The sequence below is a fragment of the Scomber japonicus genome, chromosome 17, assembly GCF_027409825.1.
Source record: "Scomber japonicus isolate fScoJap1 chromosome 17, fScoJap1.pri, whole genome shotgun sequence".
NCBI lineage: Eukaryota > Metazoa > Chordata > Actinopteri > Scombriformes > Scombridae > Scomber > Scomber japonicus.
In genome coordinates, this window is record NC_070594.1 from 9,931,687 (window position 1) to 10,003,775 (window position 72,089).

The 72,089-nt window shown below is 40.2% G+C and overlaps 2 protein-coding genes across 3 annotated transcripts; one reads left to right on the forward strand and one right to left on the reverse strand.

Moving 5' to 3' along the window:
- Window positions 1-15,666: 15,666 nt before the first annotated feature.
- On the forward strand, window positions 15,667-33,771 carry snap25a (synaptosome associated protein 25a). 2 transcript variants are annotated; one of them, XM_053337277.1, is made up of 7 exons: window positions 15,667-15,738; window positions 18,267-18,308; window positions 23,322-23,370; window positions 26,622-26,739; window positions 31,841-31,960; window positions 33,130-33,274; window positions 33,703-33,771. In XM_053337277.1, exons 1-7 carry the CDS (start codon window positions 15,667-15,669, stop codon window positions 33,769-33,771), a joined length of 615 nt encoding a protein of 204 aa, XP_053193252.1. The 2 variants fall into 2 exon arrangements, with proteins under 2 accessions (XP_053193252.1, XP_053193251.1); XM_053337276.1 differs by lacking the exon at window positions 26,622-26,739 and adding an exon at window positions 27,029-27,146.
- A 30,644-nt stretch (window positions 33,772-64,415) lies between these two features.
- LOC128376803 (uncharacterized) lies at window positions 64,416-67,245 on the reverse strand. Its single transcript, XM_053336659.1, has 2 exons — window positions 66,529-67,245; window positions 64,416-66,476 (listed from the first exon to the last, which is right to left on the reverse strand). The coding sequence occupies exons 1-2, from the start codon at window positions 67,243-67,245 to the stop codon at window positions 64,416-64,418; spliced, it is 2,778 nt and encodes a 925-aa protein (XP_053192634.1).
- Window positions 67,246-72,089: the final 4,844 nt, after the last annotated feature.

Consider the following 72,089-nt stretch of genomic DNA (forward strand, 5'->3'; position numbering starts at 1 on the left):
CGCTAGTGAAATACGAAATATTTCCTCCCTTACTGACTGTGGGGCACCGACAACAGGCTCAGGTAAGAGAGAAGATATTTGATTTTATTTAGATTTTCAATTCATGTTTTTTTTTTTTTAAATTTGGATGTTTTTGGGGTTTTTTGCGTATTGGAGCAGCAGATGTTTGTTATTTGTGAAACGTGCGTGGTGGATGTCTGCTTGTATCCCGCATTGAAAACCTGAATGATGGTGATGCTTTTGGGTTTCGTCTTGTTTGGGAATATATCGCGGATAATTCGCAGCCCTGTTAGAGAGACGGAAGAAGGAAGGAAGGAAGGAGGGAAAGAAAACAGTGAAGGCGATGCGTGACCTCCTGGGTGATAAATCTCAAACGCGCAGTGGATCGCTGAGAGGATGGATGCAGTGCGCTATAATGCGTATATTCAATGTGGGCGTTTTCAATGTTTCAGCACCTTGGAGAGCACCAGAGCCTCGAAGCTTTCACCTACGTGAAGGAAAACACGCCGAAGGAGCTGAAATACATGTCTCAGCGTGTAGATTATGTGTCCAAACACCGCATTGTTAAGGGGGTGCGGGGTCTGTGCCAACAAGTCCTCTCAGCCATTTTAAGAGGGAATTGTTTTCTTTAAAATCAGTGACTGAGAGATTCATCTCCCACTTCAAAGCTGAGAGGCAGCAGGTAGACTGCTGATGTCGCAGCAAGACGGTGAATCATGAATCAATCTGTCGCACTCATGTCAGACATAAAAAAACACCCCCCCCCCGCTGTCAGAGAGGGGGTACATTCAGGGTGAATGCGGTGTGATTGAGAGAATGTCATGTAATAGTAAACTGCGCCATGGTGAAGAAGGTGGGAGGAGGAGGGTAGCCGATATAAACAGGAGGGAGGAGGGATCCAGCTCGCTTCCTTTTATTTATTTCTTACTTTTTTAACGCTATGTCTTTGAATCACACGCTGCAAGATGAACGTGACCGAGGATGGAGGGGAGCTCGAAAAACATCCTTAACGAGGGATCCAGGCGAGAAAGTGGGGACAAGAGTACCGAGGAGGACCGCTGTGAAACCCGCACTATGACAGCCCCCCCCCCTTTCCTCCCCCTCAGTATCCCATCCATCCATCCTGTCGTCTCCGTGGCGACGCGCATCACTGTCAAATAGCCCTGCACGCGCTGTCTGTCAAATTCGCATGGCGCACAATGTGCTAAATTGATAGCGGTGCAATCCACATGCGCAAGTGCTTAGTCTACCCGTTTGGAGTGCTGCATATATGATGCATAAAACACATATTAGAGAATCATTGTCCTCTAATGACTTGCAAATTTAAGAAAAAAAACTATCTGTAGTCATTAATTTCCCCAATCTGACCCTAGACATTCACTCGATATCTGCAGGCATGGAAATTTCGGTGGCAAACAATACTCGGTGTCTAGATTAGATTAGACTGTCAGTAGTGAAATGACGCCCCTGTGCTGCCCACTGCTCATCACGCATGGCGCACATCACCATGCCTGCTGTGAGAGGAACCCAAACCTCGTGATGCAGCGATGATTTGTCGAAACAGGAGAGTATTGGTTTGACAATGCGGCACATCAGATTTGGAAGTGGTGTTGATGTCTCTGGCGCACTTGGAATTATTATATATATGACCACATGGGGCGACAGGCTTGGCTGGTTGATGTTCACTGACAGATGCTGTCACTTGAGGGTTGATTGAATGTTTGCCAAAAGGCTGGAAGTCCTGCACTGGACACTATGACATGAGGATCATGTACCAAAATACAGTGTTTCCTATGGAAATTATAGTTATTTTATGATAATATTGTAATGTAAGGATAGAAACAAACAAATATGAGCTTATATCTAAAGGAAGAATGCAAGTTTTGGACTCTGACAGCTGCATATTCACAACAATGGCAGATTACAGCCCACACTATATGGAGAGCACAGAAAACCCCCTGAGGATGCTCTGGTTGCCATGACCGCTATACCATATCACGTTATGCGGCTTGCACTGTTTGGACTGCAGAGAGGGAGAGAAACAGGGAGGGGGGTGGTGGGAGGGAAGAGAGAGAGGTGGGGGTGTGGGTGTCAGGCCTACTGCACGCACTGTGAAGAGGGTTGTGCTATCTGGTTAAATGGTGACTCACAACACCATCACCAGCCACCAATTGTTTCTCAGAAACACCCCAGCAGTTTTTACGCTCGCCTTTATTGTACCATTGTGAAACGGAGCCAAAACCGATGCGATCGATCCTGGTGAGCTGGCTGGATGGCTGCGCATTGCGTGTTTTGGTGCAGGTCTTATTTGTTTCCCCCTTTTTGTAGCAGCTCCACTCTGATTCAGACTCACAGCATTAGAGCTTCAATTGATGATCAAACCCTAATAATGCAAAAATACAGAGAAATGGGAGACCAGCATCATTTTTATTGTTTCAGGTATGAATAAAAACAATAACCCACATGAGAGAGTTGACTCCTTGAAAGGTCTTTAACAGGCCCAACGCAAACATTAACCTCATGTCTGCCCACAAATAAGCAACTATACACTTTAACCTCATACCACAGCCCCGCCATAAATCCTCTCACACTGGTCTTCAATGACATGAAACAGATATATTTGAGAATCTTATTAAGGCCGTTTCATACTAAGCAGCCATGTGCAAAAATCGGTTGTTGGCAGAGAAGGAGTGAACGTCATGTTTCACTCATGACTGACAACCACAGCAAGGCCACCCGCAGAATCTCAAGAAGCAGCTTACAGAAGATTTAGGTCTGAATTCATCTTACAGCCGAAGATACAAAACGACTGCGTGTCTGTAAGTGAAAAGCATTCACAGCTCTTTTGCTCAAGGGCATTTTTAAAGTGCCCTTGAGCAAACAATCTAGACCGTTGCTCCCTCTTTTGTAAAGTGTTCTGGTTTGGGAGTACGAACTGAAAGCTGAACTGCTGCGGTTGTTTCTTGCTTGTCACAGTGCGGTTCAGGTTTTTAGCTGCATGACAAACAAAATCATCTTCACGGATTCAGCCGAGCTTGTTCTGTAGCCGTCGCATTAAAAACTCTGAGATGTCCCAAATGATACCCTGTGGTGGTCAAGTATGCTGTGCTTTCTCTCTCTCTCTGTCTCTCTTCTTTCTTTCTTTTTTTATAGCGAAGCCTATTTTAGGTTCATAGTCTAGAGCCAGAGGAGATATGGCTATTCTGTCTGGGATGATCACAGGAAATTATGATTATTATAATTCTGGGGTTATTTTATGCCTTTTTTTCTGGATGATCAGCACGTCACAAGTGTACTGTCCACAGTTTCTCTTCATTAAAGCCTCCCAGGTGGCTTAACCTCTAAGAAAGATGAATTTTAGCCCCAGACATTTTTTTTATAAACAATACACAATGACATAATAGGTTAAAGGGGCATTTTACATGATGGACACAATTGTAAAAGATGACAGAAGCATACAGCGATTATATAAATCTATTGACAAAGGACTAATGAAGTTAACAGAACACTGCATTTCTTAAGGGAATAGTTAAACATCTAGGGAAATGAGCTTATTCTCTGTCTTGCTGAGAGTTAGATGAGATGTTTGACTCTACTCTTACAGACATGAGTGGCATCTTCTCAGCAAGAACGGGAATAAACGCATTACTCAAAACTTTCCCATTAAAAGAAACAAGTGAGAAAAGCAGTGATTTAGAAGAGTTACTTGCATTAAAATGTGTCCTTTTCTTATAAGTGCGTGTGTGTCCTATATGAGAGCAATAGCTAAGTAGCAGCAAAAATGCTAAATTAGGTTGAGCTGTTTTTGTGTCCATTCAGCCCCCCATGGGACCACCTCTCACTTTCCCAGAGACGCTCTACATGTAAACAAAAACAGGAAAACAATATACAGAGAGTGAGCTATAATGCAGCAGCACATTTCTTCCCTCCTCAAACCAAATTGTGTATATTTTTTTTACATTTTCTCTTTCTGTGACATAGCATTTACATGTTAGCTAACCGTTTTAGCAGTTAGCTTACAAACCACAACAGCTAATTATTGTGTAGAGTAGAGACTTAGTTCCAGGTTTTGTCATTGCTCAGCTTTTCATATCAGTATTAAAGATGTTGCCTTACATTTTCTAACACCAACCAGGTTGTTATAGTTGTCTCTTTGCATTATGTTAAGTAGTTGGAGAAAGGGTTAGGGTTGCACATGTGAGAAAACAGAGTTGTCAAAAATCCTTTGAGCACACATGACAGTAAAGTTTCTAAATTTAGTTTTATTTAGCTTAGTTGTACCTTAACTTCAAGTGATATGACAGCTACCAAAAGTTAATATTATCTCCCAAATGATGCTCTTGCTTTTGAAGCATTTCTGGAAAGGAAAAGTAAAAAAAAAAAAAAAAAAATCCACCATAATTTTCCCCCTTAAAGCCACATTTATGAGACAGTTATCTGTGAGGCCGATCCTCTGCGCTGTCAGGCACTGTCATCTTTCTGCCATCTGTCCTCGCTCCAGCTCTAACAGGGTTAGATTATTATTCTTTTGATTAATGAAAGGAGTTTAAGGGGAGAAAATGAAAGTGATTAGAAGGAGAGGGAACGAGAGAAGTGAGTGAGTCGCAGAGACAGAAAATAGAAACACGGGGAATAGAACTATAAGCGAGAGAAAATGGCAAAGTGAATGATTGCCATGTTGAATCATTTTATCAAATAGTGTGAATGTTGTCTATTAGAGAAAATGGCATAAATGTCTCAAATAGAGATGGTTGCTGTTTTTAGATTCATCCAGAATAAATACTGGAGACAAATACCACTTCACAGCTAGAAATCAGAGGTACTTTTATGTATCTGTAAGTCTGTGTTGTTGAAGTACAATCACTTGTATTTATGTGTGTGGGATATGATGCAGACAGCTTTAGTTTCATATTGATCTGTAGCCTCCAACATATCATTTTCACCACAGAAATAGACATGACTTTAGCAGTATTGTATTGTCAACCATCCCGACATGACCAAAGCTTCCATTTTCCAGAATGAAAGCATGTATAGACATCTTATCTCTGCATCAGTGAAGCATAAAGTCACCAATTAATCTGCTCGGGTCAACATGAATACGCCCTCCGCTCTCTAGATTACATGGTATTGTGTGCTCAGGTGCAGGGATAATACAACTGAAGACATATCATTCTTCTGCAAACATGATGCTGTGCAGAGCGTGGAGGCGTTTTTCATTCAAGGATCAGCGAAGGGTTATGTGGTCGGTTTTTGGTGCTATTGTAGCTGTAGGTCCGTCAGTTGGGCTGGGTAATTTATGATGCTGCAGTGCAGCTGACCGGGGTTGTCGACACAGGTTAGCCTCTGCAATGCTTTTACATGAACCTTAAACAGCAAGATATTTACAGGATACATGATATTAACAGGATATGTGGATGATTGTTCATGTAATGTGAGCTTCATCTCATTTAAACGTCAATATATGTACTATTACTGCATCACAAACACTGCATCTGTTATAGAGCATAATGGCATGCATAGTGTGATGTATTATGTATTCTCCATCTGGTTTGAGATTTGTAATGAATCCATTAGCTACACAGTCACCACAAGAAATATCATACCCTTCAGTTTTCCTCAGATTTTGTGTTTTACTGAATATTTTATCATATTTTTGTTGTACTAGTCCTAATCAATCCATAACCTATTGGCATTAATGCCCATGTACAATGTGTGAAATGTCTTCAAATGCCATGTGAGGAATCCAGAGTATCAGTATTATTGATTCTTGCATACTGACCAGCTCTGGAGGTCAATATTACCCCCTGTAGCGTTTACAGCAGGCATTCAAATATGACAATATTCTCTTGATTTCACTCATCTTTCACTGTAGTTACTAAATCATTAAGTCACTAAGTCATTTTAAGCAAATAGACCCACATTTTACTGATTTGAACTTCTTAAATGTGAATATTTGCTGTTTTTCTTATAATAGTAAGATGAATATCTATCTGTTTTGGATTGTTATATAGAGATGACACCTTGGACATTTTGTAGACCAAACATTTCCCCTGGTGTAATTGATGCATATATATATATATATATATATAACATGCATTTTACAGTTACACAGTGGCTCAGGCAGATAAAGAAGGCAGCAGAGGTGTAATTTGATATTTTTATGATTTGTGTATTCTGCCAGCCAGGATCCATTTCTCATCCTTTGGGTACATCTAATTGCTTTTTAATGCCTTTGTTTTTACGACTTCTCAAATATTTAACAGGGTCTTACATGATACAGAAGTAGCCTGCCTACTGTGGCCCATGACCATGAATGAAGCATAAACTGAAATAAACCTCTGGGGATCACTGATTGGGATTGTTTCCTCTAGTCGTTGCATGAAAACATCTCATTAAAAAAACTGTGACCAAAAGTGTAATGAAAGACATTAGTATTGATTAGTACCTAACAGTTTGATGGTCTGTTACTGCAGCATCACTAAAACTTAAGAAATTCTGTATATGTAATCTGCTGTTGGCTTGAACACTTTCTGCCTGGGATTCCATCAAACATGCAGATATAAAAAGGACATCTGCTGCATTTTTCACCCAGAGAGCCTTTTGCATCTCTCTGCCCTGACGTTTATTACGTCGTAAAACATGAGAGGTTGTGCTTCTAATTCAAAACAGGCTGCAAAGGTCTGTACAGAAATTGCTCGGGTGATTGTTGGTCATATGTTCATCTGCGCCGCTGCTCCCTAAAACCCCCCAAACCAACCCAACCCCCCACCCAGTGTGAACACATCCCACTTTTTCTCCTTGCAGCTTTTACTGCCAACAACAGCCCCTGAGCACCCCTTCCTGTCATGTTTTACTTGTCAAATGTCATATCTCCACGGTCCTCTAGAAGCCAAAACGTCATCTGTAATAGCCACACAGTAATGAATGTGGCCCTGGGTGCCCCTGTGGGCGGGCAAATGATGCAGACAGAACCCCTTTTACCCAGGGAGACCACAGAGGTGACTGTAAGCACAGGGCTGAAGGGCGTTGGCGAGGCTCATGTTTGGTGTAATATGCTGTGCATACTGAATTATGGCCTTAACATAGCAATGATTTACTTTCATTCTACTTCTCATTTTCCTGCTGTAGCTTAAAATAAACACCTCTGAGATGTTCTTGTCTACCCCTCTATTGTCCCTGCTGCTGCACTCTCCACTTGTTTCCAAGGAGCAGGGAGCTGGCTGATAAGGAGCCATGCAGCTCAGCACCACTGAGGAGAGCGGTGGAGGGGGGTGGTGGTGGGGGTAAGCCTGAAAACACAAAACAGGCTTGCCCTTTGAACACCCTTAGTTTATCTGATCTTTTTTTAGCAAATGCAGCTGCAATGCCATCTTCATGAAACAATAAATTGGATGATGGCGTTGTTTTTATGTCGGCACTGCATGATAAATGGATGAATTGTACAATAGTTTTTATATTAACATACACACAGGTCATCCTGGTCACCCTGTGGCTATCCCTCAAGCTTTTTACAGTAGGCAGCCACTCTAGAAGAATAGAGTTTATGAGAGTAGGTGTGTGACTGGAATACTAAGTGAGTCACTTGATATCAACATCGCTTTCTGTAATTTGACCTTCGACACTTCCAGAAAGCTGTAAACTGTTCTGGCAGCCCAGAACTACACTCACCGTCCATAATGATGAGAAAATGAAACACTATGCACGTACATGGCCTGTAACAGTTAAACTCAGAAAAGTGTCTATTTATGTGTTGTATAACACGCCTTGTAGGATACTAAGAAGAGATCTGAACATTGAGACAGTACGTGGGGTTTTCATCTACCCAGTGGTTATGTTTTTTATAGTGATCACAGAACATGGTACAACTGGCAATCTATTCATACATTCCTCTATGGTATAAAGCTGTCTCCCATTTCGTCTACTGATCCTGCATTGCTTGACAAACTGCTTTGACGTCTTTTCTCATTTCCCACTGAATCCTCAAACAGACAAAACCTCACCAATAAAAACCGCACATTACAGGAAAAGGTTCTTGTCCTTGACAACATGCTGTTGTCCTGCCATAGGCGGCCCTTACAGCAAGGACTGGTGAGTTAGTGCTTAACACTGCAGCATTTAGCATAATTTCTAGACAGTTTATTTTAAAAAATGGATATTGCTCTGACCACATAATGCAACGAACAGATGCAGTTTTTGATTGTAGTAATATATGACTTTATATATCTGCTGGAATTATATATATATATATATATATATTTATCATTGGTGGAGTTTTGAAGCACTGTTTTCCCCAATTTTGTGTTACTTGTAGGGTTGCAATCAATAATTTTTTTCTTTATCAAAACATCTCAAAATTATTGTTTCAGCCAATAGTTTTGTCTATAAAGAGCAAGAACATAGTTGAAAATGCCCATCATAGTTGCCCAGAGCCCAAACTGAGAAATTCACATTGCTTTCTTTGTCTGACCAACAATCCAAAACCACAAATATATTCAGTTTAATACCACAGAAGACCAAAAGAAACAGCAAACACTCACAATTGAGAAGCAGAAACAAGTGAAATTTTGATTTTTCTTGCCTTCAAAAATGATTTAAACAATTAATCAATTATCAAAATGAATAATTATTTAACTTCTTGGTTTTACTGTCTGATGCTCCCTGAGGCTCTTCTCAAGGCCACAGTGGAGAAGAAGAGCTGCAGATAGTCACCTACTTCATTGAGGCCATGACACAGGAGCTCTTGAGGTCTTTAGCTATGTGTTCCTGAGATGTGTATGTGCACAAAGGGGCCAGATGAATAAGTGATGGGGCTCTGGACTTCTCATGTCAATAATGCATGGCTGGGATGTCGCTCTAGCACTTAATGCTAGCTCCTCTGAGGAAAGAGAGCTCCGGCTGTAGTGACACTTGGACTTGTTGTGTAATGTTACATCACTGTTGTTATTATACAGGCTTTCCTTAAAGGGGAGTGTCATCTCATTGTCATGGTAATAATGTGATGAAATGTTACTGGAGAGAGGGGAAAAAGAGGCATTTCAGGGTACTACTGTATATTATTGTTACTTTTTAGTCCTGAAAATGGATGCTCCATGGTTAACAAATGACAATTCAACTAATTTTAAAATAAACACCCATGTGATCCATTTGAGTTCAATACTTTTGTCGCTGCAGTCTTCTGTAAGGAGCGATAACAGCCAAATGAAGAGCTTCACAATTAAGTCATTTTACCCACAAAATGTATTTTTACAAGAGGTAATTCACATCAATCGCTCATCTAACTGGAGCTGCATGGCTATTTTTAAACTACCTGACCTTTAAATTCAGTTATTAAGAGTATAAATGCAGTTTTAAGTTTGTTCTGAATGTTATCTCTTTTTTTTAGTTTGGGCAGCAGAGTAGAAACAAAGAAAATGTGCCTAGAAAAATAAAAGTTACACACCATTTCATCTCCGAAATATTCTCCAAATCACCCAACTGTATTCATCTCACCTGAGAGATGAAGTGTGTTTAATGTGTTTCAGCTCCCTATATTCTCCGTCATTCAAAAAAAAAAAAAGAGAGGAAGAAAAAGTGTGCGGTGTAGCGACAGAGATGTGAGTGTCTGAAACTGAAACTGGAAAGCAAACAAAATGGCAGCCAACGCACACACACACACACACACACACACACACACACACACACACACACACACACACACACGAGCAAGAGGAAAGACACACTCCAGCCAGCTCCGTGTGCACGAAACAGTGAAAAACAGTTATCTATTGTCTCTCTTGCCACAAGCCACAACAAAGCTTCATCTATACCCACACAACAATATCTTATCTCTATTCTTGTCTGACTTGTCTGTCTTGGTCAGACGAGTAATAAAATAGGCCGTAAAAGCTTCGTTTTGTAGCTGTAATAGCATACAATTCATACAATTCATAAGATTTGCCTCTGTTTTCTGCATCCTAAAAATAAGGAGCAATAATTTTCTGCATCATTTTGTAGATTTAGTGACAGAACACTACTTGTACTCAGCACTCATAATATATTACTCTAAAATACCTAAAATACAGTGTTTGATGTCTTATTGATGTACATCATTCCTAATTAAAATGAATTCGGTGGATTCAGGTTAACTTTAAAGCAACCAAGCTCTTTTTTGAAGCTACACCCAGATTCACCCAGAAAATACAGACAAGCCAGGGAAGGAGAAAAAAAAAGAAACTGGGGAGTATGGGAAAGAAAATGAAGAACAGAAGGGGAGGAGAGATAATAACAGCGAGAGGAGGAGAAAAAAAAGAAATGAGAAAGTGTTGAGGTAGAGCTGCTGGTGCAGGCTGGTAATCTTCTTCCAGGTAGAATGGGATTGGACAGAGAATGAAATATGCCGTTCTCCAGGGGTGTGGGATGTGTGAGGAATGGAAATAAGAGCATCTTCATATCTTTGGTTATTATTCCCATGGTGATAATACTGTAGTGTGACTGCTGAGGTAGTAAACATGGTGATGGATGGATAGATGGATAGATGGATGAAGTTAGTTTTATGCAACAGAGGGTATAGCACAATATACAAACACAGGTATTAGCCTTGTTTTATTGCTCAGGCAATTATTCAAAATACTATTGATGAATGTGAGGTGTTAGGCCTTACTCCAATAATTGCCTTAAAACCTGTGATAACTGCCACAAAGTGATAAATCATGTTTTACAGCACATTTTCTACTGCAGTAAATTAAATGACGCTGCTAATCAGTAAACCTTCCTCTGCTACAGTCCTTGGAGCAGCATGGATGTAATAAAGTGTGTGTGCGTGTGTGCATATATAGACAATACTTAGACAGGTTTGTGTGTTTAGTGCTCCCATGTGTGCCTAGCTGTGTGATTTTAATAACAGTGAGCAGGATTTTTTTTTTCTTCTCTCATTTTCAGCCTTTTAGTTCTTTATTGCCTCCTTGTTGACTCAGGGGTCAAAAGGTCACACGTGATGACAAGGTGACAGGAACTCAGCGGCAAAGGATATGTGGGCGTTTGCAAACACACAGAGGCACGAGTGAGATAAATATGGTAGTTGTTGCTCCGCTGTATATTTCCGTTCAATATTGTGTGTGTGTGTGTGTGTGTGTGTGTGTGTGTGTGTGTGTCATTTGGACTAAAGCCTAATGAATATATATGAACATACATTTCATTAAAGTGATTACAGTCATAATTAAGTGATGTAATTTCAAGCAAGGCGATGAAATGTAGTAGAAGCAGTTTCCAATTACCACATTATGTTACTATTATTGTACAAACTTGAATCTTTTGCAGGTACTGAAAACAAATCAGCTCCAATATATTGATTATTTGTAGAATTAGAGCAATGGACGTAAACTAGGGAGCATCCGATTTATGTCTGGGCAAAAAATAAACCTTACTTATTATCATTAGGACTGTTTTTCTGGTAGAATAAGAGCAGGTAAAGATCTAGATTCAAATATTCTTTATTTTCACTCAAACTCCTGACAGCCAAACATCAATTAAAGCACCTCTCAGATGTGCAGGCCAACATGTAATCAAGTGGGAATCTCCAGACACGTTTGCGTCATTTGAAAGAGAGAATTTCATGGATGACAGGATAGCCTCTGACTCAAAGGTCATCAGTTTGATCCTTGTAATGTGATATCTCTGTGGCCATTTCATTCTGTTAGATTGCCTACCTGTTCAGTCACTGCGAGTTGCTCTGTGGATAAATGCCCCGAAAAAGGCATTTTAGCTCTGCATCAGTGCACAAACACAGTATGGGATCAGAAATGAACAACAGAAAGTCAGAATTGGTGCAGTTCCTCATTTCTCACCTTTTATTGTCATTGATCAGCCAGAGTTGATGAGCTCAATGAATGTCGATATGATTTCTTTGTTTGTTTTTATAACAGTAGATTGTGTATCAGAAATCTCCTGAGCAGCACATTTACAAGATGAAAGAACAATTCTTATCTTTCTCCATGCAGCACAAGTTTCTGCCACTGGTAATATCTGGAGTTTAATGGGAAGAATGGAGAAAAGGAGAAAAACAGTCCTGCAACCATTCAAAATTAGGCTATATGTTTTAATCTTTTGTTGAATTTTGTTGCTTTTTTTGCATTTATTGACATCCAAGATACAAAATGAGCAGCTGTAGATGTTACAAAGTCAGATTACCTGTAAAAAGGGGCCATATTCTAGAAATCTTATGATATGAATCCCTTGCCTCAACAAAAAAGATACACTTTTCTCAGAGCTTTTGACCTTTTAACACAGGTATCATCACAAGTGCAAAATACATTCACAATTAAAGGCCATGGGATGTGGGTGAAAGCTCGGAGAAAAGCTGCATAAAACCTTGATTTTTAAATATTTTCCAAACATATACATCCTCAAGCTTACAGATTAATCTTCATGCTTAAAAGCCAATATGCTTCAAGCTAATTAGGTGTAAATAATCTACAGTATATGCTGCTCTAGATAGTTTAAAAAGAAGTTAACTGAATGTAATCTTGGCCTTTATCTCAATGAGTCCATTTACACTGAGTCTACATGCATCATTGAACATTATCATAAATCTTCTGCTTTAACTATAATATAACATGCGCACTGATTAATGCATTGATTATACAAGCATGTTATTACATAATGCCAGCTCCACCATTTCATACTCCCGAAAACCTGATGATGAACTCGTTCCAGTGCCGAGGCAGACAGTGCTGAGGGCGGCGAAGATGCAAAATGTGAAGCTTGTAATTGAGACGTAAAGTAAAAGGTCAGCGTGGCCTGTTAAAACCTAATTGCCTGAATTTGGTTACGTAACGGGGACAGGCAGACAGGCAGACAGGAAGGATGATACCCTCTCTCGTTCCTCCAGCGAGTCACTTTCCGAAATGTGTGTTTTGAATCCGACTCGATTCAGACATTAAGCGCTCTACATGCACTGCACGGTCCACTTGGGGGTTTTTATATAAGCCAACATGGCTGCCGCTGTTGTGAAGAGATGCATGAGAGTAAAAGGAGAGGAGAGACGTAGAGAAATGAGAGTAGAGAGAGCTGGAATAAACATGCTGTATGAAAATAAAGGACAGTTAATGTACTTTTTACAACCTGCCATAGCCTTTAATTAATCATTTCTGACTCAACATACACATATTATCTGTAATATAGTGGACATTATGCATGTATGTTGGCACTTTTCTCACCAGAAGACCTTCAGTTATGAAAACTGGCCTCTGTGATATCTGTACACTGAGCAGGACTATATCATTATGATACAGCTGTTGATCTGAAGACGTATACATGATTAAATGCATTCATGGAGATAAATGCAGATGGACACATACTGCCTTGGGAGGCTTTAATGATTTAGACCATGACGTGCTGTGATATTGCCGTGGCAGTAAAAAAAAAAGGTTTTATATCCTGTGTATGTGTGACGAGGGCAGAGCCAGCAGATGTTGTTGTGAGCGTTTCTGGACACACGTGTGGGTGAAGCAAACACAGAGGGTACAGCAGGACCGCTGAGACAGAACATCAACCAGACTGCTCGCTCAGTCACTAACATGAAACGTGTCGTGGTGGGCGAAGCCGTCTGTCCGAGATGATACACAGATTCTCACTCTTTATCCCATCAGTTTTTTACTTGACATCTTGCTTTAGGATTTAGACATTATATTGTGCGGGTGATGATTGAGGATAATGATCAAGCATCGCATTGCATGTTGTAGATTTCTTCATGTTAGTACCATTTTTCAGTTAGTGAGAAAGAGAAGTGTTACAAAATATAGTTCTCTCATCATTTCTTTGTGTAAACAGTAATGTATGAGTTAAGTCATCAGTGTTTCAGGGGTTGTAAATGGTGATTGTCAGACTGTTGGTTTAGGTGTGTTGGTCCCTATCTTTATACTAGTTACATTCATCAATGAACACAGATTTTTTTTTTTGCATAAATACAAATCATGTTTGTACATTTATGCCTTTAAATGTAGAATTGTGTATCGCAAGTATTGAAAATTTACATTTGAACAAAACATGTCCCATCAAGCAACATAAAGAAAGTGAATTTTTTCTTAATTTAAACTACAGACTTTGTTGTTAGCTCTCATTTTTAATATGTTTTCTTCGTGGTCGAGGTTCTCCTTTAACCCACTTTTATAACTGTACTTTTAGTTAGGCTGAAGTGGAGACGCAGCGCTGATAAGACAGTTTGCTAATCAAGTTGATCTATATGTATATTTGTAGTTTATTAGAGCCATAACTCTCCAAAAGAATAAGAAAATAGAGCCTAAAACCTTTGTAGACCTGCAGTTTGGTGATCATTCTCAGCAGGTTTGGTACGACTAGTAATATTTTAGTCCTTTAAATTCAGTTTTAATATAAAAATATTACTTAATTTATTTATTTATATACATCTTTTCAATTGCCTTAGGATATGCATAAGAAAAATGTTGCTCCATATTTCAGCATCACCATCATTTTCCCTCCTTTGGTAGCAAAGGTCATTATTTAACAAGGATTAGCTGATTAGCCAGAAAACTGTGAAAAAGAATCATATTTGTTTTATAAGAAGTTTTTATAATTTGTCACCACCGCTGATCATCTCTTACTCATCTCACACATGACAAGTCATTATATGAGTTCGCTCCCAGTAATCAGGCATCCTTTTTTACTTGTGATACTAACCTCTTATAACCTGCAGAGGGGAGGAATGGATCGTGGCCACAGGGCTAAAGAGGCTGTTTATGTCTCTGTGTGGCTAATCCTCCAAAATCCCAGTCTACCCTGGCTGTCTGAAACCGGCATTCCTCTGCAAACTGTTCCCTTTCCATTCACCCCCAAACAAACAAACACCAGCTTCGTAATCCTCCATCATGCTGCCTGCAACAGCAAATAGAGATTTGAGAGACAGCAGCTCCCATTTGGCTACTTTTTGGGGGTTTTTTTTCACTGTATGACATTTGCTCCTTTTGTTGCATGCCATGCTCTTTTGTTCTGTCAATTTTCTTTTCAACCCCATCTGGAGGGCATTTTACATCTTGTACTTTGGACTTTTGGCTGCTGTGCTTATCCAGAGTAAATTGATGCCAAGTGTAGGGAGGGAGGAGCGTATCACCTTGCTCAAGGGCATCTTGACAGGACGCATGCTTGACGATGGATATGTTTAAATTAAAATAAATAAACAGGAATTTAAACGATTAGTCTCAGTTAGTCTAGTGTAAGTCATAAGCCAATTAGTAAATGTGAGTAAGCGTTCATAACATGCGTGTTCTCTTTGTGGCTAATCCTTTAAACTTCTGGTCAACATCGGTCTGTGTGAGCCTGACATTCCTTGGCATACGTTAGATTCCTGCTACTGATGCTTGTTTCTAATCCTCCATTTACTGGTAACAACTGTTCAGAGAGCTCAGAGAGGTGTAGAGGGAACCGCATGTAAGATGTTGTGGGTTTGTGATCTCTGGTGCATATCAGGGTAAAGGTACTCCCACGATTACAGCGCCGTAATTTTTGAAGCTACTCGGGCTCAGGTATTTGCACTGCAGCATCCAGCAGTCTGTCCTGAAACCTATTTTTTAAAAATATACATATGTTTTGTCTCTCTTCCAGCCCTCCCCGGATTCCTACTAGGATTTACTTTTCCCTGTTGGAGACCTTCTCCACCCCCCACATCCAGCAGCCATGGCAGATGACGCGGACATGCGCAATGAGCTGTCAGACATGCAGCAACGCGCCGACCAGCTGGCCGATGAGGTGAGAACAGCACGCTCGCTTTGGCTTTTGATGGTGCACAGACATGATGTCTCCCATGCAATTACACATAGGAACTCACAGGGAGCAGACATACAAAGACTCATAAGCATACAAATAAGAAGCACAGAGACATGACAGAGACATGTGTGACAAGTAGCAGCTCCTAAAAGTCTTGAAGGGCAAACATATAATGCATATAATGTCATCTAGGGGAGTAATGGTACGTGTGTTTGTCACATTCGGCCAAGAAAACACACCAGTTACAGTTTAAGTAGAAATAAAACACAGATACATCAAACACACAAAGAAGAGGCAAACTCCAGCTTAAATAAGGCAGCTTCAATACTTTCAGTTTTTCCATATATTTTTATATTATTATATTTGACATCATTAGATGATTAATAGTGAAGCATCAGTGTTAGAGCAGCATGTTACTGTTGTAACTGCTGGAGTTGGAGCTAGTACTTTATATACAGTAAATCAGAATATAACAGCTGTCAGCAGATGTCCTGATTCCCTGCAGAGACAGAAAGCTTGTTTTCCTTTTCCACTGCAGCACAACTAAACTGTTTCAGTAATAGTTTTGGCCAGTAAGTCATTGTTGGATGTTTACATTTGTCAAAATGACAGACACAAATGTTAATTTCTCTGCTGTACTGAAATCATACTGAACCGTGACATAACCATAACCCATAACCCACAACCAGGACACATACCGAACCGTGAATTTTGTGTACGTTACACACGTAATATCAACTGTTTGTAATAAAACACACCCAGTTTTCATACATTTTTAGAACATAAAAGCTATTTTTATTGAAACCAAAGCCTCATTTACCTTTGAGCAATCTAACAATATAAATGATGTTTTCTGACATGTTTAATAATAGAAATTGCTTTGGGCTGTGGCTGTCTACATGTTTGCGTGTGTATGTGTGTGTGTGTGTGTTTGTGTGTGAGTGCAGGTGATCAAAGAGTCCACCTGCACTTGAATTTACATAGCACTGCAGGGTCACGTCTTGATGTGTGAGTGCACGTGACACGAGCGTGCACACTCACTGTCTGGACTGTGGACTTCATCTGTGTGCTTGTGTGTGTGTATTTGTGTGTGTGTGTGTGTGCATCTGTGTGTCATCAGTAGTCAGAGTGAGGAACAGAGAAAACCTCAGTCATGGCCCAAAGCATATCAGCGCCTCCAGTTTCACATATGACTCACACTGGCACAGATGAGCAGAATATTAAACACACACACATACACTCACAAACTCACACGCACACGTCTGAACATAGGGCATGCACAAAATGGCGGCATTAGAATACCAATTTTGGCCTCCCATGCACCGATTTACATGATCCTCTCAGATCCACAGAGAACAACAGCTCATGTAGAGGCCATTGCACATCAAATAAACACGAAATGTCAGTGCAAAGGAATTATTGTCCCTTGACTCCAGATCAGAAGAGAAAGACAAAGGTGAAAAAAAAAGAAAAACGGGTAAAAATGAAAGATGTGAGTGAAGAGGGTGAAGAGGCAAACGAGGAGAAAAAGAACTGGCTACCTTAGAAAACCTTAAAAAAAAAGAAGGCCACTCAAATCGAGGCTGTGCTCCAAACCCCTCATCCCATCCTTCCATCCTTCCATCCTTCTTTACCCAACCCCCCTCTTCAACCCTCACCCGCTCCAGGGGATCAGCCTTGCTCACAGCAAGCACAGCAAGCCGAAGCTGTGTCATTGTAAGAAGGACGAGATATCACAGAGCGCCGTCCCTGCCGAGTGGCTGTGGCTAGCAGGCTGTGCTCTGCAGCCTCACGCTTCTTAGAGAGGGAATTGGAACGTGCAGCTACATATCTATCACCACCCAGGCTAATAATAGACATCCAACAGTCAGGCAAAAAAAAAGGGATAGAGAGAGGGGATTAAAGCATGTAGTTATTTTTATTCACAAAGCTGCTGTATTCTTGAGGAAATTGCTAGATCTCAAAAGCAATTTAGCTTTCGATAATAATCCCAAATACAAATCTTAGTCAGTAGGCACTCGTTTGATTCACAGTGTCAAAATAAACCTCTCAGATATCGGTCACTGTTATTGCTACGTTCAAAAACTCCCAACATAAGGTCGGGCGTAATTACAACTCACAGTGCAGACGGTGTGAGTTCATGTTGGGTTCATGTCGATAAACGTCAGATATTGATCCCTTTTGTGTCCCGCTGATTGTTCAAATTGACTGTGATACATGCTCGCTTATACTTAATTCAATGAACATACAGTACCAGTCAAAAGTTTGGACACACTTACAAATGAATGGGAGGGTGTGTCCACATTTTAGACTGGTGTACATAACCAAACACTTGTCCTGTCTTTGTGTAAACACACCAAACACGATGTATTATTTATGCCATCCTCTTGTTACATCCTGTTTTAGAACATTTGTGTCAAATAGATAATGAAAAAATGTTCCTATTGTTGTGAATCTGCCCTGTAATCTCAAATGGAAAACTAATTGTATTTTTTTGTGTGTTTCCACAGTCGCTTGAGAGCACCCGTCGTATGCTGCAGCTAGTGGAAGAGGTAAGAGAAACCTACAGTATGACATTTTTGAATTATGGCTCCTCGATGATGTAAAAGTTCACCCATTATAGTAATAAAATCTGAGATGAAATATGACACAGTGAGAAAAAGAAGTTAATGTAGTGAGACTAGAAGAATATCATCACTCAGAAACACTTTGGGTCCTTCAATCCTTCTCTGTGCAGGATTGAAATAAAAGTTTATTGCATTTATTCTTGGGCATAATCTCTAAATTAACTGCTGAACAGACAAAAATGCAGCACCCTGTTAAATTCTTATAGTTTATTATTTGAATGTTATAGCTATGAGACTATTTAATTTTGTTCCTGTCTTTTTATAAACTTGTGAATAAAAGGAGCAAATAGTAAAATTGAGTCCTTAGTTGCAAAATAATTCATACATTCATTCTAATTGATTAATTTGACATAATGATTTGTATTAATGTACCCACACACATCATTATGCAGTGAATAAATATTTTAATTTTGAATTTAAGGGAACAAACATTACCTAGTTTTTACACAATGTTCCCCATTATCCTCTGTTTCCAACAAAGAACACTGTGCAGTCAGTTAACAGTTGACAATAACTGTGTGATACGACGATGTAGGAACACACATGAAGCACGCCAGAGGAAGACAGAGGGATAGTCTTACTGGACAGAGATGATGTGTCTTGGTACAGAGAGGACAGTAAGAGGCTCCTTGAGTCTTAGGTTTACATAGTTGGACTAAAGTCATCTGGAAGGAGGAGGTAGAAAAACAGAGGTGGACTATTATTCTCCAAGAAAGAAAGATTAGATTGTTAGTTCGGTCTGAATTATTCTTTATTTATTCTTAATATTTTCTATCTGGTGTTAAAGTATCTGGCTAGGAACAGGGCTGAATGCAAAGAAACTGAATGAAGACTTGTGTGATTTAGATTCACACTTTGTTAAAATCAGTGACCGACTAGTTCATTTCTCACAATCCAGAAAATAATTGTTAGATATTTTGTCAGCGGCTGGTCAGGTTCACTTGAAATGAAGATAAGATGCAGGGAGCTGCTAGCCTGGCTTTGTCCAAAGTAAAAAAAAAAAACAACAACTCTTTTTGCTTAATTTATAAGTGTAGAAATGACAAGTTGTAGTTTAACAGGAAGTGAAGTGTCTCCAGCTAACCAAACTATCTCCTGATCATAGCTTCATACTTAATGGGTGAACATGAGAGTGGTATCGATCTCCTCATCCGGCACTCGGCAAGTCAGCAAATAAATGTATTTCCCAGAAGGTGGAACTATTTCCTCCACTTCTCTCCTGCTGGATATCATACCAAAAAAAAAAAACATGATTATTATTACTACAATATTTGTTAGATTGATTTTCCTTCAGGGTTTAGCCTGCATACTCTCACTGTAGGACCTAGAAGCTATACAGTACCAGCATTTTCTCCTTAATGCAAAATTTAAAGTATATCTCTGCTTCTAAGGGGTTATGCTGTACCTAGAGTGGCAAAAAGCTAACATGGACCCCTCAAAAGTCTAACCACATTTCAGGGCTCCAAAATAACAGGCCTGCTGTGATTGGCTGCTTGTGCATTCTTCTACAATTGCCCTGTTTAATTCTAGTTTTAAGTATGTATGATTGTGCAGTCCACTCATAAAGGGTGTAAACATAGTTATTGTGGAGAATAAAACTATTAAAGCACAATATGGCTTGATCACGTATGATGCAGTCATCCTGATATCACCGGGTGAAATTCAACACAGTGTAAATCAAAACCTATTTAAGTATGTGTGACTCAAGTGTTTTTTTCTGCTTTAACTGCTTGAATCCATCAGTCCTTTCTGGCAGGACTGAGTGAGTCTTGAATAGTCACATTAAAGGAAATGAACACACACATGCTCAGATACCGTCAATTGTTATTTTCTCATGTAACATTCAAGAGTAAAGAACAAGAAGTGACACACCAAAAGGCAGATGGAAGAAAAGAAGGGAATAAAAAGGGTGAGGGTAAATGGAGAGGGACAGAACAGCTGTGGGGGCGGGGGGAGGGGGTATCTGACAAGCTCCCCCACTGCAGATCTCAAGGTCATATTGATCATCAGTCGACATATCTCACCGAGCGGCTCCACCCTATACGACCGTACTGCAGGCAGGGAGGGGCTGAAGGCTGAAGGAGAGCCAGGCTGAGGAGGAGGAGGAGGCACAGAGAGGAAGAGGATACAGTGTACAGCTCCTCAAATTTAATAGACAGTCAGAAATACAAGAAGGGCACTGAGGTACTTTTCTGCATGTGGGGGATAGATAAAAAGTTTGATTGGAAACAATAGCCAAATGTTACAAGGTGACAAAATGGTGGCGAGAGAAAAATACATAGAGGAAAAGAAAGACATAGTTTAAATGATTCCTCCTAAAAATTGAATCTGGGTTCTTCATTGTTACAGACTTGAGTATTGAGATGTTTCCATGGATCCAGTCTGTTTGTTAATCTGTCAAACCAAGTCTCACTCAAGGAGAAGTCTCACTCTGAAATATTGCGAGAGTTGAATTGTTGTTGAAATCATCTAAATATAGATTTGTAGATTTTGCATTTCTGATATCAAATCCAAACTTGATATCATTTTAATTTTTACATTTTCAGATTCTTATTGAATAAAATTCTCCTTTTTCTCAAATCACTGCACACCATGATTACCTTTGTTCTATGAAGCTTTCACTGAGATGGATTATACTGGAGGCACTTATGTGGAATTGATTACTGCCCACATGGTCACGTCAGTCCACTCAGCTGTAAAAGAGTGTTTGACTCCAGTAAATAGCCAGTTACTGTAGCTTGGTTATATCACACTTTGCCCCCACAGATTAGTTACAGCACTAACACATAAGCTTGCTCTTCACTACAAAGCTCTTAGAAACAAGGCTAACTAAATAACTGACTGTCGAGTTGTGCTCTTTCCTACAAAGCAGGGAATATTTAAGATATATTCTCCTCCTAAAAGCACTAAATGAACTCATCTGATAGGTCAGTTTCCAATCTGGAAAATGAAACTAAATGTTACTAACACTGAAGGACTCATTTAAGATGCAGCACACTAAATTCAAACCTTGAACTTTTAACCACAATGTCCGATCTAAAGCAAAATCCATCATTTGACATGTATGAAAATGTTGCAGCCCATCTGGACATAATGCTAAAATGTGTAAATCTTGTATGGGATCATGGTTGATTATTCCTTGGAATTTCCCCAGGGGTCCATTTCAACTACTTTGGGATTCCTCCTGGATGAAGGCATGCATGAATTACAATTTACCAGAATTTACTTATAGGTCCCCTCTCGCCTCTCAAACGGCAGGTGCTGATGAGGCTATATGTGTGTTGGTGTGCATTTGTTCACACTACAGTACATGTGTTTGTGCGTGAATACATCAACACATTATAATCTTATTTATGCCTATCAGGCCGAGCCAGGTGCTACATCTTAGTGCGGTGGTACAGAGGAGGAAGAGGAGTTGTGCATAAGCAAGTGACACCATCTTCTACCTCCTCACACACTCCAGCATCTAAACCTGCAGCCAACCCAGCCTATCAGTGAATAATAGGTTTAGTGATGAATGCTCATGCAGGCTCAGGTGTTCAGATGTTTCACGGTTGGAGAGGAATGAAAATAAAAATCTAAAAGTTGAATGAAAACCAGCAGAGAATCTAAATTTTAAATTTGGGGAGGAAAGAGAACATGTCCTCCTCTCAGGTTACAAGCAATACTATTAAATGGTCCAGTGGTCTCACAACTGCCGATGAAGACCGACTCTTAGATGGAGGAGGTGTTGGGATCCTTTAATTAATTGCGTCATACAAGGGAAATCCAATGGCAGGGGCCTCATTTTAATGAGAACTCTCCATTGCTGTCAGCGTTATTATTGTTAATCTCCTGGGGGCCATTTTCATGTTTCCTGCTTAAGGTGTAATGGCCACATGACCTTTGCCCCCTCTAATCAATACCAGCCTACGTGCTGATGATGGGGGGAGCAAAAGATTTTAACGTGTTCCTTCATGGGTATGGAGGACCACAAGTGTCACAGACATAGCAGTAAGACATTTAATTAACTTCTAAGTAATTGTAGAATAATAAAAAAAGGAATCAATAAACATTAAATAAAAAGAATAAATAAAAAATAGAGTGAAGGAGGAAAAATAATTCACAAAAAACAACATGAAATAATAAGTATATTATTTTAAAATATATGAATGGATTCCTAAATAAATAATGGAATTTGTAAATGGAGTTTAAAAAGAAGAATATATAATATATAACTGAAATACAGCTTTTAATCAGGCATTTAAAAGGGCCACTTCCTTTCTTATTTGCACTTCCTCGTTGCTTTTCCTTTTTGTATTGGCCAATTGATATACTCAGTCATTTAGCTTCTTCTTTTAGCCTCTCTACTTACAGCAGGGGCCATGTTATATGTTTCGTCCTACTTGTAGTCTTTATGCTAAAATGAGCTCAGTGTCTCCTACATACAAGAATATAGACACATCTAATAATTCAACTCAAGTCAGTGGGCTTTATTGGCATGAACAGTGTTACCAAAGCATCAAAGGACAGTACAAAATAGCAATACTATGATAATATTAAGATTGATGTCAAGTATTCCTTCAATCATATATATGTGTGTATCATGTATACAGTAACTCCTCTATTACGAATGTTGCTAGCTGGGAGTTTAGATGTCTTCGGGGTTTGTGTTTTATTTCTGTAGAAGAATTTTAATAACAAAGAATGTAGAGAGGAGAGAAAGAGCAGGGAAGAAATAATAATACTTTTCCACCTCTGCACAAATAAAAGAGGGAAAGGAAAAGTGATGAAAAGTGGAAAGGGTAATGTGGAAATTGCTTATGGCGGCACATACAGTATGTTTCGGTAGCCGCTAATTCTCTATGGTGTTATAGCCTCATTACTGACCTCTATTTCATTTTTATTTTTCCTCTCTCCCTCACCCCACCTTGCTACCTGCCTGTCTTCGGGGAGTAGAGCAAAGATGCCGGCATCAGGACTTTGGTTATGTTGGACGAGCAGGGAGGTAAGTCTACGCGAGAGGAGATGGCGAGTTTACTCATTGACAACATACATATTAGTAACTAAGCAATTAACAGTCAAACTCTGGTCTTATGATTATATGTTTAGTATAAATGTATAACTTATGGTATCAAAACACTTATGAATGGATGGATTGTTTCATATGCAGTTGCTTGTTTTCTTTGAAATGCATTTTTCCAAAACTAATTCATTTTTTGTCCTGATTTCTTTTTTTAAATGAATATTTCCTCAGGTTTTTATTTAAAGCATGATTTATTTGAATTGCTTTTGGTCAAGGGTGCCAATTTAACTGTGGAGGATTTTTTTCTTTTCTTACTTTCAGCCTCCTTTTAACCTTTGTTTCCTTTTGCTAACATTTTTCTTTTGATTTGCCTAACTGCTTTTTATTTGCCAGCGTCTTTTTTTTAATTGTATTTTCATTTTATTTTCATTAGCCGACAAAGACAGCGAAAGGAAATCTTGAAAGTGCCAAAACATTAACAGATCCAGTGGAGGATAATTAAGCCAGCTCCTGCAGTGCCAAAACCCTGCAGCTCAACATCAAGATAAATGATTTCTTGTCCAGAATCCAGTCGTGTTAACTTGTTTGGCGGCAGGTGGCAGGGTGATTTCTTGTCTGAACTTGAATCTGTTTGTGCAGTAATCATCTCTATTAACAGTTTGGATGCTTTGGACTTAGTAACCTTGAATTCAGCACCAACAGATTTCACATTTGAACACATCATTTGCAGCTAACGAGTCTTATAAATAAATAAATGGCAGCAGAAATGCCACTACTCTAACAATATGCCTTTTTGGATGATTTTGGTCTGTAATTTGTAATTTGGACAACTTTTCTCTGGCCTCATCCTGTAAATTTTACTGCAGGTCCAAAACATGTCTGAGAACACCTGAACAGGCCCCTGCCAACTGCTGCTGGTCCACAGGTGTAAAAATGCAAGAGGTAGATCAGGGAAAACGATCGATTTAGCTGGTAATGACAAAATATTCAATCACTTCTCAATCAACCCTGTATACTGCTTTGTAAAATCCCTGGTTGCATTTGCACTTGTCACTGAGTAAGCCAATATATGCAACACATGGTTTACAGTGTGCAACATCAAACATTAAATATTGGCGATATGAAACTATGAGCATTTGGCTCTGGGGAGGACACTGGCCCTCAGCTCTCCCATTAGCTGGAAGGATCATATATCAATTCACCAATTGTGTAACAGTGCCTTAATTGCGCCAACACTCAGAGAGACCAAGGCTGTATCCCTCCTCTGGCTATCCATTTATCCCCTTCATCCATTGTGTTCACAGCACTATTCTGCACCCTTAGGATAACTACTTCAAAACCAATTGCAACGGCTGACTGGAGATACAGGCGACTGTAAGCCTGAGCTGACCTCTGACCCTTGATTATTGACTTTTCTGCAGGCAGTAAAGCCTGAAGCTCTAGAGCACTTGATACTGGAGACATTTATTTAAGTGTGTAGCTGTTTGATTTTGGTGACATAAGATATAAAACCTTAAATTGACCATTTTTTGACAATTTCTCTTTAATGAATGAAACATGCTGTTGCTCTACTTAACTCTAATAACACTGACTGATTGACTGAAAAAGGATCTTTTCTCTGTTGAATATATTTACATAAATGCATGCCAACCTGGGATTTTACAAATCTGAACACGTCAATGAACTAGTTTCTGAATCCGCTCCATATTTAACTGTGCCTCACCCTTTCACACGCTGCCTGAACCGTATTTCCTTTGATCACAGTCCGTATGGAAATTCTTTGTTGCTGTGAAAGAAAGCCACCAACCCACCATCCACCACATCAGCATGACAAAAGTCCCCGCCACCTATAAACCAGAATCCAATCATACTTAAAAATCCTTTCTGTTACCTTAATGTTTGCAAAGCCCAGACAAAGCAACACAGGCTGTTTTTGGTTAGAGAGTTTAGAGGTTAGAGAGCCGGTTTTAGTCATTACATTGTGACAGAAATGTTGATCACTGTAAAAGGTATTTGAAAAAGAGAGCCTTATTAAAGGTAAGCCCATAACAGCTATGTATCTGAATGAAATAGTAACTTTCATGATTCAGGCCCGGTCAGACCAAAACACATTTAATATAACACAGTGTTAAATTAGCTTACAAGGACACATTTTGTCTTATATTAGATGAGAGTATGAACAGAAAAAATTAGCAGCTTCAGCTCAGCCTAATTCTTACCATTTGTAGACCAGGAAAGTTTTCAAAAGACCTGTCAGTGTGTTGCAGGATGCCACATTAAAAACAGCTCTCAAGGGAGATTATTTTCTTTCCTTTGGACTGATGGAATATAAAAATATTTCCTCTGAACACAGTTGCAAGGATTTGAACTCCAAGGGAGCAGTTTCTACTCTCTCTCATTCACTGACTTTGACAGGTAGCACACATTTCAAAGGACAGTTAAAGGAATAATTCAACATTTTGAGAAAAATGCATATTTGCTGTCTTGACACTAGTTAAATGAGAAATTTGATGCCACTGTTATGCCTGTATGGTAAAGATGAAGCTACAGCAAGCAGATAGTTAGGTTAGTTTAGCATGAAGACTGGAAACAGCTAGCCTGGATGTGTCCAAAGGTAACAAAATATGCCTACCAACACCTCTAAAGTATTACCATATTATATCTAGCTTTTTAACTCTAAAACCACAACTTGCCATTTTTGTACTTTGTTTTTTTAGCTATAACAAAAGCTTCAGAGGTGCTGGTAGGGAGCTTTTGTTTGGACTCAACCATTCTCTCCCTTTTTCCAGTTTTTATGCTAAGCTAAGTAGCTGCTTACTGTAGCTTCATGTTTACCCCACAAACATGAGAGAGGCATCAATACTCTCATCTAACTCTCTGCAAGTAAGCAAATGAGTGTATTTGTCAAAAGGTCAAACTGATCCTTTAACATCTTTCTACTGAACTCCCTATAGTATAGAGTATATCCTGAAATTATATTCTATGTTATTATTTGAGTTTTTGTGCTTTTTATATCATTCTCTGGCCAAAGATTCAGTAGGTGCACATTATCCTATTTTTCCCACCAAATCAATAGGCTCAATATAAACCTAGTTCAGTTTTAATATCTCAGGCTAACACACACACAATAGCACATACACCCATTTGATCAGTTGCTGCTCATCATTACTCATATTTCTGTCAATCAGTCTATGAAATTCATTCCACTACTGTCATCCCTTTGTCCTGACCAGAGCAACTCGATCGTGTTGAAGATGGCATGAACCATATCAACCAAGACATGAAGGAAGCCGAGAAAAATTTAAAAGATTTAGGGAAATGCTGTGGGCTTTTCATATGTCCATGTAACAAGTAGGTACTGACAATGTGCCCCAAAGGTTCTTTACATATGTGGTGGCGTCCAGTTTTTCCTCTTTTGTTTTTCTTTTTTGTTTTAATTTCTTTCGTCACAGTGAGTGTCTGAAGTTGTTGTCTTCTCTCCTTTGTCCTCTCTTTATCTCTCTCTTCCTCTCCTCTTCCTCCCTCTCTCTCCCTCTCTCTCTCTCTCTCTCTCTCTCTCTCTCTCTCACTCTCTCTCTCTCTCTCTCTCTCTCTTCACGTGCTTCGTTCTGTGGGGGATAAATGACTTGTGTTTAATCAGAGCAACTGGAGCGCATCGAGGAGGGAATGGACCAAATCAATAAGGACATGAAGGATGCAGAAAAGAATTTGAACGATCTAGGGAAATTCTGTGGTCTTTGCTCCTGTCCATGTAACAAGTAGGTGCTGCTTGCCTGCCTGCCTGCCTGCCATTAAAAAAAATAGAATAAATATTTGAAAGAAAACAAATTAACCGAGGTAGAAGTGACATCATGATGGCCATCAGCCAATAGTCCGCTCTGCTCCTGCTCCAAATAAACACTGATTCAGACCCTTTCACATGCATACGAGGTGCACACAGGAGGCCGTGATGTGCTTTAAAATGAATCCCCTAACACACATGCACACACACACACACACACACACACACACACACTTAAAGTCGAACTGAAATTTTAACTGCATTACTGTAAGACATCATAGCCTATGAATGCTGATACAAGAGATCTCTTTTTCCTCCATTTTCTCCTTCAACAAGCACCAAAAGCCCTGGTTATGTACCCACAATGATTTAATTGATCTGTCCCTTAATAACATGTACTATTTGTTAGGAGCCATGGTGATGTAAAATTTATATTCCTCTCAGAAAGTGAAAGTTAGAACGTTCCTTTTATAAACTGAACGCTGGTTTCTAGCTTGCCATAATTCCCACAATGCATTACTTTTTGTTCTCCTGCTGAGTCATCGAGCTCACACAGAGTCCCACACACTCAGTAGTGCTTTTGTCTTGCATTATAGAAGGAGTCCAAATGTGGCAAATGACCAACCTGTCACATAAGTGCCCACCTCCTAGATAGGGGGTAAGCAACAGCTACAAAAATCTGTTGCAGAGATCTTATACCAAATTACAAGCTCTGACAATGATGGTTGGAGCCAAAACTTCAAGCCCTCTTGAGAACACTTTTGTAGCAGTGTTGTCAAAGAATAGCTTTTTATTTGATTTGTTCTATTTTGCAACATACAACAATGATATATGTATACTATATTGTACTGTATTGATTTAATTTCAGTTAAACTTTAATGCATATTCAGACTACATATACAGACATATACTTGGATTATTGCGGGCACATGCAGCAGCCTTGCATTCTTGTGACCTCCAGACATACAGTATCTCCATGACTGGCGAGCATCCCATAGTGCATCAGTCTAAGCCATCGCTACCTGATTGGCTTCTGAGAAGTAGCACAAATACTTTTAGCTCACAAACTGTGTCATTACACTTACTACCTAAACTTTTCCATGTCTTTCCTGCTACCTATGCACAGTCAAACCACATATGTGCAAACAAACAGCTGAGAACCAAAATCCTGTAAAGACGAGCTCAAAAAGTCCAGTCCTCAACATAATCTCTCCTCCACTCAGCCAAGGCTAGGGTTCATCAATAAGTGCCTCTCTTAACACCCTTATACCAAGTGCTCTTCTCCAAGTGCCCTATACTATAAGCTTCCACTTCTCCAAACACCTTTATAATGGGAGTCATCTACATGCAGGTGTAGCCACTGTAGAAGTCCCACTTGTAACATTTCTACTGATTCCTCCTCAAGAGGAATTCTATTTTCACTATTGATGTAGGATGTTTGGACTTCTACAGTGGTATCACAATGACTTATGGCCTTCCCAACTGTAAACCCACCTAGGTTCAACTAAAGACTAAAAGAGCAGGGCTAAGGCTCCCGAAGCATCTTGGCACTCAGATCATCTCATTGCGTTGACTCCAGCTGGAAATCCAGTGATCTTGGTCCCAAAATGCCTTTGGTCAGCCTGGTCCAGGACTGTTTGACACTTCTCCTCATCTGCATGATCTCTACCTCCACCACACCGCTCTAACATCCAGTAGATCCTCACCTTTTTGCAGGAAACGAGACCTTTCTGTTTCCCCCTGAACACCCCCCCCCCTTCCCCACCACCATTTTTGAAACCACCAAGCGCCAATAACATGGAATGACTGGCGAGCATGACCCTTTGAATGCTCATGCATGCATGACAGTGCAAGTCATAATAACAGCAATGCTACACATGATGATGCTGATATTAACAATGAAGGTGATGTTGATGATGTTGATGGTGATGATGATAATAATGATGATGGTGATGTTTCTTTCATTCTGAGCGGTACAAAGCCGGGAGGAAAGAAAAGTGTTGGCCAAAGAGGGAAACCTAATTCAGCCTAAAACAGATATTTTTAAAAGAGATCATAAAATGGATTTAGCATTATTATATCTTGTCAAAATGTCTAAGATATACATTCACATTTTTCACTGTAAAAACAGCACAACAACAATGTGTTGTATATGTCATTGTTAGGATGATAAAATACATATTTTTGGTGATTTTGTATTTACGAAACATGTTAATTGAAGTCCTAAAGGTATGAAAAAGAAAGAAAAAAGGAAGAATAAGGAGTGCTATGTGACCAAACTGTCAAGTATAAGAAGAAAGACAGTAAACATATCACAGGGAGGCAAAAATGACAGTGTGACACTTTCAAAGCAAAAGAGAAAAACAGGAGATAGGAGCTGGAAACTAGGTTAGGACACATGCGCAGTGAGACATTTTCAGGGATGTAGTCATGTTTCTTCTGTACAAAGGGTACATCATGCCACTGCGCATGTACTGTGTGGTACCCTTGTCTCTACATGGCTCAGTGTGGTGATACAGCTCACTGCTGCCTCGTATTCCCCTCTGGTTCTGCTGCAGTTCCTCTGCAGCACCACCTCTCCTGCAGAGCGCTGTGTTAATCTAGCTTTTATCCTGCACTGGCTGTTCAGCACTACTGTTCGCTATGCTGCCTCTCCCGCGGGGAACTCGCTCACATGTAGGTCAGCCATATCAGATCGTGGCATGATAGCCTGCTGGGAAGTTGACTCAAACTAAATGCACAAATAGATGGATGCTAGAAAGACGAAAGAAACATTATTGTGTTGGATTTTTCCCCCTCCTACTCAAAAAAGGGGGGTTTATTCTATCATACGTGCTTCTAATTTTATCTCTCAATCCCCTCAGCAAACCAGCTGTCTATCAGAATAAGCTGACTGCTGATTTTTTTGATGCTCAATGCCTTAGGATTCTGGTTGTCTACATGCCACTGTTAACTTATTGGTAGACAGCTCAACTTGCAGGTCACTCAGGGAATGAATTCGATAGGAGTTCACTTTTACCCCAGGACCCGCACTACTCATATGATCGAATCAGATCATCTCAGTTCAATGACAGCAAAGCTGATTAGAGCAGTGCATTACATCCATTCTGAGACTGCAGAGTGGCAAATTGCAAAGGGGAACAAAACTGGATATCAAATGGAAGGAAAGTGATGTCAGAGGAGAGGAGAGGAAAGGAGAGGAGAGAAAGAAAGAAAGGAAATAAAACGAATATAGACAGGCGAAAATGAAATACAAATGTGAAGGACTCAGACAAGGGGGAAGCATGTGTGTTTACCACACTGATGTGTGTCAGCAGGGACAGGGAGCTAAGCGAAGCCTCGCCTCAGTCCATTTCTATTAATAAAAGCTGTGTGGGAGGCTGAGCTATCGCCAGGCCTGATACAGCTAGAATATATCCACACAGCACTGCAATGTAAACCAAAACCCAGCAACTGAGGCTAAAAGAACTGACTAAATATTTTTAAATGGATGGAGGGAAAGTATGTTGAAATGAACAACTCAGAAACATCAGTTTTAAAGTGATATGAGAGTCATCACAAGTGCCTTAAAATGACTAAAACTAACTTACTAAATACAAATGAACCTCTATCTGTTACCTTCCCCTCTGTCCCTGACTCTTTTGTGCCAAAACAGATGCTGAATCTGTCGGTGTGAAGTTTGACAGGCAGACTGAGGTGACATTTACAAAGCCACGCAGCAGAGCTGTGATTGCATATCGTGTTAGCGCAGCTGTATTTATCAGTACACTTTCTCCTTATTGAGAGTGAAGCAGATTCGGATGAAACCCAGGGATGTGTTAGTGTTAAATCCTGATTCCACTCTTCACTCCTCTGCCGCACCGCTACCTGACATCCCAGCTTGTTCAGAAAAGCAGTGACCTTTTTAAAAAAACACAAAGTGGGGGTTAGGGGAGGGTGTCAGGACCAGGAATAGTTAACTATGGTGTTATTCTCTGCTGACTTCCTCCAATTTCTTGCTTTGTTTTGTTTCCTTTTGTCGTTTCGCAGTTTGTTCTCCACATTAATTGTCGTCCCTCCTAACGATGTGACAGTCCTGTACACTCTGTGTTGTTTGTCTGCCAAAAGCTTGTCTCTTCTCTGTTTTCTGTCACACTGGGACATTCAACTGTGGGAGTGGGGTGGGTTTATCCTTACAACAACACAGAAGTGCCAATAGGATGGTTAAACAAATTATCCAAAATGTAGCTATTGAAGTGCATGTCTACATAAAACAAAACAGACAGATTTGACTTAGAATACAAGACTTGCCTGATTCTGAGTAGTATGTTATATACCTACAAGATATAACATCACACACATTACTATTGTGCTATAACAGAATGATCCTGTATCTACCTACCAGTCCATGCCTGCTATGCTTTGCTTGACTTAGTCTAGTCCCCACTGTTACTCATATATTTATGTGCTGGATGCATGAAACCAAATAACACCTTTCTGTCAGCTGATCACGCTACATACTGATATATAAACATATACTGTACATGCTGTTGCAGTGCCTCAAATCCAAGGCTCTCGTTGTAGATTTGACTAATGGGAAGCCAGCCTGGTTGAGGTAAATGATGAAGCGATCTGTCAAAACTGTTGAGTAACTGTCCCTCCTTCATCCTCCCCGTCCCTGCCGGCGGCCAGGATGAAGAGCGGAGCCAGCAAGGCCTGGGGGAACAATCAGGATGGGGTGGTGGCCAGCCAGCCCGCCCGTGTCGTGGACGAGCGCGAACAGATGGCCATCAGCGGAGGCTTCATTCGCAGGTAAGGGAGGAGGTCGAGTTTTATGCATCGAAACACCTAATGCTTCAAATTGACAAATTAGGGAAGGAAAAGAGAGAAGTAATGAGGTAGAGAATGATTAGACAAAAAGTTTCAGTAGCTTGGGAAATATACTTATTCACCGTCTTACTGAGAGTTATATTATACATTTGTAGAAAATCCTCTGGAGGTCAAAAACAGCCAACGTACATTAGTGCAAAGAACAGCGGAAAACATTGAAATTAAAAATGACAAGGAGCAAAAGGGAGATCAAGAGATTAATTAATTCTCCCACCTCTTATTTCTCTGTCTTAATACTGCACATCTATGTTCCTACTCTAACTGAACTCTTACTCTATAAGCTGCTAAAGTTTTTTTCATCATTTCATATTTAAGTTAAATTGCTTTTATGACATAAAACCAGTTGGATGGTGACGTGAGCTTCCTGATAGTTGCACTGCACTGCTGTTGTGCAGAGTAAAGATTGAATCCAGCTAACCACCATTTAACTAGTGTCACGAAAAGAGGTTTACCCACATCGTTAGGTCTTACATAAGTCTGTCTCGTCTCAGACATCATTGTGCTTTAACCGTAAGAACGTCTACAGGAATAAAGAACCATAAAAGAAAGAAGTAGTTTGAATTATATACAACATATAAGCAATATTTTGTATTTACTGACTAGAGATCATAGTTTATATATTTTTTATTCACATAGATCACTGATTCATATTGAAACTCTGTAATATGTAAATGGGTTTTATCTCAATTCATATTCTTTCTAATGACTACATAGTAAGGTATTTGTGCTAATGCAATGTGTTGTGGTATTTCTCATTCCACCCCCCCACCCCCTCAAATTAAGGTTTTAAATAGATCTTTTAAATTTGTAAACTGTGATAGAGGCATTATAAACAAAAGTATGAGCATTAAGAATACAGCCGTAAAATAGAAGCACAGTATCCTCTTAGTGTCCAGATGTCTGGTCTGAGGTCAGGACTCTGCTCTCTAGAGACAAGGAAAGGATCAGAGGGGAAATATGGATGAAAACGCCACAGCAGGGAGGTCAGCGTGGCAGTTTGTGTGGTGTGTGTGGCCTGGTGTTAATGCAGATACAGGCACAATATTTACATCTGCCCCCCCCCCCCCCCCCTGCCCTATGTGTGTGTTTAGGGTAACAGACGATGCCCGGGAAAATGAGATGGATGAGAACCTGGAGCAGGTGGGAGGCATCATCGGTAACTTGCGCCACATGGCCCTGGACATGGGCAACGAGATCGACACCCAGAATCGCCAGATCGACAGGATCATGGAGAAGGTACACACAAGATCTAGATTTCACAACATTTGAACTTTTTAATATTTATTGTACATTATGCACATGAACAAAGTTATATTTAATCAAGTCACGTTGCGTTTTGTGCATAAAAGATAATAAGCCTGAAAATTTCCCCTAATTTTTTATTGTTTTTCAGATTATTTTACTAGTAATTATTACGTATTTTTAAGATATGTAAGATATATTAAGATTTATTTTAATAATGGTCCGGTTAAGACAAAAGTTTCCACACACAATTATCTTATCTAACCTTTCAGACTGCATTAATTTTGGAAGCTGACACAAGAGAGTAGCACATTGTATCTGACACTATAAAACTATTTTGGTCAACTCAGTTTAAAATACCAGCCGATACAAGCAAACTTATATTCTCCTCCTCTCTCTTTCTCCCTTTTTCCTTCACTCAGGCCGATTCCAACAAGACCAGGATTGACGAGGCCAACCAGCGCGCCACAAAGATGCTGGGCAGTGGCTAAACGCCCTAATCCCAGAGCTTGATCGTCCCGGTGTCCTGCGCCGCACATCGACAGGCGCTGACATGCTTTCATCATGGTATTGACCTTCTAGGTTTGCACACATGCACATATCACCTCCCCTCCCCATTGTAAATGTTGTTCTGTGTGTCGTCTGTCGAGCTTTTTCAAAATGATTGTCCTCGTAAAAAGATGATTTCTTATACTCCGTATATCATTCTTTCCAAAGGTTGTATATAGTGCTGACTTGATGGCTCTCTAGCTCACATGTGAAGTTTTTATTCTCTTTATCAATATATATATATATATCATATATTATTAAATATCATATATAATATATATATATAGACAAGTACACTGCTCTGGATGACAAGTATATAATAGGAATGCTATACAAGCTGTTTGTTTTTATTCTTTTTCCTTTTCAGTATCTCAGTATCGTCTTAGTAAAACTGTGTCATTCCATTTAGGCTACTGTCATGCTCCTTATTTTGGTGTTGTCACGACAAAATGGAGAGGACGGATGGAAAAACATGAGTAATGATTTTACTAAGTGACGGTATAAATGAACAGGATTTACAAAGAGCACTTACAATCAAAAGGCAGTCGTTGGTACATTTTCCTTCATCGCAATCATACTGAGTTACTGTTTAGACAATGTGCAACTAGACTCTCTGTAGCTGTATTAGACATTGCATTCCAAGTGATGTGAATTGTGCGTTCTCTGCATGACAAATGGTAGATTTTAGTCTTATAAATAAAACCTGTCTGAAAAATATATATAAAAAATGATATCATGGCAGTAGCAAATTGACAAAACGCATGCTCAGTATTAGGACACAGTTGATCGTTCCATACTCCTGCAAGTTTGCAATAGTGCCACTCTTTCTGTCTTGATATATTTACCAACTGTGACCATCTCGTTGTAAAATAATGCAAAAGGGATCAAAAAAGTGTGACAAAGATGAAAAAAAACGAGGACTTGGGGTTGTATTGCAAAAAAAAACGACCTGTTTTCTAAATGATTATGCAGTTCAGTGATGAAGATGTTGATTATGTGCTGAAAGATGAGGACTGGTTGTGTACTGTAATATAGGTTTTGGATGCTCTGAAAAAAAAAAATAAACGTTTGCAATGTAAAGCAAAGACGCATATTTCTGAGAGACCTTACTTTTATAAGAAGACTGTACCTGTAAGTTTATTCTCCCCGTGTGGTTTGTTATTGGTAAAATAATGATAATATTGAATAACAATAACTATTCTCTGAAACAAAAAATACATACAAAAGGGTTTTTTGTTGCTTCTGTACTTTAGAGCTATGCACACCAAATCGCCAAAATGTTGAGTAGTTAGAGTAAGGTGATTAAATACCTACAACCTGAATGACACAATAGGTTAAACTGTGAGATTGATGTCCTCAACGCATGTAATATTAAAGACTCCCTCTCTGTATCCTGTCAGTGTGTGAAGTGGTGGACATTTTGTAGCTAGCTGAATTGATTAAAAGTAATAAACCCTAGTCGCACCCGTGTCTGTCTTTATTGCTCCTGCCAGTCGAGAGGCTTCTGATGCCCCTCTCTTAAAGTCAAGGGTGATATTTGCAGAGAACACCACTCAGTTTAAGCATTAAGCACATGTAGATTATCATTGATGTGGCAGACAGTCCACCCAAAATCCCCCCCTTTTTTCCCCCTAAGTATAATCTTTACTTAAAAATCATGATAGATAGTTAACAGGATGTGTGCAGCTGGAGTCCTTTTTGGAGGAATGAAATGACTAAAGGTTAATACTGTAAATGGTAGGTCATTCTACACTTTTGATAAGTGTCGCTCTGTAAAAATGAAAAAGAGTCATGCAAGGTTCGAAAGGTTACAAGCTAGCTAAACCTATTAAACTAATTAAACAAGGACGTTACAAGTTAAGGGGTAAAGCCTGGCGTGATGTCCATTATCAGGAATTAATGCACAATGGGAAGGGCAGAACAGTCAGACACACAGCGGAGGACAGGTGTCTCCACAGAGTCCATTAATTCCTAATTATGGACACCTCAAAGGGCATTATCCTGCTTATACTATGGTCACTCACCAAAGAATTAATACTATTAATTTATGTTTGAATGCATCTAACATTTTTCACAAGCCATAATTCAGTTTCCCTGGTAATACCTGAGGATTTGATTAATACCTGGAACAATCATTACCATCCTCTAATGTTCTTATGCAATGGAAACATTGTTCAATATTCCAGTAAATAGGATGAACCTTGAATATGAAAATCTGGCTGGATGATAGACATGGATGGATGGATGGACGGACAAAAAGACAGAAGAACGGAAGGAAGAATAAAGGAAATCACACATCAACTTCTGGTCACTGGTGGAGGTAAAACATCACATTTACTGATTAAATGTGAAATGTGGAACTTATGGTGGAACTTCCTCGTCTACATCCGTACATATGAATATGGTTTAAGTGCAATAAAACCAAATGTTTTTGCCCTTTGCTCATGGCAATTATGGCAATCTTTTCTTATGCATGCATGTCAAGCAGACAAGCTTCACTCCACTGATTTACATTACATTATGTCTATTATGTCTACTTTTGAAAATTAGCTCATAGTAGGTATGCTAGTCCAACACAGCAACAGGAAAACTCTGTCTCTCAAGAGCACAGCCATGGAGAGCTTGTATTATCATCTAAGGACGAAAAACGAACAAAAGAATAGTTATATAATACATGCATTTACACAATCAAAACAATAATGCAGGAAATGATAAAAAATAATAATTTTATTCTTCAATTACACAGACAGTACAAGATATGTGCTGTTGTCCCATTCTTACTATATAATTATCCAGCAAAAACTATATAGTTATACAATGATTAATTGTATTAAATACACAACAATATTTAAATAGTAAACAACAACAATATAAACAGACACATTTCAGGAACTTCTTGAATCACAATTTCAGTGGTTTATCCCTTCTTTTCAGTACAAAACAGTAGTTACAAGTTATTCTGATATTATGTAGCTTGTTGTAGAGAATAACAGTCAAGCATGCAGGCACCACAAACACAGGTATAGTATTTTGCAGTGGGTCTATCAAAGCTTTTTCACTGAAAATAGCTGCATGTGGCTGCTGTATCTATATATGAGGTTACACACAGGTATTCAGTTTTGCCCAAATTGCCTGTGTTGAGATCTCTTTTAATAACATTCACACCAGCCTGCTCATACCAGTATACAGCATCTGTGTTGACCAGCACAGTGATGGCTGTAATGGGTTTTTCAGATTTCTCTTGCTTGAACCACAGGTACACCGGGCCACCGATGGTTCCCCTATTGAGATCAACCTTGACTTGCTTGTAATTTTTCTGCTGAAGGGTCTGACTCTCATTATCATTGGTGGAGACATTCAGAGCTGTGACTGCCCGCTTGGGGTCAGTGGTCTTACGGTACCAGATGAAGACATATTCTCCAAGTGCACCCCTGTTAGTATCTTCATCCACACGGATGTAACCGTCCTGAAACAGCTTGGTGTTTGATACACTGGAATCAGTAGCAGTGACATCACAGATGTAGGTTTGTCTCTCTCTCTTCACCCAGATGTGGATCCAGTTCCCTCCTGCTTTACGGTTCAGATCACAGGCCAGTCTCTCCCAGCCAGAGTCAAACTTCTGGGGTTCCTCCTCTGCATCTTTCGTGACACGAATGTCCACTATGGGAGTATCGTACTCTGTGTCCCCTCTGTAGTACCAAAGGTAGAGGTAATCACCTCCAGCTCCAGAACTGAGATCTTTATTGATCTTTTTGTATCCAGCCTCCTTCAATCCAACTTCCATGTGTTCGTTGAATGTGACTTGAAGCCTGGTGATTGCTGGTGCACCACTTTCTTTTTTGTACCAAAGGTAGATGTACTTTCCTCCTGCCCCTTTGTTCAGGTCAACATATATTTTCTTGAAGTCTTTATCTTGGATATCTTCCTCCTCAGTCTCATTATGGGACACATCCAGATATGTGATGTATGCCATTGTGGGGAACTGCATTAAAGAAATGAGTAAACAGAATATGTCATAAAATTAGCAGCATGATTTTGCATGTTCAGGTGAGCTCCTGTATAATAATGACATCGTTATGGCATTTAAAGTCATAGCATACTGCACAAATGTGCACTGAAAACAGTCAATTAATATAGTCCACATAAAGAAAATCAGTATATACTTAAACACTTGTGTGTCTGCTGACAATGAATGTAGTAAAGTTTGTTGACCTGCTGACTTCACCGTTCTTAACAAGAGTCAGCTGTCTGTATAAAATGATTAGACTCTGTGGCTCACTGTGTAATCACTACCTACTACCTAACAAACCAAATACATTTAACATTAATTCAGTTTTTTACTTCCAACTCATGTTAACTACATACATGTATACTATATTCACATTTTAAAATCCCACCTATTAAATACTGTATTAAGTTTTATATGGCAAGAGTAGATCAACAAACATTTAACTACATACTGTCTCTGAGAGCCTTGTCAGTCCGTGCGCCTCTCTGATCCATTCTACATGTCTGCAAAATGAACCCTGACCGTAACCATCTCACTGCTCAGCGCGCATGCCTAGAACAACGTAGGTTTGCTGTTACAGAGTACACTGGCCAATGAGGACAGAGTACAAACTTTGATTGTTACTATTTTAGTCATGTATATTTCATGTTATGGAGAAATAGACATTTTCAGGGGCTTTAAGCATCATATGTAACATGTTGTTGGTTCTCACAATGCAGTCTTATGTTTTCATTAATATTGAAACTGACACGTACTGTGTCTTGTTTTTTATGACTGAAAGGTAATGGGTTCAAAGATCAGTCAACCGCCAGATGAATAACGCTTGGATACAAGTACAGATTCTTACTTCCTCTTTACATATAAAATACTTACTGGTACTTAAATGTAGGTACAGCACAAGAAAGAGGAATAACAAGGGACAACTTCCAGATATTTACCACTTAACTTATGGTGTAACTTCTTAACGAATCAGTACATATGAGTATGGATGACATGCAATAAAATAAAACATTTTTGCCCTTTGCTCATAGCAGTTATGACACACATTTTTTTTATTGCTGGTCAACAAAGATGCTGTGCAGTTTTATGCGTATCCAGTGTGTTTAAACCCAGAACCCTTTTGCTGTAAGGCAACAATGCTAACCACTACACCACCATGCCATCCTGCTGGAGGACCATCACATAAAAATGTAATTGACAGGAGAGAGGAACTAAAGGAAGTTTTCATACAACAGGGTAGCCATCTAAATATGATCATGCCATGTCATCTCCAACAGGCCGAATCCAGTTTAAGAAGCCCTAAAGAACCAGGAAGAAATACAAACATTTGAAAAACAGAATTCAGCTTGATCAATCCCTAGAGCCACTGCCAGATGTCAGCCTGAAGCAATAACGTCTGTTTCCGAGAAATATTCTTCTGACACAACTTATTTTTCATTTGTTGCTTTGTCTGTGTCACTCACATCAATGTATGTTCCTGTGAAACGTTCCTCTGATGCACATGATCATGAATGTGTGTCAAGAATGTGTGTGGTTGCACCGCAATTTAATTATGTGCTCATGATGTTGCCAGTAACTATATCTCCTCAGATCTTTAAACAGTATGATACAATAATTAAAGAATGTTTATGGTACAGGAAAAGACTTTAAATTAAATTCAGTAAAATGTGCTCTCCTAGGGACAAAGGTGGTCTGGGGTTGCCAGACCCGAGATTATACTATGTCTCCTTTGAAATGGCCAAACTAACCAAACACTGGAATAAAGATAACCAGCTAGAGTGGGTTTATATTGAAAACAATCTGTAATCTCCTTTTACTCCTATTGATAGATTATCCCAATCCTCACACAATGTACTGAATCGTATTATGTCTCACTCCAAAGAGATCTGGACCAAAATACATAAACTGCATAAATTATCTATATATATTCTTCTCTGTGGCATAACCCTATGATCAGCATTGGAAAGACATCAGTATACTGGAAGGAATGGCACCTTAATGGACTATGTCATGTTGCTGACTTAGTCCCTGTTTACACGACAACGCTCGCAGGTGAAAAGGTCAAAATATTTTATCAGATGTGCCTTTCGTTTAAACAGTGATGGCGTTTTTGAGGCTTAAAAACGCCAAAAAAGTGAAGCCACCCTCCAGAGTGGAAATCTTAAAAATGCAAAAGTCTGACTTAAATGCAGCAGAGTTTCAGCTGCAGTCTGAAGCTGTAACCTAGGTGACAGACGCTCTTCCATGCAGGGCTTTATATGTGAGAACAAGAACAAGAACCTTAAAAATCAGTCTAAACCTGATAAGGAAGCTAATGCAAAGAACTTAAAATGGGTGTAATGTGTGTTGTCCAGCAGGTCCTGGTTAACAGCCTTGCTGCAGTATTCTGGACCATTTGTACACAGTTCAGAGATGACTTGCTGTAACAGGTGAAAAGGGAATTGCAATAGTCCATCCAGGATGATATGAAAGCTTGAATAATCATGTTAGGCTCTGGTTGTGATATGACTGACCTGAATTTTCCAATGTTTATTTTTTAGAAAAACACGTACAGGCTAATAATTTAATATGCGGATTGAATTGTACTGCCTGATCAAACATAACAACAACATTTTTTAAATTAGACCAAACAGCGAGGAAAGGGACCAAATACTGTAAAACATTGTTGGTGGCTATACTTTCTGAGGCCATGATAAAAACCTCTTTCTTATCTGTATTGATAAACCTCTACATTTAATAACATGACTTAAGGGAAGCATATTTAAAGCAAATAAAATGGGACCCAAAAATGAACTTAGCCAGCCAGTGTGTTTAAACCCAGAACCCTTTTGCTGTAAGGCAACAGTGCTAACCACTGCACCACCATGCCATCCTGCTGGAGGACCATCATAAAAATGTAATTGACTGGAGAGAGGAACTAAAGGAAGTTTCCATACAACAGCGTAGCTATCTAAATATGATCATGCCATGTCATCTCCAACAAGCTGAATCCAGTTTAACAAGATGTTAAGCCTGAAGCATTAACGTCTGTTTATTCTTCTGATGCACATGCTTATCCAAGAATATGTCATTATGATGAACTTGTCAATGACTTATGTTACTTATGTATTAACTTATGCTTCATTTGTGGCTTTGTCTGTCACCTGTGAAACATTTCTCTGATGCACATGATAAATCAAGAATGTGTCACTGTTTTTGTTTACTGTTTGATTGGACTATAAACTGTTACATGTGAGATAACCCAGGCCTGGAAATGTTCTACTTATCTTCTTTTCCTTTTCTCTTTTTTTCTCTCCTGCAACTAGTCACAGGATGGAAAATTAAGGCTGGGTAGTATCCTCATTTTACCTTATTTGTCTTATTTTTCTGAGTTTACAGAAGCAGAGTTCCCCTTTCACAAGATTATACAGTATAAGTAAATTCTGGAGGTGTTTAATAATGGAGTTAAATAAATTCAATATTATTTAAGGGTAGCATATTTAAAGAAAATAAAATGGGACCCAAAAAGGAACTTAGCCAGCTAGTGTGTTTAAACCCAGAACCCTTTTACTGTAAGGCAACAGTGCTAACCACTGCACCACCATGCCATCCTGCTGGAGGACCATCACATACAAATGTAATTGACTGGAGAGAGGACTGAATGGTGGCAGTCGCTGGAACGAAAGAAGTTTTCATATAACAGGGCCATCTACTGTAAATATGATCATGCCATGTCATCTCCAACAGGCCGAATCCAGTTTAAGAAGTTTAAGAAACACATTTGAATGACGAAATTCAGCTTGATCCATCTCTTGAGCCACTGCAAGATCTCAGCCTGAAGCATTAACATCTGTTTTCTCCAGCCCTATAATATATAGGGTTGAAGAAGGTCACAGGTGTACTCAGGTGCCTATCCATGCAGGGCTTTATATGTGAGAACAAGGACCTTAAAATTCAGTCTAACCTGATAAGGAAGCTAATGCAAAGAACTTAAAATGGGTGTAATGTGTGTTGTCCAGCAGGTCCTGGTTAACAGTATTCTCATATTATTTGTTGACAGTTTAGAGATGACTTGCTGTGACATGTGTCTGTTCAGGTGCCAGCTGATTACTGTGTGTGTATTACATGCCAAAATGTGCAATACACACCAATTGCCTCTCCTTCATGTGAAAGGTACATTCAAGTATCTTTTGTGCCCACGTTGTTTGTTTGCCACATTCTTTGAAGACCAACCCTAATACTCTACCTCTGATTGGCTCTGACCTTTGATAGTTTTACCACAGACTGTATATTAAGAGATTTTTACCCAAACCATCTCACTCCACTCTTCAACAGAGGACCCCCACCAACAGACCTTAGAAGCTATCTGACATAGTAAGTATCTATCTATCTATCTATCTATCTATCTATCTATCTATCTATCTATCTATCTATCTATCTATCTATCTATCTATCTATCTATCTATCTGTTAGGTGTGGTGACATTTACTGTAGTAAAATTAAGAAAGTGATCTTCCTTATTGAACTTTCATCAGAGCCGAGGAAATCAGCCGTGGACATCATTGTTGCATGTACTGAATATAGTATACATGTATGTAGTTCACATGAGTTGGAAATAAATGCTTCATATGAACTACGTGGTGACACAAGTTAAGAAGTTGAGTGTGAGAAAACTGAACAAATGTTAAATGTATTTGTTTTGTTAGGTTGTAGGTAGTGATTACACAGTGAGCCACAGAGTCAAATCATTTTATACAGACAGCTGACTCTTGGTAAGAACAGTATTCATTGTCAGAAACACAAGTGTTTAAGAATATACTGATTTTCTTTATATAAGCCATATATTTTTTATTTCAGATCCTAATTGATTGCATTCAGTTGAATCAATGTACATTAATGCAGTGGGCATGCCTTTTAAAATTTAAATTTATTTTTGTGGCAATTTTAAATGCCATAATGGTGATCCATATTTAACAACTGTAAATTTATTTTGTCATAATTATACAGGAGCTCACATGAACATGCAAAATGATGCTGCTAATTTTATGACATAGTCTGTTTACTCATGTTTACATTTCTTTAATGCAGTTCCCCACAATGGCATGCATCACAGATCTGGGTGTGTCCCTCAATGAAGCTGAGGAGCAAAATCTCCAAGCAAAAGGCTTCAACAAAATAAATGTTAATCTGAACAGAGGGGCAGGAGGACACTACATCTACATTTGGTACAAACAAGAAAGTGGTGTACCAGCAATCACCAGGGTTCAAGTCACATTCAACGACATAATGGCTGCTGGATTGATCAACTCAGGATACACAAAGATTGATAGAAATCTCAATGCTGGAGCTGGAGGTGATAACCTCTACCTTTGGTACTACAGAGGGCAGACAGAGTACGATACTCCCATAGTGGGCATTGATATCACTACAGATGCAGACCAGGAAGGCGTGAAGATTAAATCTGATTGGGAGAGACTGGCCTGTGATCTGAACCGTAAAGCAGGAGGGAACTGGATCCATCTCTGGGTGAAGAGAGAGAAACAAACCTACATCTGTGACGTCACTGCTACTGATTCCTTCGGATCAGACCATGACTACTTTCAGAATGGTTACATCCGTGTGGATGAAGATACTAACAGGGGTGCAGGAGGAGCCTTTGTCTTCATCTGGTACCGTCAGACCACTGACCCCGAGCGTGCACTCACGGCTCTGAATGTATCCACCAATGATAGTGAGTATCAGGCCCTCCAGCAGCAAAAATACACGTCAGTCAGTGTCAACCTCAATGAGGGAACCAAAGGTGGCCCGGTGTACCTGTGGTACAAGAAAGAGGGATCCCAAAAACCCATTAAGGCCATGACCGTGCTGATCAACCCAGATGCTGTGGAGTGGTATGTGAAGGCTGGTGCAACTGTTATCAAAAGAAATCTCAACTCAGGCAATGATGGCGCAATTGAATACCTGTGTTTTTATCAGTGAAGACCTGAGAAAGCCTCCATGGTTGCAGAGCAGAGCATTCTCAACACTCACTGAAGTGGAAAGTTCAACAATCATTTTTCATCTTTGTTCTTTTTCGTCATCTCTCAATCAAATTTTTATATCACTGTGGTATAGCTGATAATGTAAGAAACTATCAGTTGGTTATGGGTTTTATAGCATAATTTGCTGTCAATCAATCACTTTTAATTGTCATTTTTTTTCAACATTAATTACTACTTTAATTAAAGATTCAATTTTCTGTCACTTGATTCTGAAAAAAAGCTTTTCAATAAAGATATGACCTTGCATGTGCATTGTGTTTGTTTTTATTGTGTGTATTTCTCCATGTTAAATCAAAATCAAAATATTTTCATAACTCTATTACCATCTATTACCTCTTATGGTGCCATACCTGAAAATGCCCCTCAGATCGTGGATAACATCAGCTCAGATAATTCTTCCTTTAAATATTGGCCTCACTGCTCTGTTTCTTATAAAAAAAAATGTTTATGGTTATTTGTGTTTGTTTTCATTTTGGCAACTCCTCTCAATTCTACAAAAAGTTTGACTCCATGTATATTATGATAATAATAAATAAATAATTCGCTATTTCATCTTTGATAGTCAAATGCCCGAAAAGGTGTTACAAGGAAACTGCTCAATTGTTTGTTTTTATATTGATCAAATAACTAAATATGAAATATATCACTTGTAGTGACTCACTGAGAATTATTAAACAACTCCTCAGTTCATCTCACATCTCCAGAGCTAAAATAAAATCAGGAAAGGTTCTCCGATAAAAGTATGTTTTATGACCAGATTTAAAAAAGATTACTGACTCAGCCGACCTGATCTCCTCAGACAGATTGTTCCAGAGCCTCGGGGCCCTGACTGTAATCGTCCCCTCCCCTTTAGTGGCCTCTGGAACAAAAAGTAGACCTCTGCCCGAGTATCTCAAGGTACGGACTGGTGGATAGGGTATTAAAAGGTCAGAAATGTATCTGGGGGCAAGACCATGAAAAGCTTTGAAAGTAATCAATAAAATCTTAAAATCTATCCTGAAATATATTGGAAGCCAGCATAAAGATACTAAAATAGGCATAATATGATATACCTTCTCAGTTCTGGTTAAAAGCCTGGCAGCTGAATTCTGTACAGTCCAGAGTTTATTTATAGATTTTTGATTCAAGCAGGTAAGACTGTTGCAATAATCTAGGTCTCAGCAGTAACAATTGGTCTAATAATATCTCTAAGATGACAAAAACACGATTGCACAAGTTTTGTGGTGTACTGCTCAAAGATTAGATTAGTATTAAACCACACACCGAGATTATTTGCAATAGTCTTGATGTTTTTGAAAGGGGAACCAGCAGATGGCAGGATTTGTTCTCTCATATGCTGGGACCCAATGACAATGATCTCTGTCTTATCTGAATTGTTTGCCATCCAATTTTCAGGTCATTAAGGCAGTCAATAAAAGAACTCAGAGATCCAGGATCAGTGGGTTTCACAGGAAGGTACAACTGTGTGTCATCGGCATATGATAAGAAACACCATGCTTTTCATTTATCCTGAATGAATATGAGAATCCTGTTAAATTGTAAAGTTGCAAACTGTGCATTGATAAGCTCAGGAAATCCTGAGGATTTCCATTTCAGTGTGTATAACAATATTTATTCAGGATAGCAACAGAGAAAGATTTTTAGCTATTAGACATTAGCCATTAGCAGTTATGATGATGATGTTGGTGGTGATTGAGCCAGCAGGTGGTTGTAAAACCTTTGGACAACTCTCTCCGTACCATGGAGGTGATGAGTTGCACAATAGTGGGTTTGAAAAACAGTTGAAGCAGTAAAATAAAGGTAGTACATGAAAAATTAGATGTTCAATCCAAATATTGTGGACATGGTGACAACGATAAAGTGAAAATAATGCTGATATGTGTGCTGCAGCTGTTAGTAAAGCAGTGCTTCCACTTATTTTATGCAGACTATTAATATAGTATAATTAACAGATTGAAACTCTGAAGTTCATATTTGAAAGTCTTATACTTTCAATGTATGGGTCAGTGACAAGTGGGTTGACAAGATTAGAAATTCAAAAATGTCTTAAAAATAGTTAAAAGCATGCACCAAGTTCATTAATATGTATATTGTGTGTTTTTCTTGGTTTTATGTCATTTGAAATTACATATTTGAATTACCTACAGTGTATTTAAGTGTATTTATAAGAATAATAACTGAATTTTAAGACATTAACAGAAAAGAAAAAAGAAGAGTATTCTTTCATTTATATTTTAATGCATGTTGGCAATATTGAGCAGGACATATCCTAAAATGAATCATATTTTCTAAATAAGTTGGGGCCAAAGTTTAAAAAACAATTTTGTTGCTTTGAAAAAATGGATTACATTTATTCCAGATTTTAGTTCATGTTTATTTTTACTGTACATAATCAGAAACAGATTTTTATGAAAAAGTACTGTTTACACCAACTGGACACTGGGTAGCATTAATGTAACCAGCACTTTTCATAAAAATCTGATACACTGCCTGACCATGTTCCCTCTCCAGTCAAACATCATTGTTAGTTGAAGAAATGGACACAGAAAATCAAATATGACAGCCAACAGGCTGTTCATAAGCAGGACTTTGCTTAAACCTCACTAACATGTTTCATTTGTTTACAGTATATTGAATGTTGATATCAGGTCATTTTAGACAGGTCTGCTTTCTGCTGCAACTCAGTTCTTTAAAATCAAGGCTGAAAACTTTTGATTATTATTATTATCATCATCATTATCATTATTATAAAAGCCAGCTGTGATGTACAGCCAGCTGCAGATTAGGTAGAAATAAAACGAAGCAGATAGCGGTGCAAATACTGCGCAATTCACAGTGTTGTAACATTCTCAGGTAAAAGCTGTGATGACACAGTGCCTGGCCTGCTGGCTGTATGGAGTCTGAGTCTGAGTTTTCTTTTAAAGTTCTGCTACTGGTCTACAAATCACTGAATGGTTTAGGTCCAGAATACATGAATGACATGTTAGTAGAATATAAACCCAGTAGAGCTCTGAGATCTACTGACTCAGGTCAGATAGTTGAGCCCAGAGTTCAAACTAAGCATGGTGAAGCAGCTTTTAGCTGTTATGCTGCACACAACTGGAACAAACTACCAGCAGAACTGAAATCAGCCCCAACTGTGAACACTTTTAAATCCAGGTTAAAAACATTTCTCTTCTCCTGTGCTTATGATTGAGCTCTTTTAAAGCACTTTATATTTTAATCTTTCATTTGCACTCTATGTCCTTTTAATGATTTTAAAGCTAATTTATAATTTTATGCTGCAATCTTATATTTAATGCTCTATTCTAGCATTTTATGCATGTCTTTCTATTTTTCTGTACTTTGTTTTTATTATGGGGGGGGGGGGGGGGGGGTTAATGTTTCTGTTTTATGTAAAGCACATTGAGTTGCCATTGTGTATGAAATGCGCTATATAAATAAAACTGCCTTGCCTGCCTTGCCTTGACTCATTCAATATTGAAAGTGTTCGGTGACCAGTGACCCAGTGTCAGGTCAACACGTTACGCACACACAGTCATATCAGTGGAGAGCAATAATGTGCGCTACAAACTGTCATCAAGCTGTTATCAACTCAAGCTCTCTGATAACTGCAAATCTTTGGGAGTGACACGGCCATAACAAACATCCCTGCCTACAGTTCAATGTGTGTGTGAAGTGTGTGTACGTGCGCCTGCTGCACTAGTCATTCTATCATCACTCAGACCATCGTGGATCAGAGAGATCATTTCCCCTTTGCTCTCGTTTGGGACTTTTACAGTGCAAAGTAATCATTTTAAAAAGACATTTCAGTATTATACAGCATGAGACACAACAGTGTGGCCGGAGTGTGTGTGAAAACGGTCATTTGAATGATCAATCAATCAATCAATCTTTATTTGTATAGCGCCGAATCACAACAGTTATTTGTGTTATAAAATGTCAAATATTCAAACTAAACTCTGTGAAAGTCTGAGACTAATATGGCAGAAAGATACTGTATTTGTAGTAAGATTGAGGAAGATGTATGGCTTTAAGAAATGGGGGTGAGAGGCTGAGTGAGAGAGAAATTAGTTCACCTGTGGGCAGAACTGAAAGTTTTAAAATACAAATTCACTACACATCAATCCAAATATGCTGACAGTGGTAGAAAGAAAATAAAGCTTATATGTATTTATGTGTGCTGCAGCTGCTGTTAAACCAGTTGTGTTTATTTTATGCAAATAATTAATGTAAGATGTCATGGACTCATAGTTATGGGATTCTTGGTGTTGTTTTATTAAGGTACATTTTTTATGCTTGGTCTTTTGAGTCATTTGGTTGTGCTTGTTTATTTGATTTTCTTGGTTTGCTCTGTATTTTCCTTGTGTGTTCCTTCCTCCAGTGTTGTGCTCCTCCTCACACCTGTCCTGTGTTATGTTCATCAGCCCAGCTCTGTCCTCTTTATTAGCCCTGCACTGAATTCCCTTAACCCTCCTTACTGTTCATAGTCTGACTCGTCACAGTATTTCCTCACATAGTTAGTCATTAGTTTTTATCATAAAAAAGTGATTTCAAAAAATTATATTAAATAAGTCAGATTTTATTGCTCGTTCAACAGTTTCACATTATACAGTTAAAACTAATTCAAGCCTATTCAAGTCTCCAGAATATAAGGAATATTGTTCAGTATAGTACTGTTATTAAGGGCTTGTGTGTTTAAATGTACATCAACGCACGTTGGCACAGTATCTGAGCATGGATTGTAGTGGGCCGGTCAGGAACAAAAAGTCCAGGGCCGAATTTTTGTCCCAGTCCAGGCCTGGACATGCATAAAGAAATGTCATACCTGCCATGAGCAAAAGGCAAAAACAACATATTTTATTGCACTTAATCATTACTCATATGTGCTGATTCATACAAGGACGTTATACCAAAAGCTCTGTGAAATTACACCGTAAATGTAGGGAAGGTATTTTATAAATCCATTAACCTTTTTACTTGTTTTCTTGTGTTCACTATAAACATGTAAACCCTGGGCTGTATTAAAAAGTGTTACTGAAAAGATTACATTATCAACTCTTCATTCATGTGTGGGTGGTTGACTGTTATCTGAACTTGATGATTTACAATCATTAACCTAATCATAAAAAGACAAGGGAGAGAAATTCATAGGAATATACAGCTACTGAAAAGATTACATTATCAACCCTTCATTGACCTGTGGGAGGTTGACTGCTATTTGAACTTGATGATTTACAATCATTAACCTAATCATAAAAAGACAAGGGAGAGAAATTCATAGGAATATACAGATACTGAAAAGATTACATTATCAACCCTTCATTCACCTGTGGGAGGTTGACTGTTTATCTGAACTTGATGATTTACAGTCATTAATCCAGTCATAAAAAGACAGGTGGGACAGATTCATAGGAACATACTTTTTGTTTCCAATGTTATTGAAAACATCATAAGACTGCACTTGTTTGTGGTTCCAATGGGTACATGGAGACAATGTGGCTCAACCAATTTGACAACAGTTGAAATTACAACTTGATTGTTTGATTTAAAATGTGTTGAGTCAGATGTCACCTGAAACCCGGTCATCCGAAATTCATCGAATCAAATCAAAAAATTAAATAGCCTACTGACTACTGATTATTTTGTTATTTGTTTTGAATCTAACACAAAAAACGAAAAAAGAGCCTTTTCATATTTTAATTTTAGGCTCAGATAAATAATACGAAATGGCAAAAACGGGCCACAGGACTGTATTTGATTTTAGGCAATTATACAGCACATTTGTGCCAGCCAACCCCGGTCTATTCAGTGCATGCTTTAAGCCAGGTAAACCCATCCACCTCATTAGCATTATCATTGCTCAACTTTTTGTTTGGGCTTAATGGGCCATTTGGTTCCATTGTCACACAAATCACACACAGAGATTCAGAATCAGAATAGTGTTCATGGACGTCTGAACTATTTTCTGAGAGGGGTCACTGTGAGCTTTCATAATAGTCAAATCTGTCCTGCGTCATGGTGCTGCAGCAGGTTTTCAGCCTGCGCATGGCTGAGAAAGAGCGCTCAGATGCTGCGACAGATATGGTCCAGACAGAGTTTAATGAGCATTAATTTTATGAAAAAGATAAATATAAGTCAGACAAATTGAGATTGAATTCAGATTCGTTATTATTATTACAGTAACTAACTAGTTAATTAACTATTGGTGTAAAACTGAAAACTCAACCACACATATGTGCTGGACATAGTGGGGGCACTACACACATCTACAACTACACAACTCACTCACTTAGAAAAAGATGTAAAACTGAAAACTCAACCACACATACAGTAGCATGATGGGTTGATGCACAGACACCGGGAAGCTAAAGGTTGGTCCATCACTGTCACAACTACATGTTCAAGACTTTATTAACTTACTAAAATTAAATGTTGGTATTTTGTCACCTTTATGTTTCTGTCTCTACAGACTGTGAAGAAGCACTGCTAGTAAATGGCGAAAAGATGAGGAGGTGATTAGTTAGTTTGGTTCCCAGATAGCAAAATTCTTTTGGCCCATATCTGGCCCACACCTGACATGTTCATCCGGCCCACATACAGCATGGAATGATGGCACTTGGGCGGTCCACTCATGTTTGCCAAAAGTGGGCCATAACCAAGCCATCACAATGCCAGATGTCAACCAACAACACACCAAATAAACCAGTTCGGCCAAGACTGGCCCAAATATGTTTCAACAAAGATGGGCCAAGTATGTTTCCTTATATGTGGGCCTCTTTAGGCTCACATCCGGATTAGTCATTGCCATACTTGCCATATTTCGGCCAAAGATGGGCCATATTCGTTTTGTGATATTTGGCCCAGTTTAGGTTCACGTCTGTTTTGTCCGGGCCAGAAGAATGCCTACAGTGCCGGATCATTGCCTCAAGTGGCCCACATTCGCATGCTATCTGGGTTGTTACTGTAGAGAGGACTGCTCTGTTTTTAGCTGTCAGGCTCTTGGTTTGATGTTTGGACATAAAGAAGAGTAAAGTGAGTCATCACTGGTAGTAATCAGTTAACTGATGAACTGGCCGGAGCTGACTAATAAAAGCCTGGCTGACTCATTTATAAACTGGGTCATAAAACTGACAATTATTCTACTTTTTGAGGAGTAATCTTTGGCCTGCTGCTGAGGGCTTTGGGTAAAATTCCAGTTTCACAGACAGGTACTTTACAGTCAGTTGTATTTATATTGAGTATTTATATTCAGTGTCATTTGTTCTGATTATAAATGTGAAAGAATAGATACTGCTCACTAAATAATGATCACTCCTCCTTTCCTGAGCTAGATGTATTAGAGTGAGTCAGAGACAGGAGCAGGATGCAGGGACAGAGCAGAGATCTTTTGCTGTGGTGAGTGATGAAAGGGATTTAACAGTTTAGAATAATTTGTAAATAGGTTACTGTTAAAAGGCACCAGAATACATTTATTCTGTTAAAAATTTCCTGTTCTTGTGTGCATGTAACTTGAAGTCATGTAATGTCTCCACGTTGCATTTAGTGTTACTTGAAATGACCAGGGCTCAGCTAGTGTTGCCTTTGAAAAATTGTTGATTTCCCGGGAAAAATATTAAATATTTTAAAAATATTAATTCATATTAATTAATTAAGTGTACAGTGCTCAAGCACACCTCTTCCAACTGGGCCAGGGAAGTGTACCGTACTCAAGCACGGTACACTTGCACTCACATCAGCCAAATAATCCGGACTTTAGGGGGCAAACATGCTTGGGCACGGTATGATTGCCTAGTGTGAGTGTGCCCTGATTTAATGTAGACACCATAGACTGTATAAAAGAAGCCGGTATGGAGTTAGATTTGTTTCATAATGTTGTGTGTGTGCAGATCCATAATCTGTGTAAATGTGTAATCTGTAAATATAAACACCTTCCACAAATACAAAAAAAAGATTTGTATACTCACAAAAATATTTTGCAAATATAAAACGGATCGGCAAATACACAAACAAATTCCACAAATATAAAAAATACATTAAATTAATTTACAAATGAATGAAAAGCATTTGTGAATATGTTTCTTCCTAACATTTACAACTTTCAAACAGGCATTTGTGAACTCAGTTTTTATTTGTGGATCGAAAAAACATTTGTGGATCTCAGTTCTACGCTTGTGGATTTGCTTTTTACACACACGGAGTTTTGAAACAAACTTTCCGCCGGTCAGAATGAAAATCCACTCGTATCACTCGGACATTTTCGGATAGCAAGTGATCGCCTACTGGTGACGTCATTTCCGCATATCAAAGTAAGAGCACGCAGTCTTTCTATAAGCTTTTAAAAAATGTTTATCAGCGATAAGTGACGTGCATTCATGGTTTCATGTTAATGTCATGCAGTGATTATGAGCAGTGGGTCTAAACACACTGCTCCTCCCCGTGGACAAATGAGGCATTGCAGCTGGTTTTCACTCAGGCAGTTTAGGGGCGTTTTCAGTCGGGGCCTCATTGACCACGTCATCGCTGGGGGATCACATCATTACTCATGGTCTCTGCTGATACAGACAGATGACCAGAGCAGCTAATGTTAGCTGCTGTTGCGGTGTGTTTTGTGCTCTCAGTCCGTTTAATGTGGGATATAATATAGAATATACATACTGTTCTGTATTATCTTTCATTTAATACCATTATTATTATTATCTTTCATTTAATAATATTATTATTATCTTTCATTTAATAATACTTATATACAGTGTCAAGAGTAACTTAAATGAATAAATTAATAGATTCATTAATGCCACACTGCAAAAAGCAAGCTTATAGCTTAAGCTCAGGCCACCCATAAATAAATACAATATATATTTCTTATTATATTCATTGTTGGTATTATTATTAAAGGACATTTTTATCAAGCATAGCCCTTTTTATATCCTCAAATAGCTCTTAGTATCAAAAAGGTTTGTGACCTCTGATCTATAAGTTGCTGAGCACCTATATGTGTCATTTTAAAGTTTCCCTCTAGGTGATCCGGACAGGCTGGACAAGTGGGTCATCAGCATGAGGAGACAGAACTGGACCCTGCTCTCCAGCCCCAATCCTCCCCTGTGCTTTCAATATAATCTGTATTGAGGGTGAACTCAGCGTCTGCCTGCCACCTGTTGTCACAGATACTCAGAAATGTTCTTTTTTCTGACTTTCTTACAGCTAGATGTATAACATGCATCTTAAACCTTATTAAAATCAGTTAATCATGTGGAGAGATTTCTCATCCAAGTAGATAATTATCTACATATTAGAGTTCTACCGTTAGTAAAGGTAAGACATAGACATATAATTAAGCACATTTGAAAAAAAATATTTACTGGTAAAGACTTTCTAAGGTTCCATGGGCACCCTGGAAAGGTCAGAAAACGGAAAAACTGTTGTGAGCTGTGAGTTGTGTTCTTGAGCTTTAATGCTTAATATTTATGCTTTTTGAGGGGTACAGAATGAAAGTATTGCTTTTCCTTAAAAAAAAAAAATTTAGTCTGAATTAATATTATACATTTTTTTTGACGGGTTCGACAATGAGGTTCTGAGAGGTTCTGTGTACATTGTACCAGCCAGTTACCGGACGGAAGTGCGGGTTGCCAAGTTGTATGTTGTTCCGGCGCAGCTACTGTAGGCTGGCACTTTTCTTAATAATAAAAGGCAACGAGTGTTTTATTTTATGAAAATGACCGGAAGTGCGTTACTCGCTACGGCTAACTTGAGTGGCTCCGAATTCGCAGGAACAAAACTTTAAGCAGATGTTATTTGGACAAATTAGCGTCACATTGTGGATCTAAAGGTTAGACATGTGGATAAAGTGGTATATTTACAGAGTAAGAGCTAAAATAAAATCCGGCACCGGACCTGGCGTTGTTCTGCTCATTCTACATATTCTACCTTTAAGTTGATATTCCTTTTAACTGACTACGACATTTTTAACATTTTCAATAAGTGTAGAAGACAAAAGGAGTGCAATTATGAAAATAATTTATTTGAACATGAGGTACTCTTTAAATGAACAGACAATGAACAAACAAAACAATCAGTATATATAATAATAAAGTGGTGTTTGGCTCGGTTGGTGGAGCGCCCGCCCCATGTGAGGCTGTAGTCCTTGCTGCGGGCGGCTAGAGTGTGGAGGCCGGCCGGGGCCTGGGTGGCTTTCTTTTCCTCTTTTCTAAATATAAAGAAAGACAAACATCTTGTAACCAGTGGTGTACAAAGTATTGAAATGCCTTACTTCAGTAAAAGTAGCCTACTAATACCACACTGTGAAAATACTCCACTACAAAGACCTGTATTCAAAACCTCACTTTTGTGGAAGTGTTAACATTAAGTTTTATCTGCAAAATGCAATTAAGTATAAAAGTAAAAACAAGTAAAAACCGGTCCCTCTCTACTGTCATAGAATGTTTGTGGATTGATATCACTGATGAATCAATGCATATGATGCATTTCATTGCTAAGGCTGTTTAAGTTTAGCACAATTTAACAATTAAATATACTATTGAGTCGATTTATCTATATCTATCCCTGTCATGTGAGAACCCTGTATCTCACTTCTTTTAAAAAAATATTTAAGTATATAAAATGCTTAACAAACTTTCTTTACATTATTCTACATAGTAATTTCACAGAGTAGTAACGTTTAACCCTCAGATCCTGTTGCCACATTTTATGGACATCAGATTTTTCATTTTGCTGTGATCATGCTATAATGTTCATAGGTTGCAGAGAGGTGGCTTTTGCAAGGTACATCATGCTCCTAAAAGATCTCCTGTCTGCACCTTATAATTCTCTGTTTATCGCGGCTCCCGGGGTAGCTAAGGCGACTCGCGCTGCCCCCAGGGGACTCAACGCCCCCGAGCCGCAACTGGGGCGCACTGGGGGGATCGAGCTGAGGGATTTCATCGGGCTGTCCATTAATTCCTAATTATGGACACCTCAAAGGGCATTATCCTGCTTATACTATGGTCACTCGCCAAAGAATTAAGACCATTAATTTATGTTTGAATGCATCTAACATTTCACAAGCCATAATTCAGTTTCCATGGTAATACCTGAGGATTTGACTAATACCTGGAACAATCATTACCATCCTCTAATGTTCTTATGCAATGGAAACATTGTTCACTACTTCAATAAATAGGATGAACCTTAAATATGACTTGGCAATGGGAGATATTTCTAGTCCACTCTGCTCATAAAACCCTTTGGCTCAGCTATGATCCAGAAAGCTGACATTAATGTAAGATTCAAAGTCAATAACGTTGCATACGGTTGACAGGCAATAAATATATTTTGACAATATGTTTAACAACTAGTTAGCTATCCCGGTGTGAACTCTTCAGTGTTGGGCACGTTACTTTTAAAAAGTAATTAGTTATAATTACAGTTACTTCTCCCAAAAAGTAACTGAGTTAGTAACTGAATTACTCCATTATAAAAGTAACTAGTTACCAGGGAAAGTAACTATTGCGTTACTTTAAAAATATTTTGTGTTTTTGGCCACAAGTTTTGTAGTCGCGTGTGCCGTTGAGAGATGCTTCATTAGGTTAGAGTTGCTTGTAACGGACGTGGACAAATACTTCACTCTGATACATAATGTACATTTCACATGTATGTTCCTGCCTTTTACCTCAAGGAGATTAAAGTAGTGTCTGTACTTCCAGTTTAAAAACGCAACCTTTTCCTCTGAACTCGCCATTGCTGCAGCTTCTGTTAGTTTGTGTGTGTGAGGCTGCTGTGTGCATTTGTCGTTTGTGTGTATTTGTCGTTTGTGTATAAACACTGTTTGACCTCTGATTGGTTTACCATGAAATCTTACTCTGCCTTAACCAATCATCATCACGGTTGTCCTGCCCCTCCCTTCTCCCGTTCCCCTCTCCAAAAAAAAAAGAAAAAAAAAAGGCTTTGCAGCTTTTGTGGCTGAGGGCAAAGTTGGATGAGAACAGGTTCACTGAGTAGATTTGCTTCAGTTTGTAACGTGCCTCATTTAATTAGGCTAAGTAACGTAACAGGGTTGTAACGATGGAAATAGTAATTAGTTACATTACCCGTTACTGAAAAAAGTAACGCCATTAGTAACGGCGTTTATTTAAAAAGCGTTATTCCCATCACTGGAACTCTTTGTGCTGTTTCTCCCTTTTTCTTTTAAATGTCTCTTTCTTCAGCTGCATCACAGCCTGACCATGGTATAACTCAAGGTACGGACCAAAATATCAATAAGGATGTTCAATGACTACTACAACTACAACTACAGTATCCATCACAAAATTCTCAACATGCATGACATGAAAGGAAAGTGCAGAGGGACAGAAAATACCTCAAGCGACCTATCATAAATCAGCCATAAGATTTATCATCCATTTTTGGATCAAGGCAATAAACCTGAGGCCAACCTCAATACTCTACCTCTGATTGGCTCTGATTTTTGATAGCTTTACCTCAGACTGTATAAAAAGAGATGCTGAACTTATTCCTAACCATCTCATTCTACTCTTCAACAGAGGACCCTCCACAGCTGACCTAAAAAGCTCTCTGATACAGTAAGTAGTTCATGTTCATTGATGACTCTGTCCATGTAAAGCTTTATATGTTTTCCATTTTAAAATGGACTTGTTTCACAAGGTCTCCGATCTGACCTTTTTATAAAGATAGTTGACTCTTGGTAAGAACAGTGAAGTCAGCAGATAAACTGATTTTTTACAACATTCATTGTAAGCAGAAACACAAGTGTTTAAGAATATATTGATTTTCTTCATGTGGACCATGTATTTTTTATTTTAAATCTTGACTGTTTTCAGGGGAAACAATGTGCATTTATGCAATATGCATGCATTTTCAAATATTATTGATTTAAATGCCATCTATCTATCTATCTATCTATCTATCTATCTATCTATCTATCTATCATTTTGACAGCATAGGAAAGCAGAAGGAACAAGGTGAATTAAAGCTGCAAGCAGCGTTGGGCGGGACCTCGCACCCTTGCGCATGTCGGGCCGTGGCGAAGCGGAAAGGTTTCCGGCATTTAGATGTCACTGAAATAGCTGACAGACTGCACAGATATCTAAAAACATAATAATACAGTTAATAAACTTGAACTAGAAATAGAAAACTGAGACACCTTTTGAATGAATCGGGATAACTGCACAGCACAAATGAGCCAGCTGCACACACACACACACACACACACACACACACACAGTCGTTGCCATGGTAGTTAACGACTGTGCAGCATGGGGACAGAGCATGCACAGACAGTATGGAGATTTGAATGGGAGAGGAACAAGGTGCACATGTGGGTCCACAGATCAAAAAGTATAAAACATAGCTGGACCAAATTACACATATCTATAGATGAGACTTGTGGCTACATTTCGACGTTTGAATGGAGTCTGTAGATGAAAGTATGCAGGAATAATGTATATATTTTGAAATGCCTGAAAAATAGTCAAAAATCATTTATTTAAAAGGCAAAATGTGCACTTCCTGTTGGATTTAGGTCAGGGGTGTCAGTGTGCGATTTGTAGGTCTTGATAAGACAAACAATTTAGTATTTGTTTGATCTTCCTAGGCATAGTGGCCATTTTAGTGTTTCTAGGTGGTGCTAGAGAGCCCATTTTGGCACTTTTGGGCTTAATTGTTCCATTTTATCAAATTAATGGCCAGGCCTCATGTGCTTGGTGAATTTGGTCTGTCCTGGAGCATGTTTAGGTGGTCAAATTTAGGGTCAAAGTGGCATTAGACTCTCCTCCCATTCATTGTCTATGGGAGCGTTTTGGCGAGGGTTTTTGGGCACTTGACCTTTGAGGGCTTCTAAAATCCAAACCGGACGAGTAATGACAAAGTTGTTCAGAACTTTTGTGCAGCAGGGTGTGCTAAGTCAGCTATTTAAGTTTGAAGCCGCCACAATGAACGCCCTCGGACAAGATAACGTTTGTAGGAGGCCAAGAATCGTCGAAAATCCCACATGTAACAGCAAATTGTGGACTTCCTGTTGGATTTAGGTCAGGGGTGTCAGCGCGTGATTTGTAGGTCTTGATAAGACAAAAAATTGAGTGTTTAGTGTTTCTAGGTGGCGCTAGAGAGTTTGATGTTGTTTGTTTTTCCATTTTATTGAATTTTTCGCCAGACCTGATGTGCATTCCAAATTTGGTGAGTTTTGGAGCAGGTTTAGGGGGATATTGCTGTCAAAGTCTAGATCAAACACGAATTACAAGCATGACCTACAAACAGGTTTCACTGGAAATAAGTTCCTCTCCTGTTCGACTCATCAAAGTTTTGGCAGTTCATTTCAGTTGCTCAGTCTAAATGTCTACACAGAGAGACAGAGGGAGAGAGAGAGAGAGAGAGAGAGAGAGAGAGAGAGTGTGTTTATGTGTGAGTGTGTGTCTATATGTGTGAGTTTGTGTTTGTGTGTGAGTGTGTGTATATATTTGTGAGTATGTGTGTATGTGTGAGTGTGTGTCTATATGTGTGAGTTTGTGTTTGTGTGTGAGTGTGTGTGTATGTGTGAGTGATCTGCTTATTGCAGTGTCTGATAAAAGCCCGGGTCTGAAGACATCTAAATGCCTCTAACGGAAACCTTTCCGCTTCACCACGGCCCGTTGTGCGCAAGGGGGCGAGATCCCACCCAACGCTGCTTGCGGCTTTAATTTATTTCAGGTCCTAATTGATAGCAATTTAAATTTACATGAATTACATTTTTTAATTTTAATTTTAATTTTATTTTAAATGCCATAATGGTGATCCATATTTAACAACTGTAAATTTATTTTGTCATAATTATTTAGGAGCTCACATAAACATGCAAAATCATGCTGCTAATTTTATGACATATTCTGTTTACTCATGTTTGTCTTTCTTTAATGTAGTTCCCCACAATGGCATACATCACAGATCTGGATGTGTCCCTCAATCAAGCTGAGGAGCGAAATTCAGCTTGATCCATCTCTTGAGCCACTGCAAGATCTCAGCCTGAAGCATTAACATCTGTTTTCTCACAGGTGTACTCAGGTGCCTATCCATGCAGGGCTTTATATGTGAGAACAAGGACCTTAAAATTCAGTGTAAACCTGATAAGGAAGCTAATGCAAAGAACTTAAAATGGGTGTAATGTGTGTTGTCCAGCAGGTCCTGGTTAACAGTATTCTCATATTATTTGTTGACAGTTTAGATATGACTTGCTGTGACATGTGTCTGTTCAGGTGCCAGCTGATTACTGTGTGTGTATTACATGCCAAAATGTGCAATACACACCAATTGCCTCTCCTTCATGTGAAAGGTACATTCAAGTATCTTTTGTGCCCACGTTGTTTGTTTTCCACATTCTTTGAAGACCAACCCTAATACTCTACCTCTGATTGGCTCTGACCTTTGGTAGTTTTACCACAGACTGTATATTAAGAGATTTTTACCCAAACCATCTCACTCCACTCTTCAACAGAGGACCCCCACCAACAGACCTTAGAAGCTATCTGACACAGTAAGTATCTATCTATCTATCTATCTATCTATCTATCTATCTGTTAGGTGTGGTGACATTTACTGTAGTAAAATTAAGAAAGTGATCTTCCTTATTGAACTTTCATCAGAGCCGAGGAAATCAGCCATGGACATCATTGTTGCATGTACTGAATATAGTATACATGTATGTAGTTCACATGAGTTGGAAATAAATGCTTCATATGAACTACGTGGTGACACAAGTTAAGAAGTTGAGTGTGAGAAAACTGAACAAATGTTAAATGTATTTGGTTTGTTAGGTTGTAGGTAGTGATTACACAGTGAGCCACAGAGTCTAATCATTTTATACAGACAGCTGACTCTTGGTAAGAACAGTATTCATTGTCAGAAAGTGTTTAAGAATATACTGATTTTCTTTATATGGGCCATATATTTTTTATTTCAGATCCTAATTGATTGCATTCAGTTGAATCAATGTACATTAATGCTGTGGGCATGCATTTTAAAATTAAATTCTAAATTTACATGAATTACATTTTTTTATTTTAATTTTAATTTTATTTTAAATGCCATAATGGTGATCCATATTTAACAACTGTAATTTTATTTTGTCATAATTATACAGGAGCTCACATTAACATGCAAGATCATGCTGCTAATTTTATGACATATTCTGTTTACTCATGTTTGTCTTTCTTTAATGCAGTTCTCCACAATGGCATACATCACAGATCTGAATGTGTCCCTCAATCAAGCTGAGGAGCAAAATCTCCAAGCAAAAGGCTTCATAAAAATAAATGTTGATCTGAACAGAGGGGTAGGAGGAAACTACATCTACCTTTGGTACAAAAAAGAAAGTGGTGTACCAGCAATCACCAGGCTTCAAGTCACATTCAAAAATGAAATGGCTGCTGGATTGATCCATGCAGGATACACAAAGATTGATAAAGATCTCAATGCTGGAGCTGGAGGTGATAACCTCTACCTTTGGTACTACAAAGGGGAGACAGAGTACGATACTCGCATAATGGCCATTGATATCACTACAGATGCAGAGCAGGAAGATGATAAGTGTAGATTTGACTGGGAGAGACTGGCCTGTAATCTGAACCGTAAAGCAGGAGGGAACTGGATCCATCTCTGGGTGAAGAGAGAGCAACAAAACTACCTCTGTGACGTCACTGCTACTGATTCCTTCGGATCAGACCGTGACCACTTTCAGAATGGTTACATCCGTGTGGATGAAGATACTAACAGGGGTGCAGGAGGAGCCCCTGTCTTCATCTGGTACCGTCAGACCACTGACCCCGAGCGTGCACTCACGGCTTTGAATATCTCCACCAATAATAGTGAGTATCAGGCCCTCCAGCAGCAAAAATACACGTCAGTCGATGTCAACCTCAATGAGGGAACCAAAGGTGGCCCGGTGTACCTGTGGTACAAGAAAGAGGGATCCCGAAAACCCATTAAGGCCATCACCGTGCTGGTCAACCCAGATGCTGTGGAGTGGTATAAGAAGGCTGGTGCAACTGTCATCCAAGGAAATCTCAACTCAGGCAATGATGGCGCATCTGAATACCTGTGTTTTAATCAGTGAAGACCTGATAAAGCCTCCATGGTTGCAGAGCAGCACATTCTCAACACTCAAGTGGAGAAAGTGGAAAGTTCAACGATCATTTTTCATCTTTTTTCTTTTTTATCATCAATAAATCAAGCCTTCATATCACTGTGGTATTGCTAGTAATGTAAGAAACTATCAATCGCTTATGGGTGTTATAGCTTAATTTGCTGTCAATCAGGTTTCATTTTATGTCACTTGATTCTAAAAAAAAGCTTTTTAATAAAGATAACTTTGCATGTGAATTGTGTTTGTTTTTATTTTGTGTATTTCTCCACATTAGATCAAAATAACATCACTCTATTACCATCACTATTATCATGCCAGGTTTCTTAAATGTGCCTGAAAATGCCCCTCAGGCTGTGGATAACATCACATCAGATAATTCTTCCTTTAAACATTGGCCTCACTGCTGTTTCTTAAAAACATTTTTCATGGTTCGGCTGCAAACAGTCCCAGTGCCTGTTGAAGGTCCTGATGTGTTGAGGCCAACAGAACCGTATCATTTATTCTCCCAAAATATGGATATATAAAATTCCAGCATCTGGAATCTGATGTTTTATTGTATTTCCCCCACAATGTTCTTTATTAGTGTTTAAACAGTTGCTCCCTTTCACACAAATAAAACATAATAATAATAAAATAATAAGTAAAAAGAACTTTAAAAGTGTATCTTTTTGGCATTAAATATTGGCTTATATTCAATATCTGTATTGTTGAGGCTCTACAATATATACCCTTTAAGTAACTTACACTTTGACTTCTAAAGAAGTGTCTTATGTCCATTTTCCGTTTCTTCGACATCCTTGACATCCTAATTACACGCACACACATGCACTCACGCACGCACGCAAACAGACACGTTACTACAAATAACATGACTGATACTAAAATCCGTCTCGCTGACATGAACCAAGGCAGAACTTACACTCGCAGTTGCAGATATATGCACTGTGGCCTCCTGTCGCTCCTCCTGTCCTGGCCAACTAGCAGGTTGCAGTTTGCTTTTACAAGCCAATGGAGTGACAGCGGGGACGGCCAATCACATGTACGTTGTACATGGCGGCCATCTTGGTACAGGGCCACTCGTTCCTGCAGCGCATTATGTCTATAGAGGAATGACGTCTTTGCACTATTAAAAAGTGATCATACATCGCTAAATTGTAATAAAAATAAATAAATAAAATTGCTCAATTGTTAACATATATTCACATTGTTTGTTACAAAACATCAGACAGACAGATGAAGACATAAATAGAACAAAAGGAACCCAGAAAACATTCAGGTGTGTGTCTTTATTTAGAGAATTGCTTGTATATATTTCATTTGATTATTATTATCATCATCATCATCATCATCATCATCACTATCATTATAATTATATTGCTATCATCATTATCATTTTATTATTTTTATTATCACTCTCATTATCACTCATTATTATCATTGTAGGGTTAAGTAGCAGGACTTTGAAATATTTACGGTAAGTGCAAGACCATAAAGAATCCCCTTAGAAAAATATTTACAAGTGTTACGACCCTGATTATGTCTAGGAGTGGGGAAGTAACAAATAGAACAACTCAACCAAAAATATACGAATAAAACACCAGAGATCAAATCAAAACTCAATTTATTAACGATCAAACTAAGAACGCTGCACAGACACGCCAGAAACACCAGACTCTGACACTGGACACTGCCGGAAGGCCAACCGCTCCAGCACCAGCTTCGCAGGGGTTCATAACTGCCAGGCCTGATGTGCCACAGCTGCACTAATCAGTGGGGGGGAAGAGGGCAGTACCTAAAGAAAAGGAAAAGAAACAAGGAAACGGATGGTTACGGATGTAACCGTGGTTCTATGAATAAAGGTCAACACGCCACCGTATGGGTCACTCTCTCCGAGGGTGAGCTGTTTTAGGAGACAATGTAGCAAATTAACACCTCCGCCCAGCGGGCGCAATCAGAGCCTATTAATACAGCTGTGCGATCACCTGCTCACTCTCTTTTTCTCGACTGAGGCCGAACTAGCCTTCTGAATGACAGAGCAAGCTGGCGTGTTGACCTTTATTCATAGAACCACGGTTACATCCGTAACCATCCGTTCTATTTCATATCCGGTCAACACGCCACCGTATGGGTCAACAGTATAGCAAATAAGGTCAGGCAGGAGGTGTAGTGAGGCAAAAACACTCAGGACAACCAGTTCACAGATCAGAACACATTTTTTATTGAGAATAAATAATCTCCAGGTTTGTGGTTCCAGGTTCGTGGCACAATAGCCAAAGGCCGACGAAGGCCACCTGCTGTGAATGAAAACACTTTGCATTGAAAAGGAAAAAGGTCCCCATAACAGAACATCCTTAATAAATGAACACAACCACCGGGTGAATATCAACCCTGAAGCCATGGTCCAGCATAGCAGGGACCATAAATCTCACAGGCCTGCTTGCAGAACAGCAGAGGCTATGGATGAAGCAACATTTAGCCTGTAGAACCTTGCAAAGGTCCCAGAAGAGGCCCAACCAGCCGCTGCACAAATGTCCTCCAAGGGAGCCCCCTTGAAGAGCGCCCAAGAGGTAGCCATACCTCTGGTGGAGTGGGCCACCACCCCCCTAGGTGGAGGGACCCCAGCACTATCATAGGCCAGAGCTACGGCCTGGACAACCCAGCGGGCCAAACGCTGCTTGGATAGAGCTTGGCCCACCTTAGCACCCCCATAACAGACAAAGAGTTGATCAGTCTGTCTAACGGGGCTTGTACGGGCGATGTACAGCCTCAGGGCCCGGACTGGACAGACAAAGTGTAACCGGGCCTCCTCCATAGATGCCTGGGGAGGAGGATGGAAGGGCTCCAGAACCAAGGGCCTTAAAACAAAAGACCGAGGGAGCACCTTAGGTAAGAAGGCTGGATTTGGCAGGAGAGAGATGGCAGAGCCCTCTTCTCCCAACCTCAAACAAGACGGATGCACAGACAGGGCATGTAGTTCAGAGACCCGCTTTGCTGAGGCCAGGGCAAGAAGGAAAACCGTCTTGAGGGAAAGAAGCTCCAGCCCCAAACTGGTCAAAGGCTCAAAAGGAGGCTCCGACAGAGCCTGCAACACCACCTGCAAATCCCATGATGGGACCATGTGGGACCGTGGTGGCCGGATACGCCTAGCCCCCCTCAAAAACTGGCTAATAAGGGGCTGCGAGCCCATTGTCCTACCCTCAATAGGGATGTGACGGTCAGATACAGCCGCCACATAGCCCCGTAAGGTGGACTCTGTCAATCCTTTCTCCAACAGAGACTGCAAAAATAAGAGGACTGCCCGTGTCCCACAAGAGACTGGGTCCCAGCCCTTCTCTGCACACCACTGGCAAAACCGTTTCCATCTGCCAGCATAAAGCACCCTGGTAGAGGGAGCTCTGGCTGCCTGCAGGGTAGCCATAACCGCAGGACTCAAACTGCTGAGCGGCTCCCATCTAGAGGCCAGACATGCAGCCTGTAAATCCCCGGATTCTGGTGCCAGAGCTGTCCTTGAGCCTGTGACAGCATGTCCGGTCTGACTGGGAGGCACCATGGGGTTCCCGCCAGCAGCCTCTGCAAAGTTGCCATCCATGGTTGATGTGGCCAATCTGGGGCCACAAGCAGAACCCTGGCCTCCATCATCCCCACCCTGGCCAGAACGGCTGGTACGAGGGGAAAGGGAGGAAATGCATACAGCAGGCCCTGGGGCCACCGGCCCGCAAGAGCGTCCACCCCCAATGTTCCCGGTGGACCTGCTATGGAGTACCATAGTGGGCAATGGGTGGTCTCCCGTGAGGCAAAGAGGTCCACCTGGGCCTCTCCGAAGCGAGACCAAATGGCTACCACAATCTGCGGGTGAAGCCGCCATTCCCCCGGCCTGGGGCCGCCCCTGGACAGGAGGTCTGCTGCCACATTCACTGCCCCTGGCAAGTAGATGGCCTTCAGGGACACACCCTGCGCATGAGCCCAGAGGAGGAGCTTGTGTGCCAAGTCGTGCAAGGACCCCGACCGCAGTCCGCCCTGCCGGTTGATGTAAGCGACCACAGTTGAATTGTCGGTCCGAACCAACACATGCTTCCCCCGAATTGCAGGAAGGAAATACACCAAGGCTCGATACACTGCCTCCAGTTCGAGCAGGTTGATGTGAGCCCCTCTCCAAAAGGGACCCCACAGGCCCCGGACCGGGTGGGTCTCCCATAGGGCCCCCCAGCCTGCTTCTGAAGCGTCGGTAGTGATGGTCACCCTTGAGCACACCGGCCCCAGCGGAACTCCCTCCCTGAGGCCTAGGGCTGTGGTCCACCATGCAAGTGCTGGAAGGCAAATTGCAGACACCAGGATAGCCCTCAGGCCATCCTCGTGGGGGCACACTTTGTGCCTGGCAAGCCAACGCTGCAGCGGCCGCATGTGAAGCAACCCCAGGGGCACCACCTGGGACGCCGCCGCCATGAGGCCCAACAGCCTCCGGCCACACTTCACTAAGATGTGCTTGCCCACAGTCAACTGTGACAAGCTGTCCATCAGCACCGCTGTCCTCTTCAAGGAGAGGACAGCTCTCATTAAGGTCGAATCCAGAACCAAACCCAGATACTCCACCCTCCTGGATGGAACAAGGCAACTCTTCTCCCTGTTCAAGGCCAGCCCCAGGTTCTTGAGGTGGTTCAACACCGCCAAGGTGTCGAGCTGGGCCTGACGCTCTGACGGGGAGCACACCAGCCAATCGTCCAGGTAATTCAAAATATGAATGCCCTGGCGACGGAGAGGGGCCAGCGCTGCCTCCATGCACTTTGTGAAGGTGCGCGGAGACAAGGACAGGCCGAACGGGAGGACGGCGTACTCGTATGCGGTGCCTTGAAAGAAGAAACGGAGGTACTTCCTGTGACCTCTGTGAATAGGAATGTGGAAGTACGCATCGCGCAGATCCACTGTAGTGAACCAGTCTCCCTGCCTTATAGCTGACAGAAGGCGCGACAGACGGAGCATACGGAAGGGCAGGCGTTTCAGGAAGCCATTGAACCCCTTCAGGTTCAAGATAGGACGGAGGCCACCGTCCTTTTTCGGAACCAAGAAGTAGGTTGAATAAAACCCTTGGTGCAGCTCGCCACTGGGGACGGGTGTTATTGCCCCCTTCTTCAGAAGGGCCGAAACCTCTGTCACAAGGGACTGACAATCTGCCCTGTTGCTGAGGAGGGTAGGAACAATGCCGGGAAACGGCGGTGGTCTGGTTCTGAACTGGAGTCTGTATCCTGACTCCAGTGTATTTAGTACCCAAGGGCACCGAGTACACTGGCGCCAGTGAGCAAGGTGCTGAGGAGTGAAGCGTGAAGCCGGAGGCTGACAACCGTCAGCGCCGGCCACCAGCCGACCCCAGTCTGGCACCCCCACGACCAGAGTTTCCACTGCGGTCATAGCGAAAGGAACGCTGGCGAGCCGGGCCGCCCCGGACTGGGAACCCCTGGGCGGCAGGCTGCTGCGCCCTGGAGGCCGTAGAGTTGCCTTGAAAGGACCCACGACCCCAACGCAAGCGTGAGGCCGGCACATCCCTCACAGAGCGCGTCAGCTCCCTTGCCCTACGAGACTGCTCCAAGGCTGCCTCACAGGGTGGACCAAAGACCTCTCCTGGCACCACTGGAGCTGCCAGCACAGCAATGCAATCCTGGTCGGACAGATTGGATTGTGACAGCCAGACCTGGCGGCGTGCCTGGACCATGGAGGCCATTGATTGGCCAAGGGCTTGGGCATGCGCACTCGTGCCCCGCAGCAACATGTCCGCCACACGGAGCATCTCCGTCATCTCATCACTCGGGGCTGCCGAAGCCAAATCCTGCAGCAGACCCTCCAAATAAAGTAGCAACAAAGAATTGGTGCACGCCAGCCTGGCCGCCAACGCTGAGGCATGATAAGCTCTGCGGAGCTGGTTATCAGTGGCCCTGCAGCGCCTGTTAGGGTGATTGGCATCCCGGCCAGCCCTTGCCATAGCTCCTGCCAACATAGCAAAGGTGGCCCCAACTCGGGGGGCCGTGGCCACCCCATGTGTTTCAGCCCCTGCAATGTTAGCCAGCTGGGTCCTCGGAAGGGCTGCAGAACTAGGAGCCCCCCAAGAGGACCGAAGCTCAGACATAAAATCAGGAAGGACAGGGAGCCCGACTGACCTGCGTCGCCGTGAGCCCCTGTCAAACACTGAAGCAGCTGGAGGCGGAGCTTGGCAGACCAGCTGTGCACGTGCTGCCGCCCTTGTAATCACAGCCTTATCAGAAGGGTCCATCGGCTCAGGCTCCGAAGCCTGTGAAGAGCCATCCCCAAAATCTAAGAGCGACTGGACATCCTCCTCGAACTGGGGGTCGTGCAGACCCTCCAAACTGTCAGAGGCTGCGATAGAAAGCACATCTGGATCTTTATCCCAGACATCAGGAGGTGGCCTGCCCATGCCAGGCCGCCCTGCAGGACGCTGAGCATGAACAAGCCCCTGCAGGGTATTCTGCATAGCCTCCACCTGCAGCTGCAGCTGTTCAATCTCCGCCTCCGAACGCTTCCTCTTCCGCGTGCGCCGCTGACCGGCGAGCGGCCGATCACGCGCCTCTGTGTCCGGCTCATTCTCCGCCCGCAGACCAGCCTGGCCCAGGGCAATGGCTGGAGAGGGAAAAACCTCGCAGTCGCCGTCCTGTGACATGGTCTGGCAAGCCAAGACTGCCACTCGGACGTAGCGGAAAGACACAGGCGACAGGTGTGGATAAAAGCCTCAGGTAGCGTACAACCTCCCGGCCGCAGCGGCTCCTCTCAGCTCCAAAAACAATCAGTACTCAGTCAGTACAGGCAGTACTCACCTGGCCGAAGACCACAACAGTAACCCAGCCACGTGAGGTAGCGTTTTCCCTCACGGGAAAAGAGGCTCCCCGCAGCGCCACACTATTCCAGACAAAAACTCCAAAGATCCGCACACTCTTCCTTACTGCGAGCAACAAGCTGTTCCTGCAGGAAGAAGGCAGATAAGTACGTATATTGATAAGCCACATAAAATGTCTCAGTCTGAACAAATACTCACGCACTCCAGGAGGAGAAAAAGAGAGTGAGCAGGTGATCGCACAGCTGTATTAATAGGCTCTGATTGCGCCCGCTGGGCGGAGGTGTTAATTTGCTACATTGTCTCCTAAAACAGCTCACCCTCGGAGAGAGTGACCCATACGGTGGCGTGTTGACCGGATATGAAATAGAACCACACGGCACGTAACAACAAGATTATTTACAAGACCTGTCTTTTATTAATCAGGCCTATGGGAGCTAAAACCCCTGAAGGAGAACTGTTTTGCACAGTTTCCTTCTTGTGCTGCCACTCTGGTACTTGAGTGAAGTCATTTTTGCAATGTGGTGCAGCTTCATTTTAAGAAACACAGACACCACTAATCTCAGTAAGTTTGAATGGTGTTTGTCAATGCCAAATTGTGTTTCTTCGATATGTTCACTGAGCAAGAACACATCCTCTGTGTGTATTTGGGTAGTAAAACCGGCATTTTTAAAATATCCAAGCATCCCGTGTCATAGCTACATATGTGATGTTTTTAACAAATCAAACCGTTGAGATTGTGGAGTACCTCTTACCTCCGTAGATGTACATGCACTACTGCCTCTGCTAGTCCTGTACCAAGATGGCAGCGCTTTAGGCACGCCTCTCCACAGTCAATGCGGTGTCTATGTATATATATCTATGGTTAACCCTTTGTGTACCATAATCATTGCCTAAACACTACGGACAGTGGGTGTATCGATAGCGGCTGGATATTGGTAGGGATGTGTCCCCAATTTTCTGTCACTTGATTCTGAAAAAAAGCTTTTCAATAAAGATATGACCTTGCATGTGCATTGTGTTTGTTTTTATTGTGTGTATTTCTCCATGTTCAAAATCAAAATCAAAATGAAAAAAAATGTCATCACTCTATTCACACAGAAAAGTGATGGTTTAAAAATAACCCAACCACTGGATCAATATTGCAACAGACCAGCAGTAGTTAATTTGATCCAGCAAGATGGGTTTGTCCTTTTTAACCCAAAAGATGAGTTAAATATTCTACCCAAATGCTGGGTCAAATTAATTACAATTCTGGGTTGATTCAACTACATATTTGTTATAAACTCTACCCAAATGCTGGGTCACATTAACCAATATGCCAGATCAATTCTAACACATTACAATTTAAGAAAATAAATTGCAATAGACTACCCATAGCTATAAAACTGTTCAACTACAAACCTATAACAAAATACATGCTACATTTATGCATATATTATGCAATAAACACTTAAACAATACTGGAATCTTTGAAAAAATGTATTATTAGAACTGGAACAGTTCAAATCAGTCAGGTAGTAAAACATTCAGTGCTTAACAACATTTCATAAATTACACAGAATGCCTTGAAACGGACATCAATGGCCTTAAGCAGTGCGTCTTGTTCCAAGGCCTGTCCAGCCATGATGATGAAGGCCTGAAATGCACTCTGATCATGTCCCAGCGTCAGGATGTAGGGGTATGGTTTGCATGGTTTGGGGGGTCCGTTTTTTTTTTTAAATTAATTGATGATAATGTCCGGTATTTCTTCTGTGTGTGTTTATGTGTGTTTACGTGTGTGCCCCCCCCCCTCCCCCGGTTGTCATTGTTTGGGTTAGCTTGTGTGACGTAATCCCCGAGAGGCTGCCCTGTGGGCGGATCTCCAAAACTCACAACAAGAAAGCAGCAGATACCGGCGGTGCAGCTGAAGCGTCCAAGATGCTGAAGCGCAAATGCACGTTCACAGATGAACTGCGAAAAAAATTCCCAGTTTACCGACCCGGTCGGGACATATGGGAGGCTGAGTGCACCGTGTGCAAAGCTGGTACATATGTGTCTATGTCCAATAACTTTAGGTGCCGGGGACCTCACAGCTCATATGGACACAGAGAAACATGAAAAGGCAGTGCGAGGTGAGAGTAGTTCAGCAAAGTTGACTGAGTTTTCTAATACAGAAGAGGTATTATTTAGAACATTATTTCATATTATTTATTTATTTATTTATTTGTCCACTAAGACTTGAAAATAGAGCTATTATTTTACAAGTTGATTTTTCTAACACAGAAGAGACATTATTGCTATCATTATTTTATTCCAGAGATTTTACATTTACATATACGTATTAGTTCAGTAACCTCTGAGAAGCCTATCTGAATTTCTGTCTTTGAGAGATATTATTTTGTAATATAACAAAATATTCTATCCATATAAACTTTAAATATATTAAATTATAAGGAATCTTTGAGTAAACTGCGAGTATCATTTAAGTAGGGTATCTCGTGGCCAGGCTGAGTGTCGTCTTTTTTGGAAATCAAAATATGGTCACCCTAGCTAGTTAGCTTTACAATTTGGATCTTCAAAGGGGTCATCAAGAGTATTTTCAACTTCATGCTCCTTTTCCAAGTGTCTTTTAAAAGACCACAAGTAAGAAAATGTCCACAACCACTTTCACTACACTGGAAATGTGTTGATGCTGAGTTTACATGGTGTACTGCACATAAATGCAGAGTATAAACGGGTAATGTCCGTGGCTGATAAAACGGAAATTGTGCATTGTTCATGTCTGAAAAGGGCTTGAGTAGTAAAGCAGACTTGATATGCTGTGGATGGGGAAAAAATATTTCTTACCTTTAAATCTTTGGACAAGGTCTGTCAGCTGCCACTCTGTCAAAGTGTTAAAGACAAAGCTGTCCATTGATCTGAAACAAACACAAAAAGAGCTTAAGCAAAAATAAAATTGCTATTGTATTAATTATTCAGATATCACCATGCCAAAAGCAATGCAGACTAGCAGCAGAATGTAATCCAATGTGAAGATAACAGCCATTTTATTTAGCATCACAAAATATAGAGAAAACAATCACCCCTCTCTCCCATATGATAATGCATACATGTAAATTGTCTATGTTTTTACTTCACAAGAATATTTGTGGCTGCTACCCTTCAGGGTACGACTTTTAGTATAACAGTCTACAGCAGTGGTTCCCAAACTTTTATTCAAGGGTACCAGCTTTTTTAAAAACATAAAAAACATTGCAACCCAATTCATATGAGGTCTTATCTATAAATCCTGAGGAGACCAAATTTGAGCAAAAATTACCATTTTACTTCCATTTTAACATCATATTCCACCATATAATAATTCATACGTTTTTTCCCCTCCATATTACTTTTATTGACTGTTGTTTATCTGCCTGTCTGTTTTTTGTTGTGCCTGTGTTTGTTGTTGTAAAATGGTCTCAGCAGTAACAATTGGTCTAATAATGTTTCTAAGATGACAAAAACACGATTGCACAAGTTTTGTGGTGTACTGCTCAAAGATTAAATTAGTATTAAACCACACACCAAGATTATTTGCAATAGTCTTGATGTTTTTTGAAAGGGGAACCAGCAGAGGGCAGGATTTGTTCTCTCATGTGCTGGGACCCAATGACAATGATCTGTCTTATCTGAATTGTTTGCCATCCAATTTTTCAGGTCATTAAGGCAGTCAATAACAGAACTCAGAGATCCAGGGTCAGTGGGTTTCACAGGAAGGTACAACTGTGTGTCATCGGCATATGATAAGAAACATCATGCTTTTCATTTATCCTGAATGAATATGAGAATCCTGTTAAATTGTAAAGCTGCAAACCGTGCATTGATAAGCTCAGGAATTCCTGAGGATTTCCATTTCAGTGTGTATAACAATATTTATTCAGGATAGCAACAGAGAAAGATTTTTAGCTATTAGACTCAATCAATGTAAAGCACAAATCAGGGCATTAGCAGTTATGACAGGCTAGATGTTGGTGGTGATTGAGCCAGCAGGTGGTTGTAAAACCTTTGGACAACTCTCTCCGGATACCATGGAGGTGATGAGTTGCACAATAGTGGGTTTGAAAGACAGAATGGCATGATTGAAACAGCTGAAGCAGTAAAATAAAGGTAGTACATGAAAAATTAGATGTTCAATCCAAATATTGTGGACATGGTGACAACGGTAAAGTGAAAATAATGCTGAATGCTGTGCTTCAGCTGTTAGTAAAGCAGTGCTTCCACTTATTTTATGCAGACTATTAATATAG

Coding starts and splice junctions, on each gene's coding strand:
- snap25a (XM_053337277.1), top strand. CDS start 15,667: ATGGCAGATGACGCGGACATGCGCAATGAGCTGTCAGACATGCAGCAA. Junction 15,739..18,266: donor CCGACCAGCTGGCCGATGAG/GTGAGAACAGCA, acceptor GTGTTTCCACAG/TCGCTTGAGAGCACCCGTCG. Junction 31,961..33,129: donor AGCGGAGGCTTCATTCGCAG/GTAAGGGAGGAG, acceptor GTGTGTGTTTAG/GGTAACAGACGATGCCCGGG.
- LOC128376803 (XM_053336659.1), bottom strand. CDS start 67,245: ATGGACCCTTCTGATAAGGCTGTGATTACAAGGGCGGCAGCACGTGCA. Junction 66,477..66,528: donor CAAGGGAGCTGACGCGCTCT/GTGAGGGATGTG, acceptor GGTCCTTTCAAG/GCAACTCTACGGCCTCCAGG.